Source organism: Clytia hemisphaerica, unplaced genomic scaffold (genome assembly GCF_902728285.1).
Source record: "Clytia hemisphaerica strain Z4C2 unplaced genomic scaffold, Clytia hemisphaerica genome assembly, whole genome shotgun sequence".
Classification (NCBI taxonomy): Eukaryota; Metazoa; Cnidaria; class Hydrozoa; order Leptothecata; family Clytiidae; genus Clytia; species Clytia hemisphaerica.
The window spans coordinates 96,356-167,515 of record NW_027103761.1 but is presented as its reverse complement, the minus strand read 5'-3'; the positions used below and the strand labels follow the sequence as shown (position 1 = coordinate 167,515).

At 35.9% G+C, this 71,160-nt stretch overlaps 5 protein-coding genes, 1 long non-coding RNA gene and 1 other non-coding gene across 7 annotated transcripts; 5 read left to right on the top strand and 2 right to left on the bottom strand.

Annotated features, from left to right (window-relative positions):
- Positions 1-1,631: 1,631 nt before the first annotated feature.
- LOC136805641 (carboxypeptidase D-like) lies at positions 1,632-10,654 on the top strand. The gene is made up of 9 exons (XM_067062218.1): positions 1,632-2,169; positions 2,421-2,695; positions 2,952-3,159; positions 3,293-3,839; positions 5,600-5,881; positions 7,992-8,197; positions 8,607-8,890; positions 9,660-9,867; positions 10,091-10,654. Exons 1-9 carry the CDS (start codon positions 1,700-1,702, stop codon positions 10,578-10,580), a joined length of 2,970 nt encoding a protein of 989 aa, XP_066918319.1. The 5' UTR covers positions 1,632-1,699; the 3' UTR covers positions 10,581-10,654.
- A 2,238-nt stretch (positions 10,655-12,892) lies between these two features.
- LOC136805626 (probable ATP-dependent RNA helicase DDX52) lies at positions 12,893-24,049 on the top strand. The gene is made up of 18 exons (XM_067062200.1): positions 12,893-13,101; positions 13,357-13,615; positions 14,460-14,626; positions 15,208-15,293; positions 15,660-15,756; positions 16,350-16,430; positions 17,151-17,213; positions 17,614-17,719; positions 17,844-17,916; positions 18,464-18,533; positions 19,082-19,215; positions 19,782-19,995; positions 20,564-20,599; positions 20,849-20,963; positions 21,677-21,752; positions 22,304-22,375; positions 23,321-23,413; positions 23,881-24,049. The coding sequence occupies exons 1-18, from the start codon at positions 13,012-13,014 to the stop codon at positions 23,957-23,959; spliced, it is 1,911 nt and encodes a 636-aa protein (XP_066918301.1). The 5' UTR covers positions 12,893-13,011; the 3' UTR covers positions 23,960-24,049.
- Trnaa-ggc (transfer RNA alanine (anticodon GGC)) lies at positions 18,774-18,846 on the top strand. Its single transcript has one exon. It is a non-coding gene; the product is annotated as a tRNA-Ala (tRNA).
- Positions 24,050-34,220: 10,171 nt separating the features above from the next.
- On the top strand, positions 34,221-35,965 carry LOC136805651 (growth hormone secretagogue receptor type 1-like). Its single transcript, XM_067062226.1, has one exon. The coding sequence runs from the start codon at positions 34,351-34,353 to the stop codon at positions 35,740-35,742; it is 1,392 nt and encodes a 463-aa protein (XP_066918327.1). The 5' UTR covers positions 34,221-34,350; the 3' UTR covers positions 35,743-35,965.
- Positions 35,966-36,856: 891 nt separating this feature from the next.
- Positions 36,857-51,103, bottom strand: LOC136805628 (hydroxyproline dehydrogenase-like). Its single transcript, XM_067062203.1, has 10 exons — positions 50,937-51,103; positions 49,432-49,739; positions 47,971-48,164; positions 45,473-45,528; positions 44,017-44,081; positions 42,119-42,223; positions 41,771-41,851; positions 40,201-40,347; positions 38,253-38,524; positions 36,857-37,400 (listed from the first exon to the last, which is right to left on the bottom strand). The coding sequence occupies exons 2-10, from the start codon at positions 49,699-49,701 to the stop codon at positions 37,142-37,144; spliced, it is 1,449 nt and encodes a 482-aa protein (XP_066918304.1). The 5' UTR covers positions 49,702-49,739; positions 50,937-51,103; the 3' UTR covers positions 36,857-37,141.
- Positions 51,104-55,153: 4,050 nt separating this feature from the next.
- Positions 55,154-60,744, top strand: LOC136805623 (uncharacterized). Its single transcript, XR_010846428.1, has 3 exons — positions 55,154-55,523; positions 57,082-57,250; positions 60,368-60,744. It is a non-coding gene; the product is annotated as an uncharacterized lncRNA (long non-coding RNA).
- Positions 60,745-61,587: 843 nt separating this feature from the next.
- Positions 61,588-68,579, bottom strand: LOC136805622 (uncharacterized). Its single transcript, XM_067062196.1, has 4 exons — positions 68,286-68,579; positions 64,371-64,705; positions 63,254-63,397; positions 61,588-62,909 (listed from the first exon to the last, which is right to left on the bottom strand). Exons 1-4 carry the CDS (start codon positions 68,323-68,325, stop codon positions 62,748-62,750), a joined length of 681 nt encoding a protein of 226 aa, XP_066918297.1. The 5' UTR covers positions 68,326-68,579; the 3' UTR covers positions 61,588-62,747.
- Positions 68,580-71,160: the final 2,581 nt, after the last annotated feature.

Genomic DNA, 71,160 nt, shown 5'->3' with positions numbered 1-71,160 from the left:
GAATAAGCTTAACTAAGGCTAAAGTACAGCGCTGTAAGCTTACAGCGTAAGCCCAGGCGGCTCTGTAGGCCTAAAAACCGGTTTTCTGGCAAAACTACTGTTCCCAGCCGGTTCTAAACCCTCTAAATCGCTTCAGCACCATGAAAATATGCTAATTAGAGCCTTTGGAAGTAGCTCACATGCTTGCAAGGTCGTGTTTTTACGTTTTTTGCTTAAAAAAGCCTTAAAAACGCTTAAATAGAGCTTTTTAAGCATTTTTAAGCTATTTTAGTGAAAATTTGTCGGTTCTGCCACCTTTGCTGGACTTCAATGGGTCTAATCCATTGCAGGGGAGTGTCCTACCATGTTTATGACCATTGGGAACCAGCTCAGCCCTGTATGGAGCTCAGAATAAGCTTAACTAAGGCTCCAGTACAGCGCTGTAAGCTTACAGCGTAAGCTCTGGAGGCCTAAAAACCGGTTTTCTGGCAAAACTACTTTTCCCAGCCGGTTCTAAACCCTCTAAATCGCTTCAACACCATGGAAATATGCTAATTAGAGCCTTTGTAAGTAGCTCACTCGCTTGCAAGGTTGCGTTTTTACGTTTTTTGCTTAAAAAATATAATCTTTCCTGTAAAATTTCCTACCATTATGGTTGAACAATAAAAATACAGTTCCAAGGTTTTGAAATGAACTGAATAGTAAAAATGGCTATGATTCATGATATGATGTGTCACTCCACTAGTTTCAGTCAACATTTCTTACGCTATTGCTGATTTTGAAAAATAGGAATTTTTTCCTTCCGTGACGGTGTCCTTCCGTGACACTGACCTTTCTCAGTTGCAAAGGCCTGTAGCCATTGAAATTAATTTTTTTGACTCAGTTCTTTTTTCAATGACAAGCAGATAGACATAAGTTTCTTCTGGTGGTATTTTGGTTTTAAAATTCTCTTTAAATTCACAGGAATCTGAATCAGCATACTTTTGTCTTTTTTAATGTCTTCGCTGCGTTCCTTCCGTGACAGAACCTTCAAAGTTCAATTATTCAACGAGGAAAAATTTTTATGAAATTTATTTTGGTTTGGAAGTAGTAGTACTATGAAGGCTTTAATTCAGGACTAATACTATTTTCATTAATTTTACCATTTTTCAAAAATAGACCAAAAAAGGCTCTGATTTCCTTCCGTGACAGAAACGGGACTTTTCAATTTGGCCCTACTGATAAATAGAAAATGTTGGAACTGTTTTCAATCAGTAAATAGAAATTATGTTCTTGCCTTAGGAGATATTATAGTTGTAATGGTCCTTTTAAGGTAGTTTTTAGGTACGTAAAACTTTAGTATCGTGAGTTTACCACAATATCAAAATTTCCAAAAATGATGGTAAACTAAATTGAGTATAACTGCCTGATGGTTCTTAGTGAATGCAGCTCTTAGATAAATCTGAAGTATGAAAGCAGTATGATTATTACCAATGATATAATTACTCATATATTTTCCTGTTGGTTTTGTAATTAAAAAGTGATTACAATGGACAAGCTCTTATCAATTGTGTGGACAGCATCCTTCTTTGTTGACACATTGTATACCATATCGTTGTTGAAATGAAATTAAAGCTTATCTTACTTGATTTCTCTTTTTTCATTCTTTTCAGATAGAAAAGTATTACCATAAAAACATAATTATTTAAATTTGTACTGCTGGTCAGTCAAAAGATTTGCAATGAAGCTGGTTTTTGTTGTAGTTTTTGGTTTGGTTTTCACTATTTGCCATGCTATTGAGTTCAAACACCACAATTACAAGAATATGTTGAAATATATGAATGACATTCACAAAAAATGTCCAAATATAACTCGCCTTTATGACCTTGATAACAAGACTGTGCAAGGTCGAAGGTTGACTGTTATGGAGATAACAGAAAACCCTGGTAAATATGTCCCTTTGAAGCCTAATTTCAAATATATTGGGAATATGCATGGGAATGAAGTTTTAGGACGTGAAACTTTGCTGTATCTTTTGGATTATTTATGTACAAGCTATTTGGCTAAGAATCCTGAAACAGAACATTTACTTCAAACAACTCGTATCCATATTTTGCCATCTATGAATCCCGATGGTTATGAAAAAGCTGTTGAAGGTGATTGTTCAAGTGTGCGTGGTAGGGCAAATGGCCATGGCATAGATTTGAACAGGTAATTCTTCAGTAGTGGCCGCGTGCTTATCATATAAATTAAAATGCCAATCAAATCAATCCAATTTAATACAGTATATCAATATCAATAGTATATTTAAAAATATATTTTGTTTTTAAGTAGAAAAGTTAATTTTTGATCTTCTATCTGGCCTGGTTTGGCTTAACATCCATATTTCTTTAAATGTCTTTTTTTTATTCTTTCTTTTTTTGCAAATATCATTAAACATGATATCACTTTTTTACATACAGAAATTTTCCAGATCAGTTCAAGAAGATTCGTAATCAACAGCCAGAAACTGAAGCCATTATAAAATGGTTAGATCAATATCCTTTTGTACTATCAGCCAACCTTCATGGAGGAAGTTTGGTTGCCAATTACCCTTTCGATGATGATGAGAAGATGAAAGAAATGTATGCAGCATCACCAGATGATGATGTTTTTGTCCATATTGCAAAGAACTACTCTTACAATCACCCAACCATGCATTTCGGAAAGACAAAATGTGGGGATCACTTCAAAGATGGTACACCACTCCTTCATCATCTTCCTTTCTAGACCAAGATCGCCAAAATATTTTACTTCTTGCAAATAACCTTTAAAAGCATTTCAACTTTCTTCAGCATTTTAAACAGAGCTTTTGTCTAAAATTCACAAACAAATAGTCCTAAGTTTTATTCATATTTACATTTGATAACAATAACCTAGGTAACAATACTTGAAATTTTTGTCTGTTGGTCACTGTAGTAATAAGTCATTTGATATTTTTTTGCTGTTAACAGGTATTACGAACGGTGCTAAATGGTACAATGTAGCAGGTGGCATGCAAGACTACAATTACTTACATGGAAATGCATTTGAAATTACTGTTGAGATGGACTGTTGTAAATTTCCTCATGGACAACACCTCAAAAAACAATGGGAAGACCACAAGCGCTCTCTCATTGATTATATCAAACTCTCACATTTGGGGTTGAAAGGAACCGTCAAGTAAACTTTTAATATAATTTATGTATGAAAAATAGACAATTTGACTGTGTTTTTGCTTTAGATTATTCTTTCCTTAGTTGCTAGAACAACATGAGCTAGCTGTAATTAAACATAATGCCCTTTTCATTTTCAGAGACACTTCTGGAAATGGTATTACTGGTGCAAAGATTGACGTCAGCTATCCTGATGGTAAAACACGGATACCCATCCATTCCAGAGATGGTGGTGATTATTACCGATTGCTTTTGAAGGGAAATTACAGTGTTACAGTAAGTGTTCATGGCAAAACCCTGACTACACAAGTTCATGTTGATGGTCTGCCAACGAAGATTGTAGATTTCATTGTCGGTCCTGATTCCATTACCGCTCAATCCGTACATGCAGCTGCACCAGCAGTATCTGGAAATGTTGCAACTGTAAATGTTCCAGCTGTAAATGTTATGGCTGCTGCAAATCCTGTTGATGATATCAAGAAAGAAGTAAAAGAACACCAAGGAAAACCTGTGAAGTCCTCCAGATCTGATAATGTGGCAGCAGCAGCTGTCATTGTCACCATTGGTGTTATCGTTTGCGTTCTGGCTGGTGTTGTTTTGTTCAGGAAAGTGAAAGATTTGAGGGGTAACGATAACCAAGGTGGCTATGCAAAAATCAATCAAGAAAAATTTGATGCCTATGAGCCGTAGAATATATGTATGTTGGAATTATTATAAACAAAAATAAAAAAACGGGGTGCATTTTATTTGATGTTATAAATCTTTCTGAGGGAAATAATTGGATTAATATTATGCTAATAGAATTTTCCTGTCAGTTCTCTCGTTGCATTTTGTAAGTTTTATTTGGGTTGGATGCATTAAGGAAGCTAATACCCATTTTAGATTATTTCTTTCTACTAAAGCTATTTCTTCAGATCTCTTTGATTTACTTGCCATCTAGCTGCACTCTATAGATACTTAAACGAGACTATACTTTATGATAATAATATTTGTTTGTGTAAATAGTCGCGCTACTTTGTTATTTTCTTCTTGTCTGAACTTCAAAAAGCCCGGGAGTCTTTCTGGAAAAAGATCCATTATTTGCTAAAATTAAAGGAAAGAATTATTATTCCTTTGAACCTACATTTTCTGTATAGAAATTTGGAAATCTGTTTGAGGTCTAAATCCTCTCCTGTCCTGCTGTCCTGACTCTCCAAAAATTCTTCAGTTTTTATTTATAATGAGCTTATTGGATTTGTTTCTAGAAAGTGTTCAGATGACTTAATTGTATCACATATATTTTTTGTACTGTTTGGTTTATACCTCCTCCAGAAAACTTTCTCACAAAACTTTAAAACAGAACAAAGCCTACATCACAGGTAAAATTTTTTGATTTGCTGATTTTTAGGTTAATGACCCGGAAAACGTCAAAACCTTTAAGAATGAACCAATCTTTGTGGCACAAAGATAAAGTCCCTCAAAGCCAATAATCTCAAAATTCATTAATAAATCAGAACCTTTATTTATTATTTTTGTATATTTTCTTGTGTTTTAGTTGTATTATTTTCAACTTAGATTTTATGTTTTGTATTGCCACACTACTAAAATAAAGAAATGTAATATGAATTGTTGTCAAGGGAGATAGAATAATTAAATTCTCTTTTCAAAAGGTTAGTAAGATAGCTTTAAGTCAATTTGCTTTGTGTACTATTTTTGCTACCTTTTGGAAACCATGTCGGTGTATTTGGACTAATTCCCTTGGGACTGGTTTCCATAGGGTAACAAAAAGGAGTGCATCCTTGCTACCTTAATTCAAAAAGGACCTAAGTCCTTGAAGGGTTAGTTCAAAAGGGGCGTAAGGTCTGAATTGGGGGTACTTGGAATTAGGCCCCTTAAATTAAGCTAGTGACTCAAAGTTTTAATTAAAGTTTAAACTCAACTCAAACTCAATATTTATTTTATAATGATTTTCAACGTGTCCAGACTTTCACATCTATGACATGCCTTACATCTTCTTGCTATCGATAAAACTTGAATTGACTTAAAATATTTAGAAGATGGTAGGGTTTAGGATTAGATAGGTTGTACTAACATCATAGTGGTGCAACAATCAAGTTGGCTCGAATAACTTTTCTTCAAATAATATTTTTAGAGCTTCAAAGTCAAAACAAGCTCATTATTTCTTAATTGTTTTTAAAAAATCTTATCTCATCCTTTGCGCTTCATTTCCATGTTATCTTTTTAAAGTTTTTTTTTTTTTAATAAAAATTATTTAAATCACTGACTGTTTTTGAAACTTTCTAACTACTACTTACTGCGTTCAGACAAAAATTTTTCATAGGGAGCAATTTAAAGATCTTAGTTAGAAGACATTATTAAACACATATTAAAAATTTTCATTTTAACTTTTGCTGCTCTAGTTCATATTCTTTTACTTATAGGGAAAAGAAACACAATGAAAAAATAAAATTACAAATAGAAAAATGAAAGAAATGCTATTCAAATTATGGTGTGTGGCTTCTATCGTATCGTTTGCCAATGGGATTGTATTCCAGCATCATAATTATGTTCAAATGCAAGATTATCTACACAAAATTCACCAGAGATGTCAGAATATCACAAGACTTTACAGCATTGGGAAGTCCATACGAGGACGTGACTTGTTGGTGATGGAGATAACAGAAAAACCTGGTGTTTATGTCTCCTTGAAACCTAATTTCAAATACATTGGTAATATGCATGGGAACGAGGTTTGAGATTCTCATTTTCATTTTCTCTCTTGTGTAGAATTTATGGAGCTTTATACAAACCCTGGAAGCACTTTTTCGATCATGGCCAACCAAAGTCTTTGGTCAAAGTTTTTTGAAAGTGGTACTCTAATGGTAGCACTACTCAATAGCGATGTAAATGTAACGAGAGCGCATGAGATCTACTTTTCATTGAATACGGGTCACAGATTTCTTTAAAGCCGGAAGGGCTAGATGTCGTGCTTTAAGCTTATCCAAGCAAAAAAAAAAAGTGAATATTGCAAAAAATATTGCTGCTACATAGCTATTGTTTTCAAAAACCTGCGAAGCTTCTCATTGGTCAAGCACTGAAATTCTATTTTTACCCAAAGCACGACATCTAGCCTTTTGGGGGCTTTATAAAACTATGATACGGGTACCACTTTCAAATAAGGGTCGATCAAGATGGCGGTTATAGCTTAATTCATGGTTTTTATAAAGGTCAGTGGTGTTAATTAATTGAGAAGCCCTATTTCAAGTTCAAGTTCAAACTTTAAATATTAAACTTTTCATATCTCTGGGTTTACAAAAGATATAGTCGAATGGGATGGTTTAAGAGTCTCCTTTCCTCCACTGCTATGCAGACCTTTTCGGATTGACAGATTGGCGTCAGTGGGGAAACTTAAAATCTAATTTTGCTAGAGGACAGAAATCCAGGGAAAAATTCATTCAATTTTTTTTGGCTTATTGTGCAAACAACTTTATTAAAATAGGGTCCATTTTTTTATGTACAATCGGACACCCACGTAGCAAGAGTTGATTTTTTCCACATTTCCATAGGTTAGATCAGAGATATTTTTATAGGTTTTAGGTCGTGGAGACATCTCTGCGGCAAGAAGCGGGCCGTCTAAACTAGAGCTTATTTTTATAGGTTTTGGGTCGTGGAGACATCTCTGCGGCAAGAAGTGGGCCGTCTAAACTAGAGCTTATTTTTATAGGTTTTGGGTCGTGGAGACATCTCTGCGGCAGAAGTGGTCCGTCTAAACTAGAGCTTATTTTTATAGGTTTTTGGGTCGTGGAGACATCTCTGCGGCAAGAAGTGGGCCGTCTAAACTAGAGCTTATTTTTATAGGTTTTGGGTCGTGGAGACATCTCTGCGGCAAGAAGTGGGCCGTCTAAACAGAGCTTGTTTTTATAGGTTTTGGTCGTGGAGACATCTCTGCGGCAAGAAGTGGGCCGTCTAAACTAGAGCTTATTTTTATAGGTTTTGGGTCGTGGAGACATCTCTGCGGCAAGAAGTGGGCCGTCTAAACTAGAGCTTATTTTTATAGGTTTTGGGTCGTGGAGACATCTCTGCGGCAAGAAGTGGGCCGTCTAAACTAGAGCTTATTTTTATAGGTTTTGGGTCGTGGAGACATCTCTGCGGCAAGAAGTGGTCCGTCTAAACTAGAGCTTATTTTATAGGTTTTGGGTCGTGGAGACATCTCTGCGGCAAGAAGTGGGCCGTCTAAACTAGAGCTTATTTTTATAGGTTTTAGGTCGTGGAGACATCTCTGCGGCAAGAAGTGGGCCGTCTAAACTAGAGCTTGTTTTTATAGGTTTTGGGTCGTGGAGACATCTCTGCGGCAAGAAGTGGGCCGTCTAAACTAGAGCTTATTTTTATAGGTTTTGGGTCGTGGAGACATCTCTGCGGCAAGAAGTGGGCCGTCTAAACTAGAGCTTATTTTTCTAGGTTTTAGGTCGTGGAGACATCTCTGCGGCAAGAAGTGGGCCGTCTAAACTAGAGCTTATTTTTATAGGTTTTGGGTCGTGGAGACATCTCTGCGGCAAGAAGTGGTCCGTCTAAACTAGAGCTTATTTTTATAGGTTTTAGGTCGTGGAGACATCTCTGCGGCAAGAAGTGGGCCGTCTAAACTAGAGCTTATTTTTCTAGGTTTTAGGTCGTGGAGACATCTCTGCGGCAAGAAGTGGGCCGTCTAAACTAGAGCTTATTTTTATAGGTTTTGGGTCGTGGAGACATCTCTGCGGCAAGAAGCGGGCCGTCTAAACTAGAGCTTATTTTTATAGGTTTTGGGTCGTGGAGACATCTCTGCGGCAAGAAGTGGGCCGTCTAAACTAGAGCTTATTTTTATAGGTTTTGGGTCGTGAACTATTACTCTATTTATTGGACCACTTGTGTGACGGTTATACGAATGGTGATGCTGAAATAATCTATTTATTGCAAACGATTCGCATTCACATTATGCCTTCTATGAATCCTGATGGGTATGAAAAAGCACGCGAGGGCGATTGTCAAGGCGTAGGTGGGCGTACAAATGCTAATAACTACGATTTGAACAGGTATTCGGCGACTATTTGTAGAACAACCAGTAGCATACACGTTTTTTTATAAGAACATCCATAATTTTTGAAGCCGTTAGTTTTAAGCCTACAAATGTTCTTTAAATATGTTCTTATTTTTCACCATTTTGTGAGTATTTTTATTCAATTTCCTAAGAAAATACATGTTTTTGAGTAGTACTCAAAGTCTTAAAAAATGTTCTTAACTTGTTCTTAGTACTCTTGCAAACGAAGTCTTATGTTCTTATAGAAATAACGTTTTTGTTGTATGACCTATGCCAGCTTGCCCGCTCTCTAGTTAAGTGACGTACATGCCAAAATTTAGTTTTTATAATTTTACTTATAAGACGGGAAAAAATCTACATTCTTTATTAACGATTTAAAAAGTCAATCCTTTATTTATTTTAAGGAATTTTCCGGATTATTTTCACGGTACAAATCAGATCATTCAAAAAGAGACGGACTTGGTGATGAAATGGATCAAACAATATCCATTCGTTCTATCAGCAAACTTCCACGGTGGAGCTTCTGTTGTCAATTATCCATATGATTCTTCAACAACTCATCCTCATATTCGTGGATACAGTGTTTCACCAGATGATGATATATTTCGTTCCATTTCTAAAGTTTATTCCTACAGTCACCCAGACATGTTTAAAGGCTATCCAATATGCAATGACCCGTTTACAGATGGTATTAAGAACTCTCTCTCTAATTCGAACCTCTATTATTCTAATTTTTCCGGAATTCGAACTAAAATATTCATCACCTCAGCGCAGGAAATTAACATAAAATATTCCCTGTAATCTGAATATTTCTATAATCCGAAGACAAAAATCTTTTTCTCTTTTGAGTTTTGAATTAGACTGTATTTCGTACCATTTCTAAAGTGTTCTCCTACAGGCATCTAAAAATTATAGAAAAATTCGAATAGTAGAGGGATCAAATTAGAGAGAGAGTTTTTGTAATTATAATCATTGTAACCACCCCTATAATTCGTGGTTTGGTTCTGCTTCGAAACGAAATGAAGCCAGCATCGCTTTTAACCAATAGAATGGCTTCATTTCATACTGTCTATGATGTAAAATGTTTTTCTATTTATTCTAGAAGAGTCTAATGAAGTGAAACTGGTAAGGGTCCTTTGAATATGGCTGCCATCGACTCAAACGGTCCAATATCAAAGTTTGTGTCTGAGAAAATTAAAACTTTTTTTTATTTTTCTAGATTGAAATTTTAAGGTTTGCCTTTTTCATTTGTAGACATATCCCTTCTCCGCTACAAGAAAAAGGCCAATCTCAAAATTCTAAGTAGGAAAAGCAAACAAGTCTCAGAAACTTGCTTCGATCTTTTTGGCTTAAATTTTTTGCTTGATTTTGTTCTTAAGAAATTACTGTCTAGAATTTTTTCAAGGTTGTTGTGTTCTCATAAAATAATTTGTTTATCACTTTCTCCGTACCGTTAGGAATAACAAATGGTGCAGAATGGTATCCGATTACTGGTGGTATGCAAGACTATAATTACATGTACACAAATGCGTTTGAAGTATTGGTAGAAATGGCTTGCTGCAAGTACCCAATGGCTGCCAAACTGCCACAGCTCTGGCAAGACCACAAGAGACCTTTGATCAATTACATGCGGCTGGTTCATTCCGGTGTCAAAGGCACTGTCAAGTAAATTCCATATAAAAAACTCGGATTATTTGCTTTATAAAGAGAACCCTTGACAAGTTTATGTTTGCCCTGTTTTCTGCAGCGGAGGTGGTAGGCTTCTAGTTCTTCTAAACACTGAGTGACTGGCATGCGTGTGTGAGCGATTTTGATGTAATATTAAAATTTACAATTTGTATAATATAATTCCTCAACGATATCTATTCTCGTTATCTTTGATTATCAGGCTTGAAGATGGTAGTGAAGTTGTTGGTGCCAAAATCGATGTCTCCTGGTCGCTAGGATCACCAAAGAAACGTAAGACCATCACCACTACTAAAGGCGGTGATTACTACAGAATTCTATTGAAAGGTGTGTATGATTTAACGGTAACTGTTGGTCAAAACAAGCTTAAAACCTCTATCGATATTAAAGAGGGACAAGTTCTCAGACAGGATTTCATTGTGAAGAATAACCAACAGATTGAAGCATTACCGCCTAAAATTATTAAAGTCAAATCTGTGTTTCCCCAACGGGCACCTGTGAAGAAGACAACATTCATGCACGTTTCACATAGTACTACAATGGCAATCATTTTTGGGTCAGTTGGTTTGATCTTGGTTAGTTTGACTGGTTTTGTTGTGTTCTTTTATCTGAAGCGTCGCCGCGACAGAATGAATGGCTCGCCGGACGATTCTAAAGCGTTCTACGTCACCAGTACCGAATCTATTTATTAGCGATGACGTAGCATTATGGGTATTCTTTGTTTTCGGGTGGGTCCCCTGGTTGTGAGGGGTTCGTTTACGTTCCAAGGGTTAAAGTAGGTTATGGGTGAAATGTATTGGATTTCTATAAGGGTGGTTTTCTAAATCTGCAAAAAAGAATGAATACGTAGGGGTGGTACAGTCATTTTCGGTCGGGGTTGTGGATGGGGAAATTTCTCGTTCTTTTTGAAATTTGTCGTTCTTTTTTAATGTTGCGAAGTAGGCACTTTCTGCCCCTCCGACCATCTGAATTTTGTACTGAACATTAAATGTACCGGGATGTACTTGTATGTTATATGAAAAGTCAAGAGTTTTTGCCTAATTAAGGAAAGTATTTTACGATTTTCCCGACTTTTCCTAATTAGGAAAGTGCTTAAAAAAGTTACCTTTTCTCCTAATCACTCCACAATTCCAAGTTCTAACCGTGACCATTAGTTTTAGTAAGTCCAAAAATATGATCTCTCATATGCGGAGCGTTGAGATATACCGCCCGGAACGAATAACTTTCCTAGTTAGGAAATTTCAAAGCTTTAAAGCCCCGGATACATTTTGAAATTTTGTTTCCGTATCATGTAGAAAGGGTTTTATCGGCTCTTTCCTTTCCTAATTAGAAAACTCAGGAAAATTGTAAAATACTTTCCTAATTAGGCAAAAACTTCTGACTGATAAAAAACTGTCACTAAACAGTATAATTATGTAAATTTATGTATAAACGATAAAAAAGCTATTATACAGTAGTCAATATTAAAAAGAATCATAAAAACAATAAAATATCTAATATAATCATTCAGTTCACATTTTGTACTAAAGTATTTTATGTATCATAGTGTAAATTATTATTTTGTATCTCTATTATTCTTACTCACTTTTACTCATTTGTTTCCAATTTATGATTTCGCTAAATTTTTCCAATGCAAAACTTTGTTTTCAGTATCTTAATGTACTAAGGTGGTTTAGTTTCATAACAATAGGCAGACACTGTCCTGATATGAAATATGTGTCTGATATCAAACGGGAACACTTTGTAAAAATAAAACCTTTAATGTACTAAGGTGGTTTAGTTTCATCCCAAACACAATAAGGCTAATACCAACACACTAAAGAACTAGGATCAGATGAGATGGAGTTTTTATAAGATACTTTAATAATTGGTCATTTGTAGTAATAAAAATGACGCCTTCTTTAGAAAAAGTAACCATATTGTTTTATTGCTGGTTAACGACCAACCTAATCAAATAAAAGCTTGTAAAAACTCCATCTCGTCCCACTAGGATAAGAACATTTGAGGCTCAAAGTGCCAAAAGAATAAGAAGGGTGCCTATAATAGAAGAATTACTGGCTAGAAAAGGTGTAGCTGATATTATTACTTCTACGTTTTTTTTGTTGTTAGTTTAGATTATACGCAATATTTTTGTAAGTAATTTTAGGGGTTAGGTTCTCTTTTGAAGCCAAACAGATGTCTTTGATCAGGTATTTTTCCTGTCTGTCTGTCTCTGTCTGTATGTACATAATATAAAAAGGATAAAATTCTTGATTAACTTGTGATTGTTTTAGATGAAATTTTAGGAGATTTAATTATATGTCAGAAATTATATTAGCAATTATCATATTCATTACTATTTTTTTGTTGCCACTATAATTATGGCACGATAATATATTTTGTATATTACTGTTAAAAGTGAAAAAATAACAATATAGTTTGTATGTTTGAATAAAAATGATTAAAATCAATTTTTGTCAACTTTTCGCTACTCAATGAAGAAATTGATTCATGATATTCATGACGTAATGTTTTCTACGGAAATACCCCGGTTTTAGCCAGTAGTGGCAAATTTAAGACAAAAGTTGTATAAAATTTGCCACTACTGGCAAAAACCGGGGTCTTTCCCTAGAAAACATTACGTCATGGATATCATGAATCCGGAGAGTTCTGGAAACTTATTATTCTTTTCAATTTTTCTTTAGTTTAACATGATATAGTATGGGTTTTATAATTTGCTGTTCCATGACGAAATATGTTGAAAGGTAAATTTTTCAAAATTTGAAACCTTTTTTAAATAACACTTTTTTCGGAGAACGGCGTCCGAAAATAGGACTTTTTGCAACCTCGTTCCCAGGGCCCGATTCTCACTTTTTATATAATTTTGATGGTCGTTTCGAATCGATTTGCTACATCCTATATAAAAAGCAAATCGTCAGGGGGACGAGGTTAGACTTTTGGCAGGGTTGTATTTCTTTCCAAAAATCTTATCTGGTCTGTAATTTTTATTCTTTTTTTATTTTCCAGGGTTAAATAAATACACAATTATTTCGACTTTGTTTTTAATCAAGTTAAAAAATACTCTTGATAATAAAATTGCTCACAAATTACATACAAAAGTCATAGAAAAAATAAATATACATCATGGTTGATACAATTGACCTCTTTCGAAAACTTGGATCTGGTGCAAAATTTGATTTGAAAAGATTCAGAGATGATGCGGATCAGTTTCAGGTTAGAATTAAAATAGGGATATTCTTAGGTGGGGATCAAAATCAAGAGTGTGTTTTCCAATCGGAGTTTTCTTATATGCGCCTCCTTACTTTGTCACTATACTCCCCCATTTTCCTTTCCGTACAGGGCCAAGCTAATAAATGAATCTTAAATTTATAGGTGTTAATTTAAAACAACTAATGTTACTTCCTTAATAGAATTTGATCTTTAATAGTAGTTTATCAAGATGAGTTAAATTTTAACCTTTATCTTTAGATGGTTCACAAAAAGACTACAGACTGTATTTCCAAGAACGATGCAATAGACTTTGATGCCTTGGATTTCTTTGGCAACTCTACCGCGCCTCTATCATCAAAAGAAAATGCAAACTGTTCAAAAGAGAAAACAAGGAAACGGCAAAGACGTAAATCTAAAACTGAAGAAGATGAAGATTGTGTTGAGAAAGTCAAAGACGTTTCTGAAGGTGAAAACTCGACTAAAAAGAAGAAAAAGAAAAAGAAAGGCTCAATATTAGGTATAATAAATTTTTACGTCTCCACAATCTATAACTATGATGAAGGCTTGTCTTCAACACTGTTATTAGGGGTGAAGAGATTCGCCGCCAATGAAACGCAGTGCTGCAAAAAAACAGCCGGTGGTCGGTGATTACTGGTTACTTCGTAGTTTTACCGGTCATTCTGAAGCTTTCTATACCGCTTTGTCCGGTTAAAAGTCTTATAGGCTTCTTTCGTAATTTTTAATCTACCAATTTTCAATCTAGTTTGAATATTATCTTAAGACGAATTCATTAAAAGAAAACATAAAAGCCAATCGAAGGTTCATTTCAAACTCCTCTCCGCCCTCAAGAACCCCCTTTTCATATTATTTTTGCTACGCTCGCAAAATTACTGGTCAACTGAAATTTGCATTACTGAAACAACTTCAATTAAAGTCATATAATTTCGATATCTCGATTTTACTAGTTTATTTAAAAAAAGTATAGTGGTCTATAACCAAGAGAAAACACATCTATTGAAAGTTCAAAATCTTGTGAAATCTGTTACGTTTTAAACAAATTTTGACGTCAATCGTGGTATTTGTATGTTGAGGTTTGAGTACTTGGTTGTAGTACGCTTTTTTTGCTCAGAATTTCATGCTTTACAGTATTCATCGATGGTATCGTTTAATTCGACTATCAAAAATTGTCTTTTTAAATATTTGGGGGGGGGTAGGAGATTTGCCTGTAACGTCAGTATTTGGCTATAAAAGCCATTGTCAGGCTTAATTCCAGAGGCCTCCTCTCAAGGAGGTCTTAAATTACTTTTTTGCAGCACTAAGAACAAAAACTTTCTTTTCCATCTTTTTTCTCCACCAATCAGATGAATCAAATGATCAGACTAACGACGATATCACAATAATGAAAAAGAAAAAGAAGAAGAAGGCCATGGGAACAAGTGACAATGATGATGATGAAGGAGAGAAACAGGAAAAAACAAAAAGTGAAAAACAAACTCGAGAAAAACTCATCGAACAACAGAAAGAAAAAGTATTCAATCCCCGGAAATTCTCCCCTTTTCTCAAAATTCAACCGACACAAAGAGTATAAGATTATTCAAGTCCTCTTACCCACTTATCCGCCCTCCGCCCTTATTATTATTTGTCACTCCAACATTACACACTTCTCGTGATAAAAAAACATCATAAACCTTTTCATAAATGACGTCACTTGCTTCGTATTCAAACAATAAAACGAGGCAACTGATGTTCGTGACGTAATTTATGAAAAGGTCTATTGCAGACCTGGTCTTTTTGAGTGGGATTATTTCTTCAAGTATGTTTTCACAAAAAAAACCATTTTAAGTTTTGATTGATTGAAGTAAATTTGAAGTATCTTGGCGATACTATTTTTTATGCATTTCGAGGAGAGCGTATTGCATGGGTCCCGTGGGCCGTTTGTGAGATGGGAATGAGGGGGATTTTGGGAAAAAATTGTGGCGTGCTATCATTGGGCGAGGAAGAAAATCTTTCACTTTTTGCACCTTCTAAATGCCATTAAACGCCATTATAATTAGATAAGTCTGGTTTTTGACTTGTCAAACACACATCTATTATATTCGTTCCTTTCAGATTAATATATTCCGGAAACAACACCGTATCACAGTTCATGGTGCCGACATCCCTGATCCAATAGAATCTTTCTCCGACCTCAAAAGGTAAGAATACACGGGCTGCAAAATTAAAGACTGAAGTCAAATCACGCTTTTACTCGAAATTTTTATGCATTTGTTACATGGCCTTCATTGGTTGGTTAGAATTTATCAACACTAGTAAAGTAATTAACTGTAAGTTGTAAAACAAGTGAACATGGTAATGAAATCACGTGAACTTTTTCGAGTAATCACATGTTTTGACTGCACTGCTATACTTTTGCTTGCAAGCCGTGTATTATAGAGAAGGCTTTTTTGAGTTTTTCTAAAAATCTTTCCGTTTTTGATTTATTCTCAGTCAGAATTTCGAGGGAACGATACTTTTGATGTTTCAATCAATGATTTAATTTTTTTATTTTTCACTCACTTTAGATTCAAAGTCTCGCAAACGTTACTGAAAAATTTACAAGGAAATTCATATGAAGAACCCACACCTATACAAATGCAAGCAATACCCATACTAATACAGGTACTATAACAATAAATCTCATGTTTATGTTTTGAATTTTTCTTATTTTTTGTTGATTTTAATTCAGACTACAAAGAGATTCGAAGTTATAATTTATATTCCAAATCTTCATCATTTACGTCACGAGTAACACTTGCTTCGTTATGTCTTGGCAACTTGAACTAGAATAAAATACTTTTTCTACTCTTTCGAATGAAGGCGGGAGCGTCCGTGATGATATTTTATTCAAAAGACTGCCATTCTAAAATGATTAACAACGTAACCTCTAGCACGTGCACTGACCTTTATAAACCCTGGACCAAGCTTTATCCGCCGTCTTTGATCGGAGTTTTTTTGAACATTGGTACCCGCAAAGAAGCCATTGTGGTGCTAAAGTTTTGCCTAACGGCAAACGGGGCTACATCACTTGCGTGCAAGCGAAATTAATCTGGCGCTCTCGATGCGGGTACCACTTTAAAAAAAAACTCCGATTAAAATATTTTGCTTGGCTGGGATGGAGAAACTTCTTCCAGGGTCTATATAAAGTTCAAAGTCTAAAACGAAAAACCTTTCTCTGACCATTATTATCTCTGTCATTGTTTTCAATTTTCCAGCAACGTGAATTATTAGCGTGTGCACCAACGGGGAGTGGCAAAACACTTTCCTTTATTCTTCCTCTACTGCATCATTTAAAGGTAGGTTTTAATGATTTTTATACACGTTTTTTTATAAGAACATCCAAAATTTTTAAAGCCTTCGGATAACCTTTTGAGTTTTAAGCCTAAAAATGTTTTTAGCATGTTCTTATTTTTATCAGTTTGTGAGTATTTTTATTCATTTTCGTAAGAAATTAGATGTTTGGAGTCCACGAAGCTTTTTTTTTAAATGTGCTTAAAACTTGTTCTTAACATTTTGGAGCCTTATCTTCTTTTATAGTTTGTTCTTATAAAAAAAACGTGTTGTGTCGTATATACTGTGCTAAATGATTGTCAAGGAAGAAAAACAGGAAAAGAATCAATGAATTCTCATAATGTGTCTCTCTCTAATTCGATCCTCATGGAATTAAAAATTTTCTTCGGATTAGAGAAAGAGTTGACCCAAATATTTTTGCTCGAATTACAGAAAGGTCCGAATAATAGAAAAGTCCGAATTAGAGAGAGTTGACTATATCACTTTTGTGTACATTCCCTCCTAGTTCATTATACAATCGAACCTCTATAACTCGAATGTCTCCTAACTCGAACAAGTTTTGTGGTCCCTTCACTTAACAATGCCTTATAAACTATACTCTATAACTCGAAACAATTTTCTTAACGAATTTGTGTTCCCTGTGTTTGTTCGAGTTATGGAGACTCCACTGTATCAAGAGTTTTGCTTTAATCAAAATGAATTTATGAAGTTTCTTTTATTTTTAGGAACCAAAAAAATTTGGATTACGTGCCGTGGTTGTTTCTCCGACACGCGAACTGGCACAACAGGTATTGTTCATTCGTGTATGCGTTGGGTAATCAATAAACAGATAGATGTAAAGTCCGTTCGAGTTTTGGTTCTAGAAGCTTTGTTTTTAGTACTTGAAGTTGACACTCTCTAATTCGACATTCAACAATTCGATCGATAGGCTCCATTATTCGATAACTGTATTGAAAGTCACCGTCAACAAGAAACTCATAAAACGACGCTCTATTCGATACGCTCTATTCGATGAAAATCCGATTCCCCTTGAAAATCGAATTACAGAGCGTATTTTGAAGCCCTCTAACTTCAGATATATGATTAGTTTCCCCTGAGTGGTCTTACATCAAAAGTCACATCCCCTAAAAGGTAGTTCATTAGTGTCGAAAATCCTGTTTTTGTTTAGCTGCTGCTGATTTTTTTTAGATACATCGTGAATTTGTTCGTATGAACGAAGGATTGGGGTTGAAGATACACGTCTTAACGAAAGCCAAAGCATCTACTATAGCCAATAGCAAAACAAATCATTTTGGTGAGGAATAGAAATCATTCTCAATACTTTGGGGTTATTTTTTTCGGATTTTAAAACTGTCTCTTGCTCCATTACGAATGGAGTTGTGCTTAGGTTATTAATCACACCTCGTTTACTTCTTCAGATATTTTAGTAGCCACACCAAATCGTTTAGTACACCTTTTACAACAGGACCCACCGGCCCTTCAATTAAGCAGGTATATACTTTTACACAAGTTCTGGGGAACTGTGAGTGTTTGACGCTTGACTGACAACAGAGTTATATTATGTTGTGATAAGACGAAATCTAGCTTAACTTCTGCACCATATAAAGCCAACACAGGAATAGTAAAAGCTACTCCAATTTTTATCACCGAACCGCCACACAGAAAAAATTCAAAAGCTACAGTCAAATCTCTATTAATCGAACCTCCGTTATTCATTATACAATTCGCACTATTAGCTGGAAAGTCGTCTAAAAACTCCGTAATCCGGAGTCCACTGTTTATGTTTATGTTTCTTTTCTTTAAAGTTGATGTAATGTAGTATCACCAGAACCTGGATAGAAAACGATATAAAAGAGGAGATAGGCTTTCATTCATGATACTCGTGACGTAATGTTTCATACGGTTGTTTGCCGCCAGTTTTATTGTTTGAATTCTCCCGGTCTTTTGTAGATGCTTCCGTATTAAACATGTGAATATCATGAATTACCGATTGACTTGAAAATTTGTAATTGATAATATTTTTCATTTCTTCATACAGTGTTGAGTGGCTTGTGTTAGATGAAGGTGATAAATTATTTGAAGAAGGTGATGCTGGATTCAGAGATCAGGTTTGATGTTGGCGCAATTTCGTCATGTTTTTTTCGCCTGATTCTTTTAAACTACTTCTTCTATTGAACTCTTTGCTTCCCCTTTTTTCTTTTGTTTTTTCTTTACTACCAACTACTAACAACAACGAATGAATCTGGAATAAAGTCACCATAGTATAACTTCGGAAACAAGGCTTAAATTGATGGTGAACATTGAGCACGTCGCTCCCCTCGTCTACTACGACCTAGTGTAATAGCAACGAACCGATAGCACAGTTGGGAGAGCAATCGCCCGGCAAGCGAGAGGTCGTGGGTTCAATCCCCACTCGATTCGTTACCTTTGAGAAAACTGGGAAGTACATTAATGCAGGATCCGTTGATTCATAAGGCTTAAATTGATATTTGCATATTGTAACCCAATTTCAACAACTAATAACCTAAGCAGTCGCTTCATTTTTTGTTTTATCAATTTGCTACACTTTCAAGTAACCCAACTATTATATTATTACTCATTGCAAATTGTAACCCTACATTATATTGCGGGTTTAAAGACAATTTTATTTTATTAGGTAGCGGCGATTTTTCAAGCTTGTGATAACCCACAGATCCGTCACACCTTGTTCAGTGCAACACTTGCCAATAACGTCGAAGAATGGTCCAAACTGCACCTGGATAATGTCATACGTATCAACATCGGTGCAAGGTGAGAGCTATATTAAGAAGACACAATTTTTGGGGCAAGCTGGAGTTTTTGGAAGCTCATATTTGATTTGGTTGGTCGTTAGCCAGTAATAAAACATTTTTTTAACTTTTTCTAAAGAAGGCATCATTCTTATTACTTTAAATGACCAATTATTATTGTATCTTATAAAAACTCCAGAACATCCCAGCACATCCCAATTTTTGAGTAAAACTTTTAAATTGATCAAATTTATTTTGATAAAAAGCGGAAAAGCGTTTCACAACGTTGCGGAATTTGACGACGCTGCGGAATTTGACAACATTAAAATAGCGGAATTTCACAGCGCTGTGGTTCTATGAATTATCCAAACTAAAGAAAAAACTCAAAAATTAGTACCACTTTTATGTAAAAATTTTGCCAATTTTATGCCGGCTACAGGCCGACAGATAACGCCAAAATGTCCGGCGTAAAAAAGGACCGATGAGGTATTCTTTTTTGGATAATTTTCTTTCTGTTTTGATCATGTTCAGTGTGCATTTTATTTTTAATTGTGAAGTAAATTTCTCTAATCGAATATTTTTGTCCAGGAATGCTGCAACAGATACTGTCGAACAAGAACTGGTCTTTGTTGGACAAGAATCAGGAAAACTATTGGCCATGCGTCAAATTATCTTGCGTGGTTTCCAGCCACCCGTTTTAGTGTTTGTTCAGAGTAAAGATAGAGCTAAAGAACTGTTTAACGAGTTGATCTATGACGGGTTGAACGTGGATGTTATACATGCGGACCGGACACAATTACAGGTACAGCTCTTTCGTCTCAGACAGATTTCCGTCTCAGTGAAAAATAAAGATGCTTCTCAAAATTCTGTATAATTCACCAAAATTTGTGAAAGCCATTTTCCGTCTCAGTCAAAAAAACAACCATGTTTTGACCACTACCAGTGTTAAAAGTTCTTCCGTCTCAGTAAAGTATAAAAAAATGCTTTTACCGCCTCAAAATTCTGCATCATTTACCAAAATTTCAAGAATAAGTGTTAATTTGCTGTGTAAAATCCATTTTCCGTCTTAGACGAAAAATCTTGCTTTAACCACTGAATAATTGTTTTTTGGCAAAAAATAATCTGAAAATTTCCATGTGATGTATAATAATCTCTCTACCCTACTCGCAATATTGACGTTTTGCAGAAAGTCTATCAATTTTTTGGATGAATTGACACCAAATTCTTGGCTTCATTTCCACAATTATTACAGATCTAAAGCTGTGTTTCTATGATTTATTTAGCCAAGAAAATATCAAATTTTTCTTTTCACACCTTCAATTCTAGAAATTATTAACTCTGAATAATGCTTGTTTTATCATTTTATACAGAGGGAGAATGTTGTGAAAAGCTTCAGGGCTGGAAAGGTAAAAATTTCTCCCTGTGATGGTCGTATTATGATAGCTACCATGTTGATTAGGCTTACTGTCATTGATGCACGGTTCTTATAGAGTAAAAGTGAGAAAACTGCATTGCTTCTATCTATGCAAGAATTTTATAATCTTTTGAAGTTTGAAGTCTTAAGGCTGCTTAAGGTCGTAATCGTTTCTTACTTCAAAAAGGATTAAAGCCGAAAATATGATCGCCAGCCTGTATCTTTTCCTTACTTTTAATAGATCTGGATATTGATTGCCACTGAACTAATGGGGCGTGGAATCGATTTCAAAGGCGTTAACATGGTTGTCAATTACGATTTCCCGCCCACTGCTGTCAGCTATATTCACCGTATAGGTAATTGGGCTATTCCAGAAAAAAATTGTACCCCTTATGTTGAGAACTTTTTTTAAAAGGTGACCCCCTGGATTTTTTCTTATTTTTCAGGACCCCCTTGGATTTTTTCTCCCATTTTTTTGACAACCCAGGATTTTCAACCCGATTTTACTGACCACCCTGGATTTTTTTCATTTGAAAAAACAAGCCCACCGTGGATTTTTTCTTTTCCAGGCCACCCTATATTTGCTATTTTTCCAGACCATCCTGGACGTCACACCTCCTCAATATAGGGGTACATACTATTTCTGGAATAGCCCATTTGAATTCCCACTGTCTTTTCGTTTTGTTAAGTAGTAAAATAAGGGATTCTTCGGATTTTTAAAAAGCGCTATTGCAAGTACCTTAAGAGAAGGAATTTTGGGAAGAAGAAAATCTAGTCTATTTGGCTGATTTTGGGCTGATTTGACCAAAATCCGCCAAATTGAATTCCTACCAGGCAAATTGTTGTATTCATTTTCCGAACATGTGCTTTTTCAGGCCTTAAAACAGGTTGGTTTTTCTGCCAAAAATATCTTTCAACCGCCAAATTTAATTTCCGCTAAGCTAACTCCCAACTCAAAGCAAATACTATCTCTCTGAATGTAATTTCTTCTTTGAGCTCTTTTTGAGAACTAGCGTTTAAAGGCTCGTGTGGCTGAATTGGGAAGTTTTCTTTTTAATATGATTTCTAGGTCGAACTGGGCGTGCTGGGCGAAAAGGAAGAGCCGTCACTTTTTTCACTGAAGATGACAAAATCAACCTCCGAAGGTACCTCATTTTTAGTATGATTAACCTTTTTTTGGATTATGGATATTTCGAATTACCTTTGCTAAAGAAGAGGCGTTTTTGCATTAAGTATCTCAAAAATCAAAAGGCGTATTCTTCTGGGGCTCAAATCATGTTGAATAGTTCACTGAATCTTGATAGGCTGTAACCGCTGCATTTTCGCCTTGGAATTTACAGTTACTTTTTGAGTTACGTTTTGTAGTTTCATAACAATTTTATGGATATTTCTTTAGTGAGTTTATGTATTTGCACTTTTGAAGACGGTAAAGTGACTGAAGCGGTTTGGAATAGCCCGCAGCTCTGACCCGCAAAATGGAGGACAATAAAAGTGCTGCAGCTCTGACCCGCAAAATCGAGGACTGTAAAAGAACTGATTCAACGTCGTCCCCAATCAGTCAGGATGCAGTCAAATTAGAACCTTTCCGTCTCCATCGCTGAAAGACACACAAACATAAACTCAGTTATATTTCTAAAGACGCCCACAAGTAGCGTCGATCCTTTACAAACTGGCTTTTCCTTGTTATCTTTTCCAGCATTGCAAATGTGATGAGATCATCAGGCTGTGAAATCCCCGAATGGATGCTCCAAATCAAAAACCCTAACAAGTATTTCCTCTCGCATTTCTTTATTGTATCAGTACTTCTTAGCAATGAAGTATAAACTCGAAGGGGTAGAATCCAATCTCCTTGGTAGGATTTGAAGTCACTTAAATCCTGCCAAAGTTGCGCGATCTTGAGCGTTCCGTGTGGTTTTTATACAATAATTCGGGATTGAAAGTAAAATTTTCTGCTAGTTTTCAAAAAATATACCACTCGAAAACAAAGAAATCGCCAAATCCAATCCATAATAAAAAATACGGCGTATATTTTAAGGCTTCACTTTTTCTTGCCTGAGAAAGGTTAAAGATTCGATTCTAACCCTTCGGACTTATACTTCATTGCTCCCTAGTAACCTCGACATAGTTTACCTCCAAACTCTTTATCCTGTTTCTTTTTTTATATTGTGGTTTAAAACCCTTGCTATCAGTACCACCAGCACCGGTTTAGTTTCACTTATCAATAACACGTGGGTTGCAAAATGATATCAATGCAGTCAAAACATGCGTGATCACTCAAAAAAGTTCACGTGATTTTATTCCCATGTTACATGTTTTACAACTTACAGTTAATTACTTTATTAGCATCAATAAACTGCAATAGATTCTAACCAACCAGAAATGAAGGTCATGTAACAAACGCATAAAAATTTCGAGTAAAAGCGTGATTTGACTTCAAACTTTTAATTTTGCAACCTGTGTATTTGCAGTTGTATATGATTTTTATCGTGAAAACTAGACTGGGCTGAAAATGTTCATACATGAGTATATTTCATAGAGGTCAGAATTCTCATGCCAGGGATCCACAATGTTATATTATATATCCTCCAACATCCATTTTTTTTCTAGAAAAACCCATTGTGGAATCTTGTGAAAAGCCTCTTATTTTTTTAATAGAATCTTTCTATCCAAGCTCGCTGAGTGCTCAATCATTATCATCTTAAAACTCTTATAGGAGAACAAAAAAGAAATTATCGAAGAACCCCATAGAACGTGACCAAATCAAGACATCTTCAAAATATGATATCCAAAAATCTAAACAACGGAAGTGAGTAAATGTTTAAATTATGGATCTCCAAACGATCTCTCTAAAATAAAGTCTGGAATGGACGTCCGCGACAACTTTCGTAGCTCCGGTAATTTTTAGATACAATTATTCTGAGATACTGGGTCAGCTTCACTTTTAACAGAAATTGCTTCGGAAATCTCTATTCCAATGTGTATTTTAAAGTTCAATGTCCTTTATGATGGACTATGTTAAAATGTATGGTGTGAAATTTTAGGTTCTTATTCATAATCTGGATTCAAAATTGACGACAAATGTTTGATAAAAATATCTTTATTTCGTGCATAACTTTACTCTCGAAACTTGTTGCACTTTTATAAGTTATCACTTCATAGAATGGCTAAAATTAATAGTGCTATAAGAATGTTTATACCATCTTGATTTTAAGTCAAAACAATGACTTCTTTGAGATCTTGATTTAATTGGCAATGCAAATTTATTTTCTCCAGGCAAATGATCGAACATTCAAAAACAAAGAAGAAAGATAATAACGAAGAAGCATCAACTAAAGATACCGATGGAAAATGAAAGTGGTTTTCTTAAAGTCAATTTTATTTTTTGTAATCATTTTATTTTAGGCCAATATCAAAATTCAATAAGGAAGCAAACAACTAACAAGGATTTTACTCTGTCGTTGTTTACCGTCGTTTTGCAAAAGATTTCTATTCCGGCACTATGATTCTACTGCCACTTTTCTAGTGAAAAAGACCAGGACTCTGGGTAGTTGAGAAATAAGCTTCGGAAAATCAGGCAGTTTCGTGAGTAAACACCATACTTTCCGTCAGGGGGGGGGGGGGGGGGTCGGTAGTAAAATCTCAGACATAATGACGTTTACTACGGTGGTGGTGTGACGAAAATTCGAAAAAATATTTTACTACCCAGGGTAGTTAAATACTGAAATGGGTGGTATCGTGTTAAATGTTGAAAAAATTTTACTACCTGGGTAGTTAAAACTGGTAAAATTAGCAAATTTTAGCTATTTTTGTAATTCTTTTAATTTTTTGGATGACTTTTCTGAAAAAATCTGAAAATTTTTATCACTTGAAAAAATTTCTGTTGGAAAGTTTGTTTGCTGGCAAACAAAAAATTCCGAGATTTTTTGTCAATATAAAAAGACTTTAATTCTAAGGGCAAAACATTAATTTTTGCACAAAGTGAAAAATGTGTCACAGAAATAATCATTTTTTAGCTTTTTTTGTAAAATCAGTCCGAAAAGCAACCAAAAAATAGGTGGTCTTTATGACAAATTGTCTCAAAAACTTTTACTACCAGGGTAGTAAAATACCTCTTCCAAGAGTCTGGGTGGTGGTATGTAAAAATTTGTAAAAATCCTTTTACTACTCATATATGTCTGAGATTTTACTACCGACCCCCCCCCCCCCCTGTTTCCGGCCTTTAGAAAAAAAACCTTTCCAATCTCATGCCGGTTATCCCGGGAAAAATAGCGGAAAAATCTCGGAAAATTCAGAAGAACCTTATCGCGGGAATTGGAATTTTAAGCAAAACGACGGTTATCATTGAACTCTTTCTTCCCATGACTTTAATATTTCAATATTTTGTTGATTCAGCATCCCTCTATAATAGTGCAGTGGTAGAGCATCTAGTTCGCAAGGTTGTGGGTTCAACCCCCAGCCGGGTCATACCAAAGATTCCCAAATTGGTACTTGATGCCTCTCTGCTTGACGATCAGAAATTAAGAGAAGGATCAAGGGTGAGGTGAGCAATCCAGGGAGAAAGTGGCTCCCTCCCCTACCTTCGGGTAGATAGCTATCGAAAGAGGAGCCTTTGGGTCGTCTCCGACTGCGGTCGCAGACTTCCTTACTTACTATAATCGTTCTATTGGGTGACCAACGAAAAAAATTAGTCGTTACAGACCTTTTTTCGGAGGGATGGGGTGTGCGGAGCAAAATACCAAAATAGTACATCATGTCTCTCTGCTTGATGCTCAGCAAGTAAAGAAAGTGGAGATATCCAGGGTAAGGAGTGGCGGCCTTGCTGGATAGCTAAAAGAATAGGGACCCTTCGCGTATTTTTTTCCGTCAACGGTCGTAACCCAACTTAGTAAGTCAAAGCCTAGCCTAGCGCCCGAAACCCAAATTGAAGGGGGTTTTTATAGCGGTCGAAACCCAACTCAGATGAGTAAACAAACTTCACAGATGAATTGACAATTGCTGAACTGTTCAGATAAAATTGAATTAAGAAGTTTAAAACCTTGTTGGGTAAATTTGAATGAAGATGTCCAGGTTACAAATTTATTTTCTATTTTTTGACATATAAGATGACCTTCAAAGCGGTACCCTACTTATTTACTATCAGTTAATAAAGGAATAAAGGGATTTACAGACGAGAGCAACCTCCGCATAAGATATTGAATCGTTGCCAGTACTTTGTTTGATAACCTCGAAAATTCAAGTTTATCTCAATATAAAGTGGCATTGATTTTTACCGTACGACTTCTTTTAATCACCCCCTCCTAAAAAAACACCCCGGTATTTCTCATTCATTTTTCATCTGTATTTTTTGATTATTTTTGAAATCTTTTTTTTGGTGACATTTCACTCGCGAAGAATATCTTTTCAACAACCCATAACGCTCCAATTCGAATTCTATGAAAATTGTAGCATTTTCTTTGCATTTCCTCTGCTGATTATATAGAAACAGACTTTAAAAACGATTCTAATTTATTTTTACAGACCAACTAACATAAAAAACATTTAAAATATTAGAGGGTGCTAACATATTACAAGATGGTGACGATTAATGTGGGAAAAAGACTTCATTCAAATGGTTTGGTTACGAACAACCTTCTCCAAAAGACTTTGGTAAGAAGATATTGAACTTAAATCAATAGTGCAAAAACTTGAACCATATCATCCAATTCCATATTCACTTATAATTATGTTCATGGAAAAAGCGGGCAGTTGTAAATAAATTGAAGAAGTGAACAGTGAAAATTTCAAGCATTTTTTTATGGCCGTTATATGGCCAGAATACTCAATTTTGAATTCAGTTTTAAAACTGATTATTTGAAAAATTTTACCATGTATCAGGAAAATGCCAAGAATATGTAAGAAAGTGAGCAAAATCAAAATTTTCCTCGCTTTTTGATAAGTATTCCTTGAAAATAAACTTTTCATAGGGTGCAATCTTTTGAAAAATTTCTAGGCCTTCCATTGGTTTCAATGGTTACCAAGTTGGCGGAAACTCAATTTCTAATCCAAAAAACAGACAGTGGCCTTAGAATTTTGTCTGCTGAAAAAGACTAGTACATTTTTTTCCATAGAGGATGACAGTAATGGGTGAAAATGATGATTGAAAACTCGGAGTGGAATATCAAAGACAAAGTTTGAATTTACAATCCATCGAGAAAGGTAAGATTGTTTTTTCGACTTTAGACTTGAATGATCTGCTAAATTGTTTAAGCATCATATCGTTAGATAAATATCTTATCATCTCAAAGAAACTGATTTTGAGATGACTTTAATTTAAATTGCTCTTAATTGCATTGTCAAAAATTTAATTTAATTATTTTTGTAGTAGTAGTGACGTATTGTTCGAAACCTATGACCCACTTTTTAATCTTTTCGTGTGATTTGGGCTATTATTTAAATAATTAGATTAGTGGGGGCGTACGGGGGTCTGACACACCGAAATTATCCTGACTTTTACTTGAATCACTGTCAAAAACCGACTGCGAAAATCACTAAAATCCTAATCTTGTCACTGTATAGCACGCTTGACATCAAAATATCGTTAATCTTTCCGTCAAACACTGTAACACCGACGGGAAAAGAGCTAATACCGTCACGCCGTCAAACCCATACTCCCCCCTACTACAGAGTTGGAAATGATAGACAGTCTAAAATTATGGTATCTAACTAATTTTCAATGCTTCAATTTTTCATTCCGATTTTCAAATCTTTCTTAATGCTTTGGCTGGGAACGTTTTGAAATATTCAACGGGAATATTGTTCAGAAATTGAAAATGCATTGCATTATGGGGCCTATTTTTTAAGAAAGTGTTATAAGAAAGAATCGGAGAAATAGGTTTGTCCAATAATATTGGGTTTTCGCTTCTTTATTAGTTATTTAGTTTGTTTTGAAAATGATTTTTGATTTCCCATTTCGGACAGCTTTATAAATCCTATAAAATATTCAAATTCTCTTTATCAGTTTTCCAACCTTCTGGTCTCAATAGAATCATAACAACTGTTTTTCTGCTCACGTAGGCTATAAAGGAAATTTCCAGGTTAGAAGTTACGTCAATCCTTCCAAGTTGGTTGGCACTCTCCGTGACGTTTTAATATAACACTCATTTCAAAGGAGTTTCGAAATCTTATAAATTATTCTTAAGGTACCAGGCAAGGCTAGGGATGAATCTGTTCCAATTTTTTTCTTTGTCGCTTACGACTTCTTGGAAAGATGTACGAGATCCCATTTCTAGGTTATTTTAGATTTTCGAAGCTACTGGTGAAATTGGATCATTTCACTTTCACTGGTAGCTCTTCAGCGCAGGAGAAAACTTGCAATATTTGATTATCGCGAAATTCGTATTTTGAAATAGGTTGCTCTGTTCATTTTACTTTTGCCTGAAAACGGAAACAAAAGAGGTTGGGTTCTAGAGTTTATGAAAATGATTGCGATTGTTTTGTTTTGTCCAATCACCATCACGCACAAAAGATCATTTAATGTTCATTTGAAATCTTGGCTGATGGCATCCCCTAACGGATTCGTGCTCCTTATATACTACCTGGGGTTTTTAGATCTACGATTCAGACTACCTTAAGGGAACTTATTTTAGCAGAAACTTATTTTGGCGAATTCGGTGAATTAAGACAAAATTCGCCAAAATTAGTTCCCGCCAAAATTAAATATTTTGCTCACTCGCTAAAATAAGTTCTCGCCGAAATTAAACATTTTCAGGATTTTTTCCGCTCGTCAAAATTAGTTCCCGCCATTAAAGCCATTGACCTTTTACATAGTTATAATGTATGTTGATTCAGCAGATTGAAATAAATAGAATCTTTTGTAATGAATAAAGAAAAATGTGGAGCAAGATTTTTTTCTTCCTTTTATTTACAAATCTGAAAGGACTCTTTTATTAAAATTTTGCTGACATCAGTTTCAGACGAGTCGGGTGTATATAACACCGTATAATTCCTTTAAGGTATTTGAAACCTTGATGATTCTCATCGAAGCGGACTGCTAACCTTGGCAGTTCTTCTAACGCAGAGCCATGACTTTGAAATAAATACTTGTTGTGCGGGATGATATCAGGATATGCTCGGAGATTACGTTACATAATACCCTTCTCTTAATTATTAATTGAAAGCCCTTTACGTTGATCATTTATGTCAGAACAATTAAGTCATTTAATTAAAATCTGAACCCTGCACGTTGAAAATGCCATTAACAATGTTGTTGTTTCTCGTCATTAATTTATCAAATAAATGTTTTATCTTTTTGTTGTATTTTTTAGATATAGTTGACGCTTTCTAAATTTTGATCTTTAAGGAGGGGTTGGATTTTCATCGATTAAGGGAGCTTATCTATAATAATAGAGCGTCGTTTATGAGAAATTCTTGTTGACTGGGACTTTAAATTTTATCGAATAAAGGGAGCGTATTGAGTAGTAGAATGTCGAATTAGAGAGCGTCAACTGTACTTGAAAATTAACCCAGGTTACGTGCATGTTCCAATGTAATTGGACTTGGTCTCAGACCCCGTTCACTAAAGGAAGAGCCTAATGAAAACCGATCATAATTTGCTCTTTATACAGTAAAATCTCTTTAACTTTAACTCTTACAATACACTTTTTCCTTTAGTCGCGCGGGCATTTTTTGTCCGTTTTACCACCCTAAAACCGTACCAGTTTTTTTGGCACCTAAACACAATAGGAAAAGTGTAAAAAAAGGATTGGATCGATTTTAGGTTAGCAAACTAAATAATAAAGTGGCACGCGCGTGACCGCGCGACTACGCTGGAAAAGGTGTATTCGAACGAGTTTGCTCGTCCCTTCAGTGAACAATACCTTATGAACCAATCTCCATAAACTGGAATTTCCATAACTCGAACAATTTTTTATTCCCCGTACGAATTCGAGTTATGGAGACCTCGCTGTACTTTCTTCACATGGGGATGTTAATTTGTTGTTTGTGACCCATGTAATTTGGATCAAAAGACTACCCTGACAAGCGGCTCAAATATCATTACAAAAGCCGAAGGGTCAAAGCTCGTTCAAATTGTGGAGGTTCAAGATAAAGAGACTTCACTGTAGTATAAAGAGCAAATATGATCGGTTTTCATTAGGCCCTTCCTTTAATGAACGGGGTCTCGGACCAAGTATATCATCGCAATAGCAATTACACATTTACATACACTACATTACAATATCATTACTGAAGTGATGCCTTTGAACTCGCGCCACGGTTCTGATAACTGATTGGATCCAACGTGACGTTTTTCTTTAGAGGTTGACACGTAACCCTCCCCCTACATCGCCTGATTCTATCGCTAAGAAATTCCCAAAAAGGATTTAAAATAATGATAACATTTTTTAAGTCTGTTCACGATAAGTGTGCAATTTATTTCCTTTCGTTTATAGGGGGGGGTTTTCAGGGGTCTTAAATACCGTCATACCGACAAAAATTTGGGTCAAATACCGTAATACCGTCGATAAAAGAAGCCTAATTACCTAAATACCGATACCAGTAGAAAACGAAATACCGTAATCCCGTCGTTTTTTTCTGGTAATACCGATTTACCGGGGAAAAAAAGGCCCAATACCGTCGTACCGTAAAAGTGAAAACCCCCCCCTTTATAATTTTTGGAGGAACTCTTCAGTCGTGGTAAGTTTGGTACTGTTGGAAAGATATTCAAAAGCTCAATATTCTGCAATAGTTTCGGTTTTTTAAAAAAGGGAAGCAAAAGTGAAAAAAAGCTCAAATATATATTGTTTTATTCAAGATATGCACCATTGCAATGTCTTCAACGGGCACAACAGCTGATTGGTTGAAAAATGACGTATTGACTGATATTACGCCACTTTCAACCAATAAGCTATTGGGTCCGTGACGTAATGTCAGAAGACAATGATGCATATAATGGATAGGGAACATTTGCTTCTTATTTACATTTGAGGGCGAAATTCTTTGAACAAGTCTTGACCGAACCCTAGGATGTACGAAACTGATGCAATGCCATATTACGTACCAGGGTTCAGGGCTCCACCTCTAATTAACTATTTAAATACATTTCTACCAGGAAAATTATCTGTATCCATGGCAACCATGCAAAACAAACATTACTAAAGAGTGAGGACGCTTCTACTTGGCGATTAACCGCTTTGTTTTTCTCCCTTATACGTTTTTTTAATAAGAACATAAAGCCTTCGGATGTTCTTAACTTTTTGAGTTTAAGCCTAAAAATGTTCTTAACATTCTTATTTTTACCATTTTAGGCTAATTTTTGCTTAATTTCCAAAGAAATCGTGTGTTTTAGAGTCCGCAAAGCCTTAAAATGTCCTTAACATGTTCTTAAGATTTTGGCCATCGAAGGCCATCTATTTTGTTCTTATAAAAAAACGTGTACGTGTTTGCCTCGATGTCACAACGTAAAGGAGTCACGAACGCGACTATTGAGTTCCCTTTTTGGAAATTTCCTGGATTTTTTTTATTTCTGCGCCCTCCTTTTTTTGTCATGGGCTCATACATAAATCAAGAAAGATCTTTGATTCTGACAGTGTTTTTTTTCTCCATGGGATGTTTTGGAAATTAGATCATGTTCACACGTTACTGTTCCGTTTCGCTTTGGTATGATTTTCGTTACGGATCGAGTGTGTTCATATTGGTTTCGGAACGTTTCGGAGCAAGAAAACGGAGCAGTTTCTTCTGATGTTCTTAACTTTTTGAGTTTAAGCCTTAAAATGTTCTTAACATTCTTAATTTCACCATTTTAGGCTAATTTTTGCTTATTTTCCAAAGAAATCGTGTGTTTTAGAGTCCGCAAAGCCTTAAAATGTCCTTAACATGTTCTTAAGATTTTGGTCATCGAAGGCCATCTATTTTGTTCTTATAAAAAAACGTGTACGTGTTTGCCTCGATGTCACAACGTAAAGGAGTCACAAACGCGACTATTGAGTTCCCTTTTTGGAAATTTCCTGGATATTTTTTATTTCTGCGCCCTCCTTTTTTTGTCATGGGCTCATACATAAATCTAGACTGGAGTCGTTTATAATGCGTGTAATACTAATAATATCAATACTAATAATAATAATGATACGGGATTTAGCTCGTATAAACGACTGGAAGAATCCGGTGTTCCAGCCTTATAGATACAGGGGCTAGCTACGCAGAAACTTGCGTAGCGAGAAAACAATTTATCAAGCAAAAAACAAACTCTCAAAACGAAATCAACTCAAATGAAAGACTTTCAATACACAAATCCACGCATATTTTTTTTCTCAAGAATTATTGTGAGCAGGAAAAAGTTATAATTGCAATATTGACACTTTTCTTTTGTTTGGAGTTATTGCACAAAGGTTTCTAGACGACTAAAATTGTTCCATTCATTACTTTTTGCTTTATTTCTACTATGTATAAATTAGTCGTCTAGCTTGCTAGACTAACATAAATCAAGAAATTTCTTTGATTCTGACTGTGTTTTTTTTCCATGGGATGTTTTGGAAAGAAAGCTTAGATCATGTTCACACGTTACTGTTCCGTTTCGCTTTGGTATGATTTTCGTTACGGATCGATTGTGTTCATATTGGTTTCGGAACGTTTCGGAGCAAGAAAACGGAGCAGTTTCTTCTGATGTTCTTAACTTTTTGAGTTTAAGCTTAAAAATGTTCTTAACATTCTTATTTTTACCATTTTAGGCTAATTTTTGCTTATTTTCCAAAGAAATCGTGTGTTTTAGAGTCCGCAAAGCCTTAAAATGTCCTTAACATGTTCTTAAGATTTTGGCCATCGAAGGCCATCTATTTTGTTCTTATAAAAAAACGTGTACGTTTTCAACGTCAGGATTTTTCCATATAGACCAGCGGCCGAGGTAGTGAATTGTGTCACTTCGTAGCGCACCCCTTAGATCAGGGCAAATTTTTGATATTATGCTCCTAATAGGGTGTAGAATTGACAAAAAAAATTTGCCCTTCGAATCTCCTGCAGTTTTCGAGTGAATCGATTTTTAGTTAATCGATAGAACTTATCAAGGGTCCCCCCTTTACTAACGGTTTTTTCGAAGTCTGAGAATCAAATATATGATTCTACCAACTGATTCAGCTTGAAAAGTAGATGAAGAAAATGGGGTTATTTTTTAAGTTTCGACCAACTGGTGCCGAGAAATTGCATTTTTAAGGCGAAAAATCGACGTTTTGGGCGTTTTCCGATGACGTCAGCATTTTCCTAGAAGCATTTTCAGAAAAAATCATTCCCACGGCTGGATAGCCCTAAATTAGTAGTATCCAAAAATGGTATGGTTTGTTAACTTTCTATGTCTAAATCTCGAGATAATTCATTTTTGAGGTGGGTAAATATGCTGAAAAACTGCTGACTCAGCAAAAAATATCGATAATTTTCAATATTTAAACCAAAATATCTCGAGATTTTGACATCGAAAGTTAACAAACCATACCATTTTTGGATACTACTAATTCAGGGCTATCCAGCCGTGAGAATGAATTTCTCTGAAAATGCTTCTAGGAAAATTCTGACGTCATCGGAAAACGCCCAAAACGTCGATTTTTCGCCTTAAAAATGCAATTTCTCGGCACCAGTTGGTCGAAACTTAAAAAATAACCCCATTTTCTTCATCTACTTTTCAAGCTGAATCAGTTGGTAGAATCAGATATTTGATTTTCAGACTTCAAAAAAACCGTTAGTAAAGGGGGGACCCTTGATAAGTTCTATCGATTAACTAAAAATCGATTCACTCGAAAACTGCAGGAGATTCGAAGGGCAAATTTTTTTTGTCAATTCTACACCCTATTAGGAGCATAATATCAAAAATTTGCCCTGATCTAAGGGGTGCCCTACGAAAACCATTTTTGAGGCCTAGAATTATTTTTTCTTGGGATGCTTCTCTTTATATCATTATATTTGAATAGATTTTAATCTAAGAGGAAGAAAAACCCATTTTTTGAAAACCTCAGAAATATTTCACTAATATTTCAAAATCTAGGGTCATTATTTTCAATCTTGTGTTCGTGAAAAAAAACTGGTTCTCGCATAATTATATCTCCAACCTTTCTCAAGCAAGAAAAAATGTATACTGCAGGAGTAGCACTGTAGTGCTAGAAACTCCATTTTGGGTACAGAGGTACTTTGAAAACCTCCTGGCTTCAGATCGGCTTTACCTCATTGTTTCGCGCGCCTTAGAAAGGGCACGATTGATGTCAATCCCTTTGTTATAGAGTCAATTTTCAATCTAGTGTTCGTGAAAAAAAAACTGGTTCTCGCCATTTGGGTTTTAGCAAATCTCCAACCTTTCTCAAGCAAGAAAAAGTGTAGTCTACCTAAAAAAGCTCACGATTTATATTAAATTGTTAGAGAGTCAAGTGTTGACCATGCAGAACGAAGTGGAATTGAGAAGGCTTATTTTCAAAACTCCTTATAAGTTGTCAGGGAGGAAAGGAAGACCCCAAACAATTGTGTTACACTTTAAAAAAATATTTAGGCTACATCTCAAGTAGTTTCGATGGTATATTTTGTTTATCTTATATTATCATAGCAAAAATAAAAACAAAATTTCAACATGTTTTGAGAGGAGTTTCTTTTTGCTTAGCTGAAGTTGGTGACACGCAATTTGTCATTTGCATACTTTGGGAGGTCCATTGTAGCAAAGATTTGGTTAAAAACTTGTCTTGTAAACAAAACATTGTTTTTGGAAATTGGAGCTGATAGACACTATATAACTGGATAATGAACTTATTTACTGGTGCGTCGTCCAAACATAATGTTATGTCAATATGGGTCATAACTATCCTTATACAACCGGTCATCACGGTGAATAACGCAAGTCGATCTAAGTCTCCAACAACTTTGATATATCATGGTAATGGTAAAATTTCATCATCACTTCCTCATAATAGAAGAAGATCAGGTTTGGCTTCAACAGTTGTAGCTCCAGGCAAAAATCAAATGGAAAATTTGTCCGACAAGGCAGAGTGGTGGACTGGGAACGAAACAGCACCAACTGCACATGTTGAGAACCTATTAGAGTATTGTTCCTTGTTCAAACAACCACTGGAAGAATGCAATTGCACTTGGTACAGAGCTCTCAAACCAAAAGGTAATCTCAACTTTTGCAGAGACCAAGATCAACCATTAACATGTACTTTAGCCAGAAGGATCACAAACCGGGCAATTATCGGGATCTCGACAATCGGGATTTTCGGGAATCTACTTGTTTTGGTGGTTACCGGTTATCACCGTCACCGGATCACAGTTTGTCGCCGGATTATTGGAATGCTTGCGTTTTCTGACCTTCTTTTCTCACTTGTTCAACTGGTGATTTATTTTCCTGCTTTTTGGACATGCCTTTGGATTTATGAGACAATCATGTGTAAAATACTACGTTTCTCTGTCCATGCTTTTTGTATGATATCTCTAGGTTTCGTCATGATTATTGCTTTCGAACGCTTTAATGGGATTGTAAAACCGTTCCAAATTCGAGTGTCGAATAAGAAAATTTATTTGACGACTATACTTAACATTGTATGGGCTATTACGTTTAGTATACCCCTACTTATTCATCTCGATGTGGTATACGGTGGAGAGTGTACTAAAAATTGGTCCGACCCTCGTCAAGCTTTGATTTATGACATGGTTTTAGTGATCAGTACATTTTTGATTCCTATAATTGTGACATCAGTATTATACATTTTGATCGTTAAAAGTTTATATCAAGTTAAATCCGAAACGGGTTCAATAATCGGGAAACAACAAAAGCATCGCCGTCGTAGAGAAGATCGTCGGATTACCTCTATAATAGCTTATCTTCTAGTCTCTTTTGTCATTCTCGTTGCACCGAACCGGTTACTCAATCTTTTACACGGATATGGAGTTTTTGATGATCTAGCTCAGGAGACATACTCTTATTTACAGCTGGCAGCTATGCTACCGTACGCCATTCATGCCAGCATCAACCCTTTGATATATTCAATCATTGATCGAAAGTTCCGTAAAAATGTTCGAATGTTATTTTACAAAGTGACGAACCAAGAGAAGAAAGCATTTTCAATTGTAAATTCTGAGAAACATTTGCTTGGAGCACCTCATAATAGAGAATCGTCAATCATATCTGATGTCTGATGGAACAACGACTTGGATGGAAACAATTATCTAGTTAATTAGCTAGTTTTTATAGATCCCTGCAATTTCAGAAATTTACCATTTAAAAAGGTTTTGTTTTTAAATAAGAGTGGTATTGTTTGCTTGCTCGTCACTTTTAATTCACATAAGCTCTTTCACACTGGTTTGACACGGTTGTGGCGCAAGATTGATCAGAAAAAGGAAATGAAAAACATTCTTTTGTTTATATCAGCATAATATAACAATAGGCAGACACTGTCCTGATATGAAATATGTGTTTGATATGAAACGGGAACACTTTGACTTATGTAAAAACAAAACCTTTAAGGAGGTATTGATGAATTATATTTTAGCTAATTCTTTGTAGATCTCTGCTATTTCACAATTCTATCATTTATTAATTGCAAAATAAGAATTTTATACAAGTTTATTGATACAGTGATATTCATATTGGAAGTATTTATCGTCGTTTGGATCCCTTTACTTACATTGGTTAGTTACCGGGATTTTTTTATCGGGTGAAAGTGGAAGGTGTTTACAACTTTTGGTGGTTTTATTTTCTTTCCTGATTACTATTCTTTCAAATTCCATTAAACTGTCTGGCCCAGGTATTTCTTCAATCTTTATGCAAGTTCGCATGCAGCGCCAAATATTATTTTCATTTTAATATATTCATTTTTCTTCTTCAATTTTTTATTTTAAGGATATCTTTCCAAAGGTTTATAACTTTTTAACCTAACATAAAATGTGTGCTGAGAAATTGTTATAAAAGTAACTTTTCCTCATACTTTTGAAGCATAGACTTTAGTACCCCACCCATGTGAGATTACCAGTGAATTTTAATCATAACGCGTCAATGAAAACCCGCATCAAATTTATTTGATAATCCGATGGCGGATTGGCGGCCGCCCACGCTAAAGCTTTAAAGGCACGGGCCGAATTCTCATAGAGTAGGTATTGTATTCGGCCTAAGTTTCACCCCCCCCCCAGTACTGAATAAAACAATTACAGTTTGAACCGACAACATCTGAAGGCTGAGAAATTTGCTACGTGGTTAGGTTAGTTAATATTTCAAGCTTTAGTGTGAAGAAAAAAATGAACATGAGGTACCAGATAAGCATTAATAAATCATTGATGTTGATAATTTTTCATTTTCATTAATAAGGTGCAGCTATTTACAAAAGACATGTATTGTGACGTGCTGTGGCACTCACAAAGTTCGGCCTCGCGTGAGCATCGCGCTCCCAGTCTCGTTCGAGTGTTACGGTATACGCTATGGCTTGGCAGCTTGCGTCTGTCAGCGCTGTGATTCCTACTCCTTCGGGAGTAGGACCCATTCCGAATGCATTTGGAGGGCTCATATCTATCTATTTACAAAAGTCTTTCATTTAATTTTCTTTCATCTATTTCCCTTCCCTCTCTGTTTCAGTTCTTCCAAAATGATCAACCTCTCTTTCTTCGTTCTCCACAAAACTGATTTATTCTCCATAGCGCGCCTCGTCAAATACAGCAATGTATCATCAATTGTTCCCACCGGAACTGATTTAAATATACGGTAACCATAGCGACCAAGTGTAAATGATACATGGTCACACATTCCGTAGATTTGTCCGAAACAATAATTCTCTTCTTGTATGTCGATGTCGTGGATTGTCAATCTATAATAAAATGAAAAAGGAAATAACATTGTAGCATACAGGTTTGTAAAATTTTCATCGTGTTTTGTTAAAACGTAAAATTCCTTTTCTGAGTGAACAACTAAAATTATCGACTTAGATAATACCTTAAGAGAAGAAATTTTCGCGAGAAGAAATTTTGGCGTATGAGCCCATTCGCCAATTTTGGTGCAATTTGGCGGAATTTATTTTGGCGATTTTATAAAATTTCGAAATTTGGCGAGAATATACTTTTTCATAAATTACGTCACGAACATCGCGTGCCTCGTTTTGAAATTATTGCCATGGTGATTAACACCCATCGGATTTTTCTAAAACTACTTTCTATCTATAAATCGTTTAATGTCTCAGGGGACGTAATCACCATGGAAATTGTTTGAATACGAAGAAAGTGATGTTCGTGACATAATTCATGAAAAGGTCTATTAATTTTGGCGAACGACCCATTTTTTATCAATATTTTAGCTGAAAAAGAGAGGAAAAAAGGATTTTTAGGAGAAATAGAGACTAAATTGCAAGAAAATTAAATTTGGCGAGAGTTTTTTTTGGCAAATGTCCTATAAATTCAAATTTGGCGGAAAGAAATTTTACCTAATTTGGCGAAATTTTTAGGCAATTTGCCAAAATTTCTTCCCTTCAGGTAATACTGACTCTCGAACTTCTTATTTCTCTTTTACTTTATTCTTTTGGAATCTCTTCGCCTTTTGCTGAGAAATTTGTACTCCTGTACTGGGGAGTACTTGTTTTCTGTGACACCGGGCTTCACGAATGGGTGCGGTTGATTTAGATTCTAAAACCTAAAACTTCAAAAATGAATTTTTAAATTCAACTTACTGCTTTGTAACGTATTCAACACTTTCTTCGTTGTGCGTTGCGAACATGAAGAACGCATCTTTCTTTTTGATTTTCGGTAAAACATAATCGACGCATGCGTGATACATTTCACCTGTCTTTTCATATGATTGGTTGATTGGATCCTCGGCCCCATTCTTCTTAGCCAGTGCGCGTTCTTCAATCATGTACGCGCCGCGGACAAATTTGCCAGCAATTTTGAAACTTAAGCGTTCTCCTAGTGCTTGGTCAGCTTTGACTTTGTCCAGCGTATCCTGAAAGTTCAAAAAGAGGGAGAATAAAACCATTCACTAAATTACCAATATCTAACAGCAGAGTCTTAACTCGAAAGCCCACGGGGAGCGTTAAGGTCGGTCTTCACTTGCGCGCGCTTCAATCGCACTTTTCAAGCAAAGCTTCCACGCTATTGGTTAAAAGACAAATGAAGCAATTCGTTTGGCGCGATTTAACGTAACAGTTGAAAAAAGTTGAAATGTGGTCAACTTTTTTTTCAAGCGCGGTCTACACTTTTATGACGTAATCACTTTTCCAAGCAAAAAGGATTGAAGCCAAAAAGTGCGATCGCAGCGCGTGCAAGTGGGGACCGGCCTTTAGTTTCTGGAAATATTGAGTTAAGGAGACTGATAAGGCATTGTTAACTAAAAGGAGCTTAAACTTTGTTCGAGTTATAGAGGTTTATATTAATGAAATGCCCCTGTGTCACAGACCCGCTGGGAGCCCAGCCCCACTGGAAAAATTTACAAAAATTTCGTCCCCGGTGGGAAAATATCTTAGAATTTCAGCCCCACTTGGAAATTAACTTTTATTTCATCCCTATTCAAATTCAATGTTTAAAAATTGCACTTCAAAACCATTGCCACTGAATTTTTTAACCTTGGAACAAAAGGAGTTTCTATCCCCATTGGGATTTCAATAGGAATTTTCATACCCACTGAGAAAAAAAGTTTCACTGGGGCTGTGAGACAGGAGTGTAATGAAACTCCACTAATTTTCGAAAGCTCTATATTAAAAATGGCGGCAAGGTTTAGTCTAATTCGAACCTATATTATTCGAAACTTTCTGGAATATTACAATATTGGCCATTGCTACCTCAGTTAGTAAATGGTACAAATTACTTATCGTAATTCGGATTTTATAATCTTATAATTTTATAACCTTTATGTGCCCTGTGCGATTTTTAAAAATGGGAGTTTGTGTTTTAATGTCTAAGAGAAACTTATAGCCTGTTCGCAGGGATGTGATTTTGATTTTGACATCCCTCTTCAGACATATCTAATTTGTTCAAATTACGGAAACATTTGAATCGTAGAGAGTATTTTACGGGGGTTTTTGTTGGACGGGAACCTGAGAATTAGTTCAAAATATAGAAAGATTAGTCTGGATCGTAGACATCTATAGATATACTTCCTATAAGAAACTTTTTTCGCTAGAGGATGAACAGAAGCCTATAGAAAGACTTGAATACACAGTCTGAAGACAAATCACGCTTTTACTCGAGGTTTTTATGTACTTGTTATATGACATTTATTTCTGATTGGTTAGAATTTCTATCGACACTAATAAATCATCTGTAAGTTGTAAAGCAAGTAACATGGGAATAAAATCACGTGAACTTTTTCGAGTAATCGCATATTTTGACTGCATTGATATAATTTTGCAGCCCGTGCATAACCATAGATTCATAAAGCCCGATAGATGTCAAGTTTTTGCTGAAAAGTGTGCCGTAGTTAGGTAGGAAATCCTACCTAAGTCACGTAACATTACAATAGAATTTCAGCGTATGACCAATCAGAAGCTTCACGAGTTTTTGAAAACAATTTTTTCCGATATTCATTTTTTTTTTTTGCCTGCGATGGCTGGAAGCCCGACATCTAGCCCTTCGAGCTTATAAATCTATGTGTACAACACGTAAGTTCACTTTAATAAATACCTTTCGATAACACTGATAAGTGTTAAAGACACTGCATTTGTTTTGGTTGTAAACAGCTTGCATTACCAGTATGATATACCCAAGGGCTGCTTGAATGTATGTTTGCTCAGCATCAATCATGACATGGATATCTTTCTCTTGACCAGCCTTCAAAATGCAACGAAGTAAAAGTAATACATATGTTTTGTTGTTATAAGCAAGTGTCTGTCCCTATTCCAGGATCGCATTATGCTTAGCATTCTATTGTTCTTAAACCATATGTTTAGGTACCAAAAACTGAGCCTGCATATGCTAAAGCAGGTTATGCTTATAAAAGAAAAAACATGTTTTGACAAACAGTTTTTTGGATCAAATGAAATGCGTTAGTCCGGCGTGAACCGTTAGGGAACAATGCAACGCACTCTCACTTCATCCATGGTGTATTTGTGTTGCAGATAGGCTTTTGAGTTTCTGTATATATATCTTATTCCCCTTGCATCGCATGGTTTGGCCTGGGCTCTAAGGTAACTTCACTTGCCAAGTGATCCCTGACCTCCCCTACGTCGGTCAAGATCAATGCCTTATACACTTCTGCGCTTAGGGGATGATTAGAAGTATGTTAAGCTGGAAGCAAACCGTCAAACATTGTTCTTCAAACATCGTGGGTGTTTCATGTTTGAAATCGATGTTTGATGGTTTGCTCCCAACTTTATCAATAGTGCATGTTAGTTAAAGTATTTGTCCTACAGTTACAATTGATTTATCTATCATGTGTCTTATCATAGTATAAGAAAGCCGCGGCTGGAATGATAACATCTGAATTTCTGTTGTTCTATCTCTGTCGTATTAGATGACTATTTGTTGATCAAGAAATCAGTAATGTAGCATCTTCAATGGTAAATTTTATTGGTTTGTCGTTAATACTTACTTCTCAGTGCGTTTTAGACATTAATGATATGCCCTTGATAATACACTTGCATTATAAAATCATTGTAAAAGAAAAATCAACACTAAGAAATTTAAACAAGCACAAAATGGTTGGGCTGAAAGAACTCAAAAATTAATGAGGTGCCTCGAAGTGCCTTCACAATATTTCAGTGAAATCTTTTTAGAAATCAATGAAAAAGTACATCAAGATAATACTGTGAAAATTTCAAGCCAGCACCTTCAAAACTTATCATTTAAACTGACAGGAAAGTTGTCATCTTGAATATAGTTCTTATAATTTCAATTTTGGCAAAAAATTATTGTTTTCACAAAATACCCCTAAAATATGTCCAAAATTAGTTCAAGTGTTCTATTGGGTACAGATTCAAAGATATCTAGCAACAAAAAAACTTTTTGTGAAGGAAAATAAGAGAACAATTTCAAAAACTATCTACCAATAATAAACTGAGCATCTTGATGTTTTTATAAAGCTTGGAGACAGAGATGGAACAGCAATTATCTGAAAAGACAATGCGGTGCATAATTCAGCCGCGGCTTTCTTATACTATGGTCTTATTAGGTATAAATTATTTTTATGGTCTTAAATTCATCCATCTCAAATAGTATAAAGCCTCAATACGGGCTGAAAACTAAGAATCCATACCTGGCATATGGCGTCGACTCTTTGTAGTAATGTTTGGAAGCTCTTGCTATCTGCCTCAGAAAGGTCACTAAAAGTTAGCTCCTACAAAAAAAAAGTTTAAAACGAGCTAGCGCGGAAACTATACGAAAACCCGTTTGCTGAAAACGATCTTCCTGATTTTTATGATTTTTATTTGTCAACCTTATAGCAAAAAAAAGAGTTGGAGCCACATCATAGAATGCTTTGTCACGCTTGTCCCGTAAACAAAATAATGTGAGCATGAAAACATATCATATCATTTATCATAAAATGTATTATGAAAGAGCCTATTTTCAGCGTGACAAATCTTTTTTGCAACAACAAAAATACCTGAAATTTTTTCTCTTTGACCAGAGATGCAACTTTCCCGATATCCCAATCTCCAGGCTCCTTGTGATCTGTTTCAAAGTCGATCAAATGCCTGTTCAACTCTTTCTAGAAGGAAAATAGATTAAGAAATACAAAACAGCTGATACCTCTCCATTTGTCAATATTTTATATAGACTATGCTATAGTCTAAGACGAATTCGAATAATAAAGAATAACCTCAAACACGCACGTTAGCAGTTAGCGGAAAATTTGTCCGTCCGGACGAAAAATAGTCGGAGAGGCTCTATTTTCTGCCGCGCAACATATTACATTTTATAATATACAACTGTTATATCGTAATATCATAATGATATCATGATAATATATAACACGGACTATTTTATATAAAGGGACCGTGAGCACCACAGCTTAGGTTTTCCTAAAATAATTTAAGCTGTGGAGACGGATAGTCAGAATATTCATACGCTGTGATACTCGCTGTATTATAAATTGTTAACCGGTTACTTTCTCGAAGCGGGCTACACGGCTTTTTACGCAATGCAATTGGGTTCTTTTAGCATGACGACGAGCCTGCACTGCACAGAGTTGCCAGTCGTTAGTTAAGAACAAAGTCGAATTTCAAGCTCTTCTTTTCGTTTTTTTTTTCAGACGTTGCATAATGAGGTTTTTATGATTTGTCACCGTGGCTATTTGGACCTTGCCTTTGGTAATGGCTACAACGTTCATCTATACATACATCCATACAATTAAGTAAGTGTTTTTGTATTCGTTTCAACGTATGAATTATCTTCTGCAGTATATCATTTCGCTATTCTATTATTAGGGAAATGGACAAGAGAGGATATCCAGGGTGTTAGGGAAATGGACAAGAGAGGATATCCAGGGTGTTAGGGAAATGGACAAGAGAAGATATCCAGGGTGTTAGGGAAATGGCCAAAGAGGATATCCAGGGTGTTAGGGAAATGGACAAGAGAGGACATACAGGGTGTTAGGGAAATGGACAAGAGAGGATATCCAGGGTGTTAGGGAAATGGACAAGAGAAGATATCCAGGGTGTTAGGGAAATGGACAAGAGAGGATATCCAGGGCGTTAGGGAAATAGACAAGAGAAGGTATCCAGGGTGTTAGGGAAATGGATAAGAGAGGATATCCAGGGCGTTAGGGAAATGGACAAGAGAGGATATCTAGGGTGTTAGCGAAATGGACAAGAGAGGATATCCAGGGTGTTAGGGAAATGGACAAGAGAGGATATCCAGGGTGTTAGGGAAATGGACAAGAGAGGATATCCAGGGCGTTAGGGAAATGGACAAGAGACGATATCCAGGGCGGTAGGGAAATGGACAAGAGAGGGTATCCAGGGTGTTAGGGAAATGGACAAGAGAGGATATCCAGGGTGTTAGGGAAATGGACAATAGAGGACATACAGGGTGTTAGGGAAATGGACAAGAGAGGATATCCAGGGTGTTAGGGAAATGGACAAGATAGGGTACCCAGGGTGTTAGGGAAATGGATAAGAGAGGATATCCAGGGCGTTAGGGAAATGGACAAGAGAGGGTATCCAGGGTGTTAGGAAAACGGACAAGAGAGGATATCCAAGGCGTTAGGGAAATGGACAAGAAAGTATTTAGGGATCTGCTTTAGTATATGTTATTGGGAGAATGTTTATCGTCAGTTTTCTTATGAAATATCTTAAGAAGAAAATTTGGCGGAAAATAAATGATTACAGGAAGTTCATTTTGCGGATTTAAATAAATCCGCCAAATCTGCCAAATTTTCTGTCCGTCAAAATTTCTACCTATATAAGTTAACGGTAGAAGTTTTGGTGGACAGAAAGTTTAATAGATTTAGTTAAAGTAACAAGAAGTTTATGGCTATGACAGATACCATATTCAACTTACGTAAAGTTTGATGTCTTCTAAGGATGTGATCTTGAGTTGCGAAAATCCTCGAGGCTCAAGCTCCGCTGGAAAAAAAAATAATTGCACTTTAACATCTGATTACCCGGAAATAAAATCGGAAAGACAAATGCACGGGCAATAGAGGTTTTTTTGTGTTTTGTTAAGTTACGTAATTCCCACCATTATAGAAGCGAACGTTCGATTTGCTTGGTTAATTATCTCTACAGATTCGAACGTTTGCTAACATAATGGCGGATAAATTTCGTAACTTAAAAAACATGAAAAACCCACTACCTTAACATTTGACCTCTGTTATTCATAGTACCGTAAGATTGGCTCAATACCTTTTGCAATCAGTAGCGGCCTGGCTTAATTTTCTTGGTGGTGCAAACTATGAAATTGGCGCCCCTGGAATTTTTGTCCTCGTTTGCGCCCTCTACCATTAAGTGAAAATATTAAACTGTAAGTGCAGTGACTGGTTGAAAGTAACGCTCGAAATCTCTGAGTTAACAAACTTTTATTTATACGGAGGTGGTGGTAATGATAACTTGATGTATCTATTTCCTTGTTATTTCCTGGTCTTACTTTACTCTCGATTAAAGATCAATGGCTGAAAGAGGCCCCAAAAAGAAAGTTGGTAGGAATAAGGGTTCTTTGTAATTTTGGCGCCGCATGCAAAAAATTTGGTGTAAGAAAGAGGTCAAACAGCTTAAAAGATATTCTAAAAAGGAGAAAGTTAGTCTGCATAAGACCACAAAAACCACAGCGAGCAGTTCGATCAATCTCTCATTTTGGGGATGAGCATCCTCTTTAACCCCTGGTGGATACACAACACTTCTCTTGCTTTGAATTTTCGCAATTCAATGTTGAAAGTAGTTTTGAAAAAATTCTTTAAATAAAACGAAGCGCCGCAGGCGAAAAAAAATTTACATTGCACTGATATAGAAGGCGCTAAAAACGTGTCAAAGGGCGCCAAATCGCCCAACCAAACATCAAAAAAGATTTTGGCGCCCCCTTGAAAAGCTTTTTTGGCGCCCCTCTCAAGTCTTTCTGGGTGGTGCACTGCACACCCTGCACCCCCTGCCAGGCCGCCACTGTTTGCAATTTATATGATACAAGAAAAAAGAAAGAAAAACAAGTGGGCAAGTCAAGGCAAAAATTATAATCTGTCAATCAAAGCAAAAGTCATCTTTTAAAAGAACAAAATATTGCTTACGACAACGAAGTAACACACAGACAGACAGACAAACAAACAAACAAAGTGACAAACAGACTACAGCTATTACAGATATTCTACGGTATTGCCCTCATAAATGATTAGTATAAGGGTTATTTATTTCAACTCCGGGTCAGTAAAAATGCTATAGTCGTGGCAAAGAATCTGAACATCAAATCTAGAGTTCGATCTTTCATGTGTCATACTTGATACTCTAACGAAAAGGAGTTGATTTTTTACCTATCATTTCAACACATCCCAAAATTGACTGGAAGTTATCAGCGAATGCTTTCTCCCTAAAATAATAATACCATATGGTTAACGAATAACTTTGATTGGTTGGTTTCTAAAGTGATGTAGACTCACACCGGGTTGTACTGTCTATCAAGTACCTAAAGAATATAACTTGACTATAGACTGATTCCGTATGACGTCATTCTCATCCATGATCAGCCATTTTTCTAAAAAAAGGCAGATAAAATATGTACAGGAAGACTTAGTAACACCTTGCTTAGGTCCAAGCCTTTTAGTGTTCCCGTTTGGACCATTGAGTTTCAAGCCCGAAGGGCTAGAGGTCAATCTCTTTGGTAGGATTTGAAGCCAACAAATCCTACCAAAGTTGCACGGCCTTGAGCGACCCGCCTGGTTTTTACACAAATGAAAGATTGAAACTAAAATTTACCGCTTAATTTCGAAAAATATATCACTCGAAAACAAAGGAATTGCTAGATTCAATCCGTCATCAAAAATACGGCGCATATTTTAAGGCTTCAATTTTTCTTGCCTGAGAAAGGTTAGAGATTGACCTCTAGCCCTTCGGGCTTGAAACTCAATGGTTTGGACCTGCGCATAGTTTCCTTTTTATGTTTATTTCGTGGGTGAAGATTAGTCAGTTAGGAACAGGCAGCTTGCGATTTAATTGAAGATAGTGCCTAACTGGATTTTGTCGAATCAGTCTCTTTATGATTAAAGAGAGGGGATAAGAATATCCCTCCCTGTATCACAATCCCGGTGGGGCCCCCAACCCAATGGAAAATTTGGTCAAAATTTCAGCCCCACTTGGAAATTGATTTTAATTTCATATCCATTCGAAATTTAATGTGAAAATTGCACTGAAAAACCATCCCCACCGGATTTTTGAGCTTTGAACTTAATAAAATTTTTATCCCCATTAGGATTATTCGAATTAGGGAAAGATTCGAATTACAGAGAGTGATTTAAACCATTTTCAAGTTGAGGGGATCAACATATTAGTTCGCTTTACAGTTTATTTCTTCGAACCCTGGGGGTACTTAGGCAAATGTAGGGTACGGTATGTGCCGCCCTTAAGGGTACCTTTTTTGGACTTCCAAAGTCCTGCTAAGGGTCGGAAAAATCAGAAAATTAAATTTCCGTCCCACTAAGGGTCGGAAAAATAGGAAAATCTCAACTTTTTACCCCCTGAAAGATCGAAATTGGGTCAAATTTGTCCCGTTAAGGGTCGTAAAATTCCAAAGAATTTTCCTTTGCTTTCTCCTTTTTAGTCCCGGTAAGGGTCCAAAGTTCGAAAGTCGGGCGGCACCCACCCCCCCCCCACCCGTCAGCTCGCAACCCTAGTACCCCCTGGGAGCTCGAATTAGAGAGAGTTGACTGTAGATAGGTTCGAGTTACTGTATATGAACTACTGCATACGTTACATAAAGAAAATTTAAAGATAATTTGATAATCTTATTATAGTATCGATTAAGAAATCTATAGTTTTGCTAAAATATCTGGGATTAATTTTAAAGTAAGTGTTCTGTAATCTGGGTGCTTGTTTGAAGATTTAAAAGATAAGCGAAATTTCTAGAAGATTAAAGCTAACTCTCTAATTCATAGTCTAGCAAGCTAGACGACTAATTCAGACATAGTAGAAATAAAACAAAAAATAATGGAGTGAAAACACCAGATTCTTCCAGTCGTTTATACAAACTAAATCCCATAACAATAATTGTGTTATCATATAACGCCTATACTACTGTATTACATGCATTGCATTATAAACGTCTATCTTTAATTCAAGAAACCAAGAATTTTGAATTCGAGAAAACTTTCAATCACGGAGAGTTTGTTGTGTGCCTTTCAAGCTGATACAACCCTGTCTCAGTGACCCAGTGGGATCCGGGGTTGGCTATGAAAAAAGGAAAATTTCACCAGGCTTGAATTTGAAATATCAAAAACTCACTGGTGTGAAAACCTTTAACTCAATTTACACTAGGGTAATTTGAATTGTGGCATTTAAATGTGTTCATTATTTAGATTCTGACCAGGTTGACCCTATTGATACGGTTATTGGCCGGGGAAAGACCATCAATTTCGGGGTTATAATAATTTTGACCGGGTTTTAACTCATTATCCTACTGGTGCTTAAGATTAAGATTGAGTCATTTTTGGTAAGTATTATCACTGGGTTATCTGCCGGGGCGGATCTGACCAGTTTACTGATACAAGGTTGATTAGGTCATGTTTTAGTCTGAAGTAGGCCATTTCACAGTCGCAAAGCGTAATGGGCAACCAGGCCCACTGCACGCTTATGACGACTTACTATTGGTGCAAAGTTTTCAAAAAATTTAACCAGCGGTAAACCGTTATCGAGGCGCAATCAGTCCTGATTACCCATGATCCATTTCGACTGTGAAATGGCCTATACAAAAAGATTCGAATAATAGAGACTCTAATTAACGTGCTATCTGGAGATAAAAATGATACAATAGCCCTACTTCTCTTTAGCGTCTTCAAAGACATTTTCGATAGGGATCATCAACATTGTTTTGATACCAGCCTCGTGTAAAGCATGTATAGTAGGTTTTGAACTTTGCGCGTCTGATCCTGCCGTAAAATGTCCGTAAAAAGTGGATGCCATGATCCGTTGGAATAGGGAACTGGGGACGACTCGCCTCCCCAATAAGAAGAACTGAAAAATACAAATTAAAGAGCATTTTATTCAATTACACATTATTTTTACAGAAAGAGAGTGAGAAGAGAAGTGAACCCTCCGAATCATTCGGACCGAGCCCTATCCCTAGGATAGGGAAATTACCACGCTTACTAGACATTGTTAACCCTGCGCTCGCGACACGACAGAGTTATTGGTGTATAGACGACGATACTCGAACTACACGGACATACATCTTCGCAGGTGTTGAACTTATGAGTATCGTCACCACACAACATACAATGCCTGACATACTCCCGATAATCTTTTATCAGAGTGATGGTACCCAGTTCCCCTCACCGAGTGAGAATCGAACCCTGACCTCCCAGATGGGAATCAAGGTTCATAACCACTACTCGTGCATTATGTTTACATCATTACATAAAATCAAATTTTTTAAGAACGCGAGGGCTCTATTTCGGCTAAAACCTAAGACTCAATTAAGAATAATCCCATCCTGAGATTTACAAAATTGCTATGAGCCCCTTATAGAAGGTTGTCGGTCGCCATAGCTCTGGGTCCGCTTAAAGCTTTTTTATAAACTGGATGGTTTTTATTTTGAAAATAAGTAATTTGGACTTTTAACATTTTCTTTCAAAATGGTGACCTCGCCAAATGCTCCTAGTCTATTTAACTAGACTCAGCGTCATAAAAAATCATCAAAAGCAAAGTTCATAGCCAGAAGTAGACTCTAGTCTACGGTCGCCACTGCTAAATCTATCAAAACGCTTACAGTAGACTTCCCAAATCTGGAACACTTAAGAGTAAGAGGAACGCAAAATTTGTTTGAGTTGTTAAATTTTCAAGCATAGAAGACTATTTTGTTTATCAGAAAGACCAGATATCTCTTTTGAGCTTAAAGGTTTTATTTTTACATAAGGAACACATATAAGGAACGTTTCATATCAGACACATGTTTCATATCAGGGCAGTGTCTGCCTATTGTTATACTGAGCTAATTATAAGCAAAAAAATGGTCTTTCTGGCCAATCTTGCTCCACATCCGTGTCAATCCAAAATGAAAAAGCTTGTGAATTAAAATTGATGAGTAAGCAAACGGTATCACTCTTATTTAAAAACAAAACCTTTAAAATATCTTTGATTTGGAGAACTCGAGTTACGGAGACTCTGCCTTCAAAGCTGACACACAACGTTGTTTCAACGTTTTTCTAATGTTCACTACGTCCATAAAATGTTAGATGTACGTTGAAACAACATTATGTGCCAGCTTGGTATCCACAATTACCTTTTCAGCGTTATCGACGATAAAATTGTGCGAACATAGCTTCAGTATAGTCCAAGATCGCATTAACTGTTTCATGGTCTGTTGGCGGAACGGCCTGCTGTTTTCAAAATCCAACAAAACAGGGCCGTCATTTTCAGCCTGAACAATTGAAGACGACTTTTGGTTGGATGTTTGATTCAAATGTCGTGTTGTTGATGAACTTCCTAGCATGAATTGGACGTCCCTTGAGCTCCATTGTAGGATTGATTTATAAACTCTTGTGCGCAACATTTTGATGGAAGGTCCAGTTTTTCTATAGGGTACAGTACCTGTGAAAGCGAAATCATCAAAACCTCATCACAATAAAAAACTTTTGATAAAAGGATATATTTGGGCTTTTTCCAGAAAAAAAATGTATATGGGGGGCGGTGGAGGATATAACAATAACAATTTTACCCCCCCCCCCCCCGTACAAAGTGACTTTTGGCCCCCGGAGAACGGGCTTTAAACCCCCCCCCCCGGACAAGCATCAGTTGACCCCCGGACTACCCAAAATTTTTCGCTATCCCCCGGACAATATATCCTCCATCCCCTCCCCCCATGTACGGACATTTTCTGGAAGAGCCCATTACTACAAAAACCACAAGTAAAAAAAACTTCATTTTTGACACGGCCATACAGGTAAGAGCCAATACCTTCTTTAACATACTACGTCTAACCATGCCCTCCAGCTTCCATTTAAGGATTTATACATTATAGTACGACAATCGAAAACCAACATAGGATCGTAAGAACCGAAGCAAGGTTAAGACCATCTATAAACAACGGACACGTCAGCATCATAATGAAATGCTGTTAATGTGATTCTCATCTTTTAAGGAATGTGTGACAGTGACCGTAGTACAGTGGTAGAGCATCCGGCTACGGTTCGCAAGGTTGTGGGTTCAACCCCCAGCCGGGTCATACCAAAGATTCCCAAAATGGTACTTGATGCCTCTCTGCTTGATGCTCATCAACTAAGAGAAGGATCAAGGGTAAGTGGAGAAATCCAGGGAGAAAGAGTGGTGCCCTCCCCTACCTTCGGGTAGATAGCTATCGAAAGAGGAGCCTTCGGGTCGCCTCCGACTGCGGTCGCAGACTTACTTACTTACTTGTGCATGAAACTGATTAATTATCTACACCGGGAGGGGGAACTCGATTCAAAAACGACCATACATGCGGGCCAAAATTAGGCCTTTGAAATCGAACCCTTACAGTGCAGAGAAAATCTTTCAAAATTTGAGCAAATTTTAGCGAAAAATCGACCCTTACGGTGCATTTTCTTGAAAATATTTAACCATTTTCATGCAGAATATGGTCAGATTTTCGAAATTTACACCCTTAGATTGCAATTTTTCTCATCTTTGCTGATTTCGACCCTTACAGTGTACTCTGGGAAGCTTAGAAAATATACCCTTTAGGGCCGCACTCAATATCTACAAAATACAATAAGATCTGAATATCTTCTAACTAAACGCTGAACTTACATCAAAATTGGCATAACATTGCTGCGTTGCGTTACCACCAGTACGTGTTGTTATCAAACCAACCGAGATGAGATGATATTTTTTTTATTTGAAACCACACTAACTGAGTTGTTTTTCTTTCACGTTACAATCACTTGCACTTAAAACCGGTTTGACTTGCCAACTATCACCAGAATCAAAGATTTCGTGATACGTCCTTCTTATTTGTAGAGTCAATAAATAATTGCTCTCCATCTTTGAGATTGTTAATCGTTGTCGAAGTTCGAAAAACTGGTAGGAACTACTCTGGAAACTCACAAGATCTAAATTTGGAAGTAAAAAATGACAATGTAATACAGAGACTCAATGACAAAATGGTTAAAGTTAATTTTTGCACAAAATACAAGACCGTGGATTCCTTTAGTTTGCACTCTCCCTTGGTTATGAGCACAGAAGATACTAAGGAGCCTGTTTAGAACTCTACGATGAAGAGCTCATCTACCCTCCATCATAGAGGGGATTTTCTCGATAACTTCTATCCACACGCCTGCATCACTACTGAGCTAGTTTTTTTTTCTTATTGATGGTCAAAGATAACAAAAGTATGTTTGGATTTTCAAGACACTGATAGATATCTCGTAAACCTCTTATCTGAACTCTTTTTGTTTTCGATACAAGCTTTTTTATATAAGAATACACTTTATAAGAATGTCCATAAGAATAATACTAAGAATATCACCATCATGGAATATTGCTACTCAAGCTAAGAATGCCATTTTAAGAACATTTTCATTTATAAATTGTCAATTAACCCCAAGTCCCGGGGGGGGGGGGCAGTGGGTTTACCAACTGACTGTATGTGCGGCGAAAAATTGGCTTTTAGAATCGCACCCTTACATTGCAGAAAAAATCGGTGATATTCATACCCTTACAGCCTTACAGTGCATTTTTTCAAATTTTAAACTCTTTTAGAGCAAAAAAAATCAACATTTTCGAGCAAAAATTTGCAATTTTTCCCAGATTTGCTGAAATTTCCACCCTTACAGTGCATTTATGAAGGATGATTTTCCCAAAAAGGTTATAAATATCCATGATGAAATGGATATACACCATTCTTATAAAAACCCTTACATAAATTTGCAAATAATTGAAGTCGCTTATAACGCAAAGAATTGTCAAAAGCCCGGATTTTAATGTATGACAAAAAAGCCAATGTAAATTCTAGGCGATGAACAGGAAAATTAAGTCAGACCTTCTATTCAAGAGGATTTGGTATTAATTACATAACTTAATATATAAACTTTATCAATGGCAAAAAATAAAAAAAAAATATGACTCGTATTTTATTTAAGAACATCCAAAATCTTTGAAGCCTTCTTATATTCTTAACTCTTTGAGTTTTAAGCTTAAAAATGTTCAAAACTTTTTCTAATCTCTACCATTTTGAAAGTATTTTTGTCCATCTTTTTATGAAAATGGTTATTTCAGAGTCCGCGAAATCTTGAATTGTCCCTAAATTGTTCTTAATATTTTGGCCATCGAAGCCTTATGTTTTTAGTTTTTTCTTATAAAAAACAACGTGTTTTATTTGTTCCAATTACTTGTTGGAAAGGTTTTGAAATCTTAAAAAAGTTTCAAAAATGAAGAAGAACACTAAAGGAGAAAAAAGAAATCGAATCCCTTTATTTGGATCTACCCCGGTGGAGGCCCTATAAATTATGTTCGTCCGTTCGTTCGTCTGTTCTTTGCACAATGATGCAAAATGTAACGGACTCCGATTTTCGGGAAAAAATTCTTTTTGGGTAAATTTCAGCCAAAAAACGGCTAAAAAAAGTGTTTTTTGGACTTTGAGAAATATTTTATCATTAATTTTTTTCTGATTTTTAGCATGAGAGTACGCAAGTATCATAGATAAAAGATGGCTTAAACAGATTTTTTCAAAAGAAAAATTTTTCGGCTCAAAAAAGCATCTCTATTCATAAGAATCACTATTTATAAGCATACATCGATGTTCTTTGCCAAATTACTCAATGTTTTGATGAGATAGATATTTTTTTGCTCATGAAGGCTTAATTTTGAAGAATAATTGTGTTTAGACATGAAATTTTGGCTGCTTGGCGTGTTTTTGTAGAAAAATTGGCCAAATTCGATATTTTTTTAAGTACATTACCAATTACTTAGTTATTAGCTTTTCTCTTTCATTCTTTATGTTTTTTGCACAAAGGTGACTAACTATAAACCGTCGAATGTAACGGAGCCTAATTTTAGAGAAAAAAATTTTGGGGGCAAATTCCAGCCAAAAAACGGCTAAAGAAAGGGTTTTTTCACTTTTTCTGAGATCCTAAGGTCTGCCGATCATTAGCTAACTGTCCAGTGGGGTGGAGAATATAACATTTTTTGGAAGTTTACCCCCGGACAGCAGGTCTAGCCCCCGGACAAGCAGCAGTTGACCCCATGGACAATCAAAATTACCATTACCTCAAATAGAGCAAAATTACCCCCAAACAGAGCAAGTTCACACACCCACCGGACATGACAATTGATTTTGAAATATTTTACATATTTGCATTTTTTGCAGAGTAAGCTCATTTAGAGATTGCTTAATTGATTGGTTGATTGATTTTTTCTCTCTATAATTATAGGTTGCTTGATAATCGATTCTACAATCATGGTCGAAATATATTGAGATTTTAGTGCATTTTAACTTTTTTCAGAATTTAAAGTTTGGTAGCACTTTCACTTTCTTTCATTGAGTATTTTGATTTTGGAGGGGTTCGGTGGCTTCTAGGCTATATTGCAAGCCTTATTCGAGCAAATTTGAGCTTTGAAATTCTGAGATCCTAAGGTCTGCCGATCATTAGCTAACTTTCCAGTGGGGTGGAGAATATAACATTTTTTGGAAGTTTACCCCCGGACAGCAGGTCTAGCCCCCGGACAAGCAGCAGTTGACTCCATGGACAATCAAAATTACCCTTACCTCAAATAGAGCAAAATTACCCCCAAACAGAGCAAGTTCACCCACCGGACAAGACAATTAATTTTGAAATCTTTTACATATTTGCATTTTTTGCAGTGTGAGCTCATTTAGATGTTGCTTAATTGATTGGTTGATGGATGGATTGATTGATTTTTTCCGCTCTCATTAAAAGTTGTTATCATTTCTTAGAAACTGCTGTTTTATTTTCCAATGCACCTTTTCGACCGTAGTCGCGCGGGCATTTTTGTGTCCGCTTTATCCCACTAAAACCGTCCCAATCTTTTTTTTACGCATTTTTCTATTGTCTATAGGTGAGACAAAAGGACTGAGACGGGTTTAGTGGGATAAAGCGTACAAAAAAAAATGCCCGCGCGGCAATTTATGGCTACGTTCGAAAAGGTGTATACCGTAGAGAATTTTTGTTCGAATTTGAAAAAGATTTGAACTATGGACAAGAGAATATTTTATATACGGAACTCCAGTTGAATACACCTTTTCGACTAGTCTAGCAAGCTAGACGACTAATTTATACATAGTAGAAATAAAGCAAAAAGTAATGAAGGGAACAATTTTAGTCGTCTAGAAACCTTTGTGCACTAACTCCAAACAAAAGAAAAGTGTCAATATTTGCAATTATAATTTTTTCCCGCTCAAAAAAAATCTTGAAATAAAAAATATGTGTGGATTTGTGTATTGAAAGTTTTTCATTTGAGTTGATTTTGTCTTGAGAGTTTGTTATTGCTTGATAAATTTTTTTCTCGCGACGCAAGTTTCTGCGTAGCTAGCCGGGGTATCTAAAAGGCTGGAACACCGGATTCTTCCAGTCGTTTATACAAACTAAATCCCGTATTATTATTACTAGTATTGGTATTATTAGTATTACACGCATTATAAACGACTCCAGTCTACTTTTCGACCGTAGTCGCGCGGTCAGGCGCGTACCACTTAATTATTTAACTTGCCGCCCTAAACTGGATCCAATCCTTGTTTTAGTTTACACTTTTTTCTATTGTCTTTAGGTGTGAAAAAAAGACTGGGACGGTTTTAGGATGGTAAAACGGACAAAACAATGCCCGCGCGGCAATTGGCGGCTATGGTCGAAAAGGTGTGATGACCGTAGTTACATTGACGAGGCTCTCCCTCCTCTGTCGAACTTTACAATTCTGAATTTGGACATTAGATGTTTTCATGAGATTTAGCTCATTGATCATCCGGTGAATAATGTTCAAAATGTTAAGAACAAGTCCGATTTTAACGGAAAATTTTCCCGATTTTCTTAAAAATTCTTAATACCCTCAAATGTTCTTTAAAAAACGTATATTTGCAACCGAAGCCTTATCCGAGCTGGCACACAACGTTCTTTCAACGTTTACAACGTCCATATAACGTTAAAAGAACGTTAACGTTGTGTGCCAGCTGGCATTGTTCTTATATATAAGAACAAGCTGTAAATAATGTGTTTAGAGTCTACTTTATTTTTACACATTTGTATAGATCCAATCACAACTAAATGTGTGGCGGCACAGTTTGACAACGTAGGAAATATAACTGGATGTTTGAATAAAACAATGGATCAATTTTGTGGCATCGACATTGATGCTACTGCATTTGGAATTAACTATAAAGCGAAGGTAAAGGATTTAAAGGTTTTATTTTTACATAAGTGTTCCCGTTTCATATCAGACACATATTTCATGTTAGGACAGTGTCTTCCTATTGTTATTTTATGCTAATACAGTTGACGCTCTCTAATTCGGCGTTCTACTATTCGATAGACTCCCTTATTCGATGAAATTTAAAGTCCCCGTCAACAAGAAACACTCATAAACGACGCTCCCTTATTCGATAAGCTCCCTTATTCGATGAAAATCCAATTCCCCTTGAAGATCGAATTAGAGAGCGTCAACTGTATAAGCCAAAAAATGTTTTTCTTTCCCTCTTTCTGACCAATCTTGCTCCACATCAATGTCAATCCAATGTGAAAAAGCTTGTGAATTAAAACTGATGAGTAGGCGATACCAATTTAATTTGTTGTTCTACGGACAGATCGTTATCTGTCGGCAAAATAAGAATAAATTCTTCATTTATCAGGGTTGGTAAGGTACCGAGAAAATTTTCCAAAAAGTATCTGGATCAAAAATTCACTTTGTTTTTTATCTTCCATGATGATCATAATGAAATTTAAGTGTATGCAATGCTTTTTATGATTTTTCAATTTCTTGAATTAATTTTCAGCTTTGTTCATATTTTAATTCTTACAAATAACTAGTGTGTAAAATATATTGTAGTGGAAATAAATAGGGTCGGTCGGGCCCGTAGAACAACAAGTTAAATTGGTCTTGCCTAAGCAAATGATATCACTCTTATTTAAAATCAAAGCCTTTAAATCACGTTTTGACAGCTAGATCGGAATAACGGTACCGCAATACAGGGTGTCCGGAAAAAATGTATCGACTCGTACCCAATGAAGTATAAGCCCGAACGGCTTGAATTCAATCTCCTTGGTAGGATTTGAAGCCAACAGATCCTACCATAGTTGGCCTTGAGCGGCTCGTCTGATTTTTACACAAATGACAAATTGAAACTAAAATTTACTGCTAAATTTCGAAAAAAATATCAATCGTAAACAAAGGAATTGCTAGATTCAATCTGTCGTCAAAAATGCGGCGCATTTTTTAAGGCTTCACTTTTTCTTGCCTGAGAAAGGTTAGAGATTGAACTCTAGCCCTTCGGGATTTAAACTCAATGGTCGCACTACTACTTCTACAGGGTGTCCCTGATTAAAGTATCGAGTCGAAACACAACTATGAGTAGAAAGTTTTTTGTGCGTGTTCACAAAATTGTATTTTAAGCTCTCCCTCTTTTTTCTTTGTCATTACGATTAATTTATACGTTGTAACTACCTTTTGTAATAAGCCTGTGTGATGGAGAACGCTCTCATATTTTAGCGATAACACACACAAACTTTTCTACTCAATCGCATGTTCAAACTCGATACTTTAATTAGGGACACCCTGTAGATCGGAATAACGGTACCGCAATAAACCTTTTCATAGATTATTCGTATTCAAGCAAATTTCAATAGTGATCACATCCCTTGAGACATTTTTTTATGAAGAGAAAGTAGTTTTAATACTACTTAATAAAAAAGCGTGTCAAAAAACGACAAAATTTCTTATAATATCACAGGTATGCTGTTGTGATAAAGACAATTGCAATGATGAAACTTTTATACAATCTTGTTACAATGGCAAGCACAACGAAGAAAGAAAGTTCACTGGACTGACTTGTCATCAAAGCGTATTAACGAATGAAGTTGTGAAGATAAAATCTTCAATTATGCAGTGTAGTACATTTAGTAAGTATAAGTTTAACCCTGTAGCATAGCATAGGTCCCAGCGATTCAGGACAAAGTTGACATTTTCGGTTGGATGTAGCACTTTGGGGAACATTTCTCCGAACATATACATATTTTTACGTCCCGCTTATGCGGATATTGCCAAAGGATGCGGGTGATCATTATTGAAAAAATTAATTTGCAAAAGAGTGAAGCTTGCTTCCTCGTTTATAAGGCCCATGCAAAAACCCAAATGGATCTCCTTTCGCTGCCGTTTGTCCATCCTCTTAAGCATTTAGTTCTTTTATTAATTTCGCTTAGCGAAAGTATTACGATAGCCTTTCTGCGGTGTCCTCGGAAAAAAAATTAGAAAACGAAAGTGCTTGATACGGTGGACGAACTCACTAAATTTAATTTACAAATTACACGCTCGTATAACCACGGACGAATTTCGTTGGTTTTCTTTGGATTACGTCATATATCTTTGTGTCTTTAGCTCCACAGTTTTGATTTTTTCTTTATTTTCTTATAAGCATATACTTTATAAGAATCAAATCAATAACTCTTGATAGACCGTAATATACCTTTCGGTAATTAGTTCTTACAAAGTAAACAAAGTATGGCGCACAATATGAGCATATTTATTTTTCTTATAAGCATATACTTTATAAGAATCAAGTCAATAACTCTTGATAGACGGTGATATACCTTTCGGTAATTAGCTCTTACAAAGTAAACAAGGGATGGCGCACAATATGAGCATATCTATTTTTCTCATAAGCATTTACTTTATAAGAATCAAATCAATAACTCTTGATAGACGGTGATATAGCTTTCGATAATTAGTTGTTCCAAAGTAAACAAGGAGCGGCGCACAATATGAGCTCATTTATTTTTCTTATAAGCATTTACTTTATAAGAATCAAATCAATAACTCTTTATAGACGGTAGTATACCTTTCGGTAATTAGTTCTTACAAAGTAAACAAGTGATGGCGCACAATATGAGCTTACTTATTTTTCTTATAAGCATATACTTTATAAGAATATCAATAACTCTTGATAGACGGTGATATACCTTTCGGTAATTAGTTTTTACAAAGTAAACAAAGGATGGCGCACAATATGAGCATACTCTTAGGTGCCAAATAAACGGTCCCCCCCGCTTGTTAATTTTTCGAAAATTTTCCAACCCCCCCAGACCTTATTAGGACCCCCCCGTTTATTAATTTTAAAGAATATTTTCAGTTGGCTAAAAGAAGTCCCCTTATTTTGCTCCAAAAAGCCTGATTTTAGCCTATATTTACCTTATTTTTGGGTTTTCATAAGTACAATTTCCAACCCCCCCGGCAATTAGGCCCCCCCCCGTTTATTGAAATTTCAAAAATTTTCCAACCCCCCCGATTATTCGAACCCCCCCGTTTATTTGGCACCTAAGAGTATTTATTTTTCTTATAAGCATATACTTTATAAGAATCAAATCAATAACTCTTGATAGACGGTAATATACCTTTCAGTAATTAGCTCTTACAAAATAAACAAGAGATGGCGCACAATATGAACATATTCATTTTTCTTATATAAGCATTTGCTTTATAAGAATCAAATAAATAACTTTTGATAGACGGTAATAAACCTTTCGGTAATTAGCTGTTCCAAAGTAAACAAGGAACGGCGCACATTATGAGCTCATTTATTTTGCTTATAAGCATTTACTTTATAAGAATCAAATCAATAACTCTTTATAGACGGTGATATACCTTTCGGTAATTAGTTCTTGCAAAGTAAACAAGGGATGGCGCACAATATGAGCTTACTTTTTTTTCTTATAAGCATATACTTTATAAGAATCAAATCAATAACTCTTGATAGACGGTGATAAACCTTTCGGTAATTAGCTCTTACAAAGTAAACAAGCAATGGCACACAATATGAGCATTTTTATTTTTCTTATAAGCATTTACTTTATAAGAATCAAATCAATAACTCTTGATAGACGGTAATATACCTTTCAGTAATTAGCTCTTACAAAATAAACAAGAGATGGCGCACAATATTACCTTTGTTTATTAGTTCTTAAAAATTAAACAACAGTTGTTCTTAAATTGGTCTCTTTTTTAGTGATTTTAAGCCTCGTTGTTCTTGTAAAATTGTTTCATCAAGGCTCGATGTAAAGTAGATTTCAAATTGGCTTCAATCTCTACTTCTTGTTTTTCCTATGTAGTTTAAATTCTAGGCGAAATTTTCGACTTTAAGTCGTCTTGTTTTATCTATAAAAGTTATTTACCGGGTCAAACAACATTTACCGGGACAAACAATATGTATACCTTATCGACCAAAACTTAGCCGGCTCTAATTTTAGTCACCTCATCAAAATTCAGTCACTAAGGGCCGACTAATAATCAAGACCGACTAAAAATTTGGGCCATTTTCTAAATTTACAAGCAGATGGAAAATAGGAGAAAGCTTAAAATACTGGGAAATAAGGAAAGCTTAATTATAAACTTCTAATTTGGCCCAAATTTTGAGTCGGTCTTAATTTTAATCGGCCCTAATTTTTAGTCGGCCCTAATTTTAGTCACCAAGCCAAAATTTAGTCACTTAGGACCGACTAAGTTTTGGCCGATAAGGTAGATAATAAAGCTTCATAAATTCAAATCCAGTTGCAAAAAGGAATATTGCTTGAATTGAAATTGGACTAAAGCGACTGTAGGATTCGGCTACTATTTATGAAAAGAATTATTGCGGTACAGTTTCCTCGTTCTGACCAATCTTGCTCCACATCCATGTCAATCCAATGTGAAAAAGCATATGAATTAAAATTGATGAGTAAGCAAATGATATCACTCTTATTATTTAAAATCAAAACTTTAAATCACGTTTTGACAGCTAGATCGGAATAGCGGTACCGCAATACAGGGTGTCCGGAAAAAGTTGCCCTCAAGACTGCATCAAGGATTGTTGGGTCCAACCGAAATATTTTTAGCTTTACCCGCAAGGGTAGTTGAACCCGACTGGGGTTGTAGCACATTAAAGGCCGACTATTATTCCTCTCCAATGAGAAATTGCCCCTAGAGTTTTAGCGTGGGCGGCCGCCAATCCGCCATCGGAATATCAGATAAACTTTTTGCCTTCTTAGATACGCTAACAAAGACTGAAACTTTTGCTAACAAATGTATGATTGCAGAAGGACCAAATGGGGAAATTGTACGACAATGTTTACAAAAAGTTGTTGAAGATAAATGTGGTCGGACTGTAAATGGTACTCGAATATGTTGTTGTGATGGTTCAAATTGTAACGAAAGTCTTGAAAAATGTTCGTCCAGTGTTACTATACAGAACAGTTTTGTAACATTGGGTTTAGCTGTACTTTTCTATTGTTTATCAGCTTAATTTTCTCAAACTCGAACCCAGCCCCTTTGTTCGCTTATTTTTGATTCTAATAGACTTTTTTCATAAATTACTTCACAAACATCACCTACCTCGTATTCGAACAATTACTATGATGATTAACTCCCAGCGGATTTTATTAAATCTACTTCCTATTCATAAAATAATCATTTAATGTCTCAAGGAAAGAAACATAATCACCATGGTAATTGCTCGAATACGAGGTAAGTGATGTTCATGACGTAATTTATGAAAAGGTCTATAGCACTCACAAAAGTATTGTACCACGTCCACCATCAGTTAAAGGTTTTAGTTTTACATAAGTGTTCCCGTTTCATATCAGACACATATTTCATATCAGGACAGTGTCTGCCTATTGTTGTATTATGCTGATATAAGCAAAAGAAAATGTTTTTCTTTTCCTCTTTCTAACCAATCTTGCTCTACATCCGTGTCAATCCAATGTGAAAAAGCTTGTGAATTAAAATTGATGAGTGAGCAAACGTTATCACTCTTATTTAAAAACAAAACCTTCTTTGAATCAAGAGGTGAGCGGGCTGGGTACGAGATTGTAAATTTCCTTTCTAACTATCGCTTCTTTTTAAAATTTTATAGATTAGCCCTGTAAAATTTTAAGAAATACACGCCCTTTTCACAAACCCATTTGGAACCCTTCCCACTGGAAAAATTGGCTAAAATATCGTCTCCGATGGAAAATTATCCTCCAATTTTTGTCTCCACTGAAAATAATCAAATAAACCAATTCTCACTGCAAAATATAATGCTGTTTTTCCCATCCCCATTTAATTTTCTGGACTAGAAAACAAAAGAATTGAAATCCCCAGCCGTAAAGATATGGGAATATCAATATCCATCGAATTTTAGTCCGTTATTTTTACCTCCACTGGTTGAAAAAATCCTACCAGGTCTGTGATAAGGGGATGTATGAATATAGTAAGCTTTTTAAAGTATAGTTTAACAAACTTAAAGTTTTCTTTCTGCTTTGCCTTACTTAATCTGTAAAATATTTTAGGCATATAGGGGGCCATATAGATGTTATCATTTTCTTTCACAGCAAATGTGATTGTGAGTTAGGGGCGTTACCCTCCTTTGAGAGTCTCTGCCAAATTATTTAATTTTATTTTATTTCATTATAAATATATACATACAAAATTTCAATACGTTTCTAATTTTCAAATAAAAATGCTTTACCTTATCGGCCAAAACTTAGTCGGCCTTAATTTTATTCGGCCTTAATTATTAGTCGGCCCTTATTTTAGTCACCTCGTCAAAATTTTGTCATTAAGGGCCGACTAATAATTAAGTTTTGGCCATTTTTAAATTTTTAGTCGGCCCAAATTTTAATCGGCCCAAATTTTTAGTTGGCCCTAATTTTAGTCACCAAGCCAAATTTTAGTCACTTAGGGCTGACTTAAGTTGGCCGATAAGGTAAATGATTTAAAATATTATAAGATATGTATTTTGATGACCAGCAAACAATTCTCAAAGGTATATGTTAATAATAACGTGTGTTTACGTTTACGGTTAAGCACATTTCCAGCACTGTATAAATTATCTGAAATAGCAAAAAACGATTAACGTTTACACCAACAAACAAAAGGTTCTCATCCATATGATTCCTCTCTAATTTACAACAAAGAAAAAATTTTCGCTATTAAGAATCTTAAATTTCTTCGAGCTTCCATGTTCCTCGTCCTTTGTATCTAAATCCTTTCCTAGTTGACTGACAACGTTATGGAGGTCATATGGATGTCCTTTTTGATGTTCTTCCTTTTGGGGACCAATGATTCGATAATCTCTTAGCATTAAAACAAATTCATACCCAGTCCCTGAGCTCGTTTTGTGATGAATCTGATAGCTCTCACAAAAATTATTTTGTCAGGTCAATCAGATTGTTATTAGACCTACTACTAACCCAGACGGCACACAACGTCAAAGCAACGTCCATGTGACATTAATAACGTCCAAATAAAGTTATTTGAACGTTAAAACAACGTTGTGTCCCAGCTGGGAAGTCATTTCATGAATTGCTGTTAACAGCATTGAATATTCCACCATTTCACAGCTTCTCCTTAAAGCTAAAATGCTTCTTCAGTTAATAATCTCTGTCATATGAACTTTTCGCCATTTTCGTAAGATAAACGTAACCGAATTACAACAATTAGGGCGTAAAGAACAATTCCAAGAAGAATAGAAAACGCTCCAAAGAATCGAGTCACGTCTGATGCTGCTCGTGCTTTATCCGGGTTCCGATAACGAAACTTTCGTGTCTGTAACGGAATCAGATATATTCAGATTATATACACGCTTTCTATATAAGAAAAAACTAAACAAGAACATAAGGCTTCGTTGGCTAAAATATTAAGAACAAATTAAGAACATTTTTTAGGCTTTGCGGACTAAAAAAACACCAACAATACTCACAAATAGTGAAGTAAGAACAGGATATAATTTTTGATAGTATATAAAATTTGATAGTGATTTTTTGCTTGTTGAAAAGATAATAAGGAGTAGGATATTATGAGATAGAAAAGATTTAGCGAGATTTAGAATTAGAAAATGAAAGGAATATTGGGACAGACTTTAGTTATCTGAATGTTGAAATTCATTTTACCTCGTAATGTTTCTTCAGTGCAATCAAACCAAGAGGAAAAAAGAATATACAAGCAAACCAGGCCAGTTTTCCATAATTTGGTATATCTGCTGCTTGGTGTTTCTCCAGTTCTGATGAACCTTGACTCAATACAACCGTATGTGGCTAAATATGTTGGTGAAAAGAAAGATTGTGAAAATCATTGTCAATAAAAGATAGATTCGGTAAGTCGAAATTTCAATTTTAATTTTGACTTAAAACAACACCCTTGATCCCAGGGTGAACGTCATCGACGTTTTTTTTTTATTTGATGAGTTTTGGCCCAGGTCTCGGATTTTGGAAAATATTGCGTTATCTCTAAATGTTTATGTCATGTTTATCATTCCCTACAGGGCTAATCCACAGATCAAAGGGCTAGATGTCGTGCTTTCGTAGGAAATCCTACATAGGTCACGTGACATTACAATAGAATCTCAGCGCTTGACCAGTAAGGAGCTTCGCGGGTTTTCGAAAAAAATAACAGCAATATTTTTTGCGATATTCAATTTTTGTTGCTTTGAAGAGCTTAAAGTATGAGAGACCTAGCCCTTCGGGCTTTTCGGACAGAAATCTGTGGGATTATATCCTCATCAGTCAAAAAAGGGATTAGGCATTCGAACGAGGTTGGAAAAATAATAAAGTTTTACCGTAGGGGAATACATACTTTGAAATTAGGTCTACTTGATATGAACAGGGAGGGCAAAAGGATAGATTAGATAGTAGAAGACTTTTTTTCATTCGGAGAAATTGCTCTTGTCAGTGAAACTCCAGAAACTTGCAGTTTAGTCGAATTTTTAAAAATGGAGCTTTTAATACGAATCAAAAAAGGATTAAAAAGTTCTATTTTTGGCTTTCGATTAGACTGACTTGTAACAGTATTTCATCCTAGATTAAAATCCCAAAAGATAATACAATTGACTCTCTCTAACTCGATCTTCATGTGACCAAAAGTTTTCTTCGAATTAGAGAAAGATTCGAGTAACAGAGATTAATTTAAACCACTTTTAAGCTGAAGGGAGAAATATTTTAGTTCGAATTACAGAAAGATTTGGATAACAGAAGTTCGAATTAGAGAGAGTTGACTTTATTTAATACTCACATATCCGTATGTTGAAAATCTTGGATTCTGCGCGCAGATGATCGAATTCTGGCGACTTGGTAAATACATTTTATTGACATTATGGTGATCTTCTGTAGAATAAAGACTTCGAATATCTTTATTACTGCCATGTGGAGTTCCCGCTGTGTTATAATTTAATTCCCCAGCGTATGAAACTAGATTGTGTACATCTCTTTGGCTTATAGTATCAATAGCGTGGAGTGGGTACTGAGGTGTTGTTTTGTACCCAATGATCATGTTTAAAGATTTAGAGCTGCCATGGAAATGCGGTGTTGCGTGATGTGGTTGACATCCTGGCGTCGATGGTGGAATAGCTAGAAGTAAAAAAGGAAAAATTTTTATTATCAAATCTCGGTCACGTACCCTGAGCCTCTTGCATCACTTTTTGTTTATACTGGTGAACGTGACACAACCGTGAGCGCTGTCAGAATCATAAAAATCGATCTAAAGGATTGAGAACGAGTTTGGCATTTGCTTAGAAATATCAAATTTCATATAGACAATGTTACTGATAAGAGGAGAGGAGTATTGCTTGAACGTGGTCAAATTGGTCGGTTACGCCATATAGTCCGTATAAAAAACCCGGTTTGCGGAAGCCTTTTGTGTCTTTCCATTGTTTCTTACTTGAACTTGCGTTTGTTTCGCTCACTTTTTGATCATGTGATTGAATCTTAAACCAATCCCAAGAGGGGTACTTGGTCAAAAACTTGATCAAAAACTGAGCAAATTGATCTTTATTTTTTGATAGCAACAAAGGAAAAAGCTGACAAAAAGTTAAAAAAATAAGCTTCCAGACTTCCAGGTTTTTACGGACTATGGTTATGTATGCGGAGCGCTGATTGCGTAGTCATAATGTGACGTCATGTGACGTTATTCAGACTAAATTGAGATCATTTGGCTACAGGAAAAATAAGATAAAGAGGAGCTAATATAGAAAATCCTACCATGCAAAGAGAGAGAGAGAGAGGTGGTATAACCCGCATAATGGAAGGGAAGCTGTGAAAGGAGGGCTTGACGATATGTTCGGAAGTGCTTATACATTTTCGATTTCCTCATCCTCACCATGCAGAGAAAGCCTAGTTAACTAAGCCCGTATTCAGTAGGCTAAGACACACTGGTTTTTGGCAATATAGCGTTTTCTAGGCTATAGGAAATCTAAAAATATGGTCAAAATATACTCCTGAGATTCCAGCTTTAACGGCGTGAATTTTTCTATATGCTTAGAACATATTTAGACTGGCACGCCAGTTGGGTTGAGACGCGGATATCACGCAGGAAAAGTTAGGGTAGGAATGAGGTTTTACTACACATTTAACTACACTCCCTTCTCACAGACCCGGTAGAATTTTTTAAACCAGTGATAGGCAGGCACTGTCCTGATATGAAATATGTGTCTGATATGAAACGGGAACACTTATGTAAAAACAAAACCTTTAATGTTCACAACGTCCATATAACGTTAGATGAACGTTGAAATAACGTTGTGTGTCATTTATTTGACGTTATATGCCAGCTGGGATGTATTGCAAATTAGAATCTTTCAATTTATTTATAATTTCAAATACGACTTTATTTGGCAAGTAGGATACTTTACGCATGGACAAAATTTGTGGTATTGACAAATCGTTTCCTAATAATTCCATTCATACGGTATACACTTTTTCGACTGTAGTCACGTCACTTAATTATTTGATTTACCACCCTAAACTCGATCCAATCCTTTTTACACTTTTTTCTATTGCCTTTAGGTGCGAAAAAAAAAGACTGGGGCGGTTTTTGGGTGGTAAAACAGGAAAAAAAATGCCCGCGCGGCAATTGGCGAATACGGTCGAAAAGGTGTATTCTTTGACGTGATTCTCATCACACGATTTCAGTTCAGTCCAGGATTCAATTGAGATTTCCTGAACGTATAAGATTCTCATTGAAATCACATACTTTTCATTTGTAAACAGATACTAAGTGAGGCTTCAAGTTATAAACAAACCCTCTTGTGATTTATTACAAAATGAGATCATTCTATTTTCTAAAAGTGTCTTAAAGTAGCTTTTAAGTATCTGTTTAGTTTCTTTGATGTTGCCGATCATGGAGCTTAGAGCTTAACTCTGCTTTTTGTTTATAAATTTCCCAAGATATTCTTGAATTATCTGTAATGTGTTTATCTGATATTCCGATGGCGGATTGGCGGCCGCCCACGCTGAAGCTCTAAAGGGAGCGGGCCAATTTCCCATCGGAGAGGAATGATAGTCGGTTTTTGATGTGCCGCATCCTCAGTTGGGTTTAACAGTCCTTGCCCGTAAACCTAGAAATATTTCGGTTGGACCCACCAATCCCCGAAAACGAGGGCTGGGTTACCAGACCTCCCGCTGCAAAATTCTTGACGTGGTCTCGCAAAATTCCGTAATGTAAACCTTCCAGATGTTGAAAATTTTCCCGACTTTTAGAGCTTTAGCGTGTCGGATGAAAATTTCATCATCTGGGTGCCAGATAAGTAATGTGTACTCCCAGCTGGCACACAACGTTGTTTCAACGTTTTTCTAACGTTCACAACGGCCATATAACGTTGTATGAACATTGAAACAACGTGGTGTGACAGCTGGGCTAGCTTTTGAAAAAAGGAATTAAGTTTTTACGGACAACCAAATGAAATACACCGTTTTTATAAGAACAAAGTATAAAACAATATATGGCCGATGGCCAAAATATTAAGAACAAGCTAAGAACATTTAAGGCTTAGCGGACCAAATTTCTTAGGAAACCACACAAAAGTACTCGCAAAACGGTGAAAATAAGAACATCTTACGAACATTCATAGGCTTAAAAGTAAAACAGTCAAGAACATTCGAAGGTATAAAAAATATTGGATGTTTATAAGGCTCCCTTTTCTCTAGCTGTCTAACTGAAGGTAGCTTAGGGTGCCACTCTTTTCCCTGGATTTCACCACTTACCCTTGATCCATCTCTTTAGTTGCTTAGCATCAAGCATAGAATTATGAGACCTTCCTTCAGTCACCTTTCAAAGCCATGCAATCACGCAAAAAATTCCCAAATCACGTTATCACGAGTTAAATTTTCTTTCTATCACGATCACGTTGATCACGCTGGTTCGTCTGATCATGCAATCACGGAAAAATGCCAATCACGCAATCACGAAAACCGCTGGGGGAGCCTCAAGCATCAGAGTATCATCTTTACTAAATGTTTGGTATAACCCGAATGGGTGGTCGAACCCACAACCTTGTGCACCGTAGCTGAATGATATACTGTTGTGCTACTATCACCAACAGGTCAGGCGGAGCAACCGTAAAAGTGGGGAGGCTGAAGGCTCAAAATGAGATAAAATTCGCTAGGAGTTTGAGAAAAAAATCTCATTTGTTCACAAGTGGGGAGGCTGAAGTCTTCCCAGTCTCCTCGCTTCCACCGGGCCTGACCAAGGCTGAATGTTGGTGATGCTATGTAGTAACGATACTCAAGTGACTACGCAAAGGAAACGCTGCAAAAACGTTACAGGTCTGAAGAAGGGGACTACCATTGAGTTTCGAACCCAAAGGGCTAAAGGCGAAACTTTAACCCTTCTCAAGCAAGAGAAATTGAAGCTACTTATTTCCCATTCAAAACGCGCATAGAACGCGCCGTAATCATGACGACGGATTGTATCTAGTGGTTCCTTTGTTTTGGATGACTATAATTTTTTCAAATCTAGCGATAGATTTTAGTTTCAATCCGGCGTTTGTGCAAAGACTTCGCGCGGGCGTTCTGGATGGGAAATAAGTGGTTTCATTTCCCATCAAGGAGTCTCGCCTCTAGCTCTTCCGGTTTGGTAACTCAATGGTGACGACTGTAATGTTCAATTAATTAACATTAATTAGCATTTCCAAATTAACAAAACTGTAATTACCTTTATTAATGATTTGAATATCTTTAACATCAATTGTCATTATGTCAAAATATTCGTCCAACAAAAATGCAAACAATCCCAAATTTTTTTAACACTGTAACAAAGGTCAAGCTCTTAATTTCTTCGGAAGGTATTTTTCATTCTAATTTTGAAACATAACATGAAAAAAGATCAACTAGAATTCAGTTCAAATGTGACTTCTCATTAAGCTAAAACCAGAGTGCTTGTTTGACTCACAGAGAACCGAAACATCTATTCTTGACTTGTACCAAGTACTTTTGTGTAAAGTACGTACTTAAACTTTAACAGAGAAAAGAAAAAATACAACTTTCATAAATGAGGTTAAGCTCGCAATGTTTGTTGTGAAATTTAATACCTTGTTAATCTTAAACTATTGTCAATCCTAATTAAAAGCTAATGCTATATCGAGGTGTATTTTCAATTTAATTTATTTTCTCAGTTAAAATAGGTATCCCTGTAGCTTAACTCACGCAATTTTTTTAATTCTCATTACTTAAGCTAACAGTTTGTTAAGAAAAAAAGCTTAACTAAATCATGGTTTTGAAAAAATATCATTTGTCCTTGGTATCAACTATAACTCATTGGAAGTACACTGTACTGATGTTCAAAGACTCCATGACCTCCATGATACTCAGCTTGAAGATATCCAGAAGGAAAACTTTTATGACAAACTATATTAATCCCACCAACACGGAACAATTTCATCCTAATAAAAAACTACACAGAACTCTTTCTCTTTCTCTAATTCGATCTTCAACGGATAAAGAAATTCTTCGAATTAGAGAAAGCTTCGAATTATAGAGAGTATTTTACACTACTCTCTAGTCAAGGAGACCAATGTTTTAGCTCGAATTACAGAAAGATTCGAACCCGGGGGGAGGTACTAAGTTTGCAAGGTGACAGGTATGTCCGAGCCAAAAGTCGAAAATCGACTCTTAGAGAGAAAGAAATTCATGCCAAGTAACAACAGACTATTTTACTTTCCCGGTTGAAATCAAAACAGGAAAATTCGATCTAGCTAGATTGAATATGATATATATGATCCGTAAAATGAACTGCATAAAATTCGAGAGAACCACTCCGAACTGCCAATACTGTAGACTTCCAGGGTATTTTTGTCAATGGGTTAAGTTCTTTGACTAAACATCATTTATGAATCAAACCATAAATTCGAAAAAAATCGATCAATAGAAAATCGGAAATCAACCGAACAAACTCATTCCAGTTTTATACCACAATTTTCAGATTCAATTAGCACAAAACGATCGAACTAGACCAATAAACGTTGAACGAAACGTTAGTGCCTCCAATCAGGTCACTGAGGCTTGGCTGTCTAAACTAACACTACTAGACTGCTTGAATACCTCTGTAAATAACGACACCATCTAATTTTCCATCCACATTCTAATGTGAACTAGAATTTTCTGGCTAGTTCTGGTCATTCATGAATGCCGCCGTAACCAGTATCAGCAATACTCTTCAACAATACTCTTCAGCGCTTTAAAAACTCAAAATTGGGATTCTCACTTTGGGAGGGCGGTGAGACAGGGGTGTAAACTAACTACGTAACTTGAATACTCACGCAAATAACGACTCTATCACAGGCCCGGCGGAAAAACCGTTAAAGTGAGGGAAGCTGAAGGCAAAAATGAGATAAAATTTGCAAGGAGTTTGAGAAAAAAAACTCATTTGCTCAAAGGTTGGGAGGCTGAAGTCTCCCCAGTCTCCCCGCTTTCACCAGGCCTGTATCAAAGTCTCCATCAAACTATCCAAATTTTACCAGAATCGTTCTGACAAGCAAGGTTCATTCATGACAGCATGACCAGCATCACCAACAACTCTCTAGCGCTTTAAAACTCAAAAATTTGCTTAAACCATTTTTACACATGCACAACAGTATGTATTGACACTTAATTTGTCAAAAGTATACATAATATATTAAAGCCTCTTTTCTTGTATTAAACCTTCATCCATTGATGAATTCAAAATACAATCAAATCAAAAATTAGAAATGGTACTATAGAAAGTCACCAACAAAATAGATAGGAATCTCTCATATTATTTTATTTGCATAGCTTTTTGTCATACATCTCTTGTTGTTTTTGTTGCTTTTTAGGGGCCTTTTTTCTGTGATCACTTTTGTCAATCTCTTTGACGAAGTCCAGCGGTCAACTTCCTTTTCTCTTTTGATTTACGGAGAGTCGTATGAAATCAGTTATATGAATTTTATATAAGCATATCCTTACTTATAATAGGGAAAGGTACGCCAGCCAAATCTTTAGTTATTTTTTTGGCTATTGGGTCCCCAGATTTTACCTTGATTCGCAGTGTCAATTACATGCTCAAACTTTTAATGAAAGAAGACTTGCAATTTGATGATGCTCTTAATTCTCAAAGCGTGAAAATTGCTGAGATATGCTTATAAAAAACGATACCATATCTCGTCGGTGTATCTTAGCCCTATTGTGTTACAATTCTGTGACGTATCATTTGAGATGATAACGTCATAGCTCTTGATAATATTGGCTTCTACATTTTATTATTGCTTAAAACCTCAAAGCTGAGCATCGATATTGTTTCAAAAAGGGTCATATACACCTTTTTGACCATAGTCACGCGGTCAGTCGCGTACCACTTTATTATTTAATTTACCACCCTAAACTCGATTCAATCCTTTTCTTACACTTTTTTCTAGGATGGGACGATGTGCCACTGGGAAACCGACATTGATTTCATTGATTTTTTGGGGTGGGAACAATCGAATTTCTATTCCCATTGGATTTTGATAGAATTCTTAACCCCCAAAGAAATCAGCTGTTTTAGATTCGGCGAAGTCTTAAAATGTTCTTAACTT

What these genes read in the sequence shown, in the direction of transcription:
- LOC136805641 (XM_067062218.1), top strand. Translation starts at nt 1,700, where the DNA reads ATGAAGCTGGTTTTTGTTGTAGTTTTTGGTTTGGTTTTCACTATTTGC. An exon ending in CATGGCATAGATTTGAACAG is followed by an intron (nt 2,170 to 2,420) that starts GTAATTCTTCAG and finishes TTTTACATACAG; the next exon opens with AAATTTTCCAGATCAGTTCA. An exon ending in GGGTTGAAAGGAACCGTCAA is followed by an intron (nt 3,160 to 3,292) that starts GTAAACTTTTAA and finishes TTTCATTTTCAG; the next exon opens with AGACACTTCTGGAAATGGTA.
- LOC136805626 (XM_067062200.1), top strand. Translation starts at nt 13,012, where the DNA reads ATGGTTGATACAATTGACCTCTTTCGAAAACTTGGATCTGGTGCAAAA. An exon ending in AAAGAAAGGCTCAATATTAG is followed by an intron (nt 13,616 to 14,459) that starts GTATAATAAATT and finishes TCCACCAATCAG; the next exon opens with ATGAATCAAATGATCAGACT. An exon ending in TCGAACAACAGAAAGAAAAA is followed by an intron (nt 14,627 to 15,207) that starts GTATTCAATCCC and finishes CGTTCCTTTCAG; the next exon opens with ATTAATATATTCCGGAAACA.
- LOC136805651 (XM_067062226.1), top strand. Translation starts at nt 34,351, where the DNA reads ATGAACTTATTTACTGGTGCGTCGTCCAAACATAATGTTATGTCAATA.
- LOC136805628 (XM_067062203.1), bottom strand. Translation starts at nt 49,701, where the DNA reads ATGTTGCGCACAAGAGTTTATAAATCAATCCTACAATGGAGCTCAAGG. An exon ending in TTTGAAGACGCTAAAGAGAA is followed by an intron (nt 45,529 to 47,970) that starts GTAGGGCTATTG and finishes TTATTATTTTAG; the next exon opens with GGAGAAAGCATTCGCTGATA. An exon ending in CTTATCAGTGTTATCGAAAG is followed by an intron (nt 38,525 to 40,200) that starts GTATTTATTAAA and finishes TTGAACTTTCAG; the next exon opens with GATACGCTGGACAAAGTCAA.
- LOC136805622 (XM_067062196.1), bottom strand. Translation starts at nt 68,325, where the DNA reads ATGACAATTGATGTTAAAGATATTCAAATCATTAATAAAG. An exon ending in TATTCAAATCATTAATAAAG is followed by an intron (nt 64,706 to 68,285) that starts GTAATTACAGTT and finishes TTTTACTTCTAG; the next exon opens with CTATTCCACCATCGACGCCA. An exon ending in GATTTTCAACATACGGATAT is followed by an intron (nt 63,398 to 64,370) that starts GTGAGTATTAAA and finishes CAACATATTTAG; the next exon opens with CCACATACGGTTGTATTGAG.